The sequence below is a fragment of the Brachionichthys hirsutus genome, chromosome 13 (assembly GCF_040956055.1).
Source record: "Brachionichthys hirsutus isolate HB-005 chromosome 13, CSIRO-AGI_Bhir_v1, whole genome shotgun sequence".
In the NCBI taxonomy this organism is placed as follows: domain Eukaryota; kingdom Metazoa; phylum Chordata; class Actinopteri; order Lophiiformes; family Brachionichthyidae; genus Brachionichthys; species Brachionichthys hirsutus.
Window position 1 is genome coordinate 9,572,360 of NC_090909.1, and position 72,089 is coordinate 9,644,448.

A 72,089-nucleotide genomic window follows, 5' to 3' on the forward strand; every position below is an offset into this window, starting at 1 on the left:
GCCCGGTAGGAGGCTCAACGCAAGCGCCTGGACCCTGCAGAGCTTCCCATCGTGCACGCTTTAGATGATGATGGGGCGTTCTGCACGCTTCACCAAGTTACATCCAGGACCATTTAGCCTTTTTTTTTTAAACCAGCCGACTGAACAAAATGTTTAGCCGATATAAAGAACGAGGAAACCCGAAGGGACGACACGGGACATTGTGTCACGTCTTCTGTAAGACAATCCATTACATCGATGTAACCAGGGGCCTGGAAAAGGCTGCAGAGAGAGTGGATTAGAGTTTGAGATTGTTAATTGGGGTTAGAATGGAGGTTAAGATGAAACTGATTATATAGCAGATGTTTGTCTGCGCTAGCAGCTACAGATCCTGGGCCCTGGTTTGGGCTGAGTTTAACGACACTCATTCGTTTTTGACCTTTACATTTGTTCTAATCCGTGCTCATTTGTTTCTGTAGTTGGTGCCTCTCTGCCAGATCTAAATGCTTGGCTGTTCCCGATCCTCGAGTTCTGGTTCCAGGACTGCGAGCGTAGCATTGGACGAGGCCTGGCTGAATTAAAGGGATGTTTATCGCCGCATTTGTCCAGACAGTTTGAATAAATGACTCATATCCGCCATTGTAGTCTCTAACCCGAGCAGGAATGCTGCAGCCACTGCTGAGAATTCCAAGTTATCTGCAGTTGCATCATCAGCTTTGCATCGTGTGCAGATGATATCATTATATTTTATGGAAACACTAAATTTTCTTCTGCTGGGTTTGCTAGAAACCGTGTTGGCTGGACATACCCGTCTGTCCCCTGTCCCTCCCGTCTCGTCCTGCAACGGCCCCTTGACCTCACTCGAAAAATGTGTGTGTGTGTTTATTTACAGTATTGACCCGCCGCTGTGTCCATGTCTTTAAAATATTGACTTGACCCGTCCGACCTCAACCGATGAGTCGCTCATCCTTCCAGATGGCTCGCGCTCGTTTGGGGGCTTTCAGTCTTTCACCATCGACCTGTTGAGTCCAACGAGTCTGGCCAGCAAAGGACAACAGACCCCCCCCCCCCCCCCCCCCACACACACACACACACACTCCTCCTCCTCCTCTGCATTTTCTTTCAGTCAATACTAAGCAAATGCAAAAACAGCCCCGATGAAGCGACGCACTCCCTCTTGAAGGCGAGCAGCGAGGAGGCGCTGAAAACAAAGAGCGAGTTTCTGAATGACGGCGCTCTGAGACGAGGCGGGGTCCCACGGGGAGAACCGGCTGGATGACTTGGGAAGGATCTGCCAAGGGGCGTGTCGGACATGACGCAACTTATTAGCATCCTCTAGTCGACAGCAAGTTAAAGGTCGGATTCATCCCGTTTATTGATTATTAAATCAGAGCACTCATTACTTCGTTTGAAATGGTACAAACTCCCTGAACGTCACATTGCTTTTTATTATTTGGCAAATTCAGGTTATTTAGGTAAATAAAAGGATTATTTATATATATATATATATATCAAACAGCGTTACTAAAATGAATTAATCAATTAGCCCAAATCAATCAGCAGCTGTTTAGATGATGGTGTATCGATTTCAATATCCAGATAAAAACGTGAGAATTTGCTGCTTTTCACAGTTTCTTTATTAATTAGAATTTGTCAAAACCACACATTTGTCTCGTCTTCTGATTTTTGCTGGCTTCGTCCACTCCCACAATTACCATTTTAAAAATCAGATTTTGTTGAACACAAACCATTTTCTGCGTCGACAAACACACCTCGCCGCTGTGAGTTGTGACACACACAACCTAAAGGTGTCTCCTCTGAGCTCCCTTCATTCTCCGTGCGTCACCGAGCCTTTAGAGGGCCGTGAGGTCAGAGCTCGGGGGCGCATCGAGCCATTTAATGGACCGGTCTACACGCAGCACAGCGATTTGTTCAAAGGTCATCTTCCACCATTTGTTTTTTTTTTTTGGGGGGGGGGGGGGGGGGTTGCAGTCCAGTTGGTCACCTGTGAGTAAAGCACCAGCCTGAATTCCCGTGTGACCTCATCTTAGTCAGTCGAGTCACAGGCATCAGCTTGTGTCTCGAGAGCTGCGCCCTGATTGGCCAGAAAGCTGCGGTGACGATCGCAAACGACCCACGCAGCACAAAGACAGCAAATGCCACCGTTGATGAAGACAACTCAACGGCCTGGCCTCAAGGAAACCAGATGACCCCCCCCCTCCGAGTCGAGGACCAGGTCCCCAGAAGGCCGGCTTGACTGATGACACGAGACTTTCATGTAAATCCGTCACTTTAAATATAGAATCATGTGTGTAATCAGTGAGGAAAATAGATCGGGGGTTCATGTCCCTGAGCAGAATTAAGATGCCAATGTTGAATTAATTATGAACCGCAACGCTGCTGCAGTAAAGCGTGCCCGTTAATATAAATGGCGGCGCTCATTAACATACGCACAGCCAGTCAGAATCGGAGGGAGAGTCAACGCATGGTCTGAGCGGACACGGCTGGATAAAGGATGGCGAGCAGGGGGGGGTTCACGGCGGAGCGCAGGAAGGCTGCTCTGGGCTTTAACTCAAAGAAGAACCAGCAGCCTTCCCACATCTGAACCGACATCCACACCGAGCGGCTGATACAGAGCGACATCCACCCATTCGCCGACGCCCTCAAACCCCACTGGCCAGCTCGGAACCATTTTCCGGTTGAATTGAGAGCATTGTTCCTCATCCGGCTCTTCGGACGTGGACGAAGAAACGCCGTCGGCCTCATTCGGCTGCTGATGAGACGCCTTTATGACATTTAGACATGCGCGTCTTAAACGCCGATGTTCCCACGCCGCAGCGTCATTAAGCTCCTTCCTGATTTACATGTGGCTCGACCATCCACTGAAGCCATGAAAGATTCCACCAGGATGAACACGTATCGGATCCGTGCGGATCCCAGATGCGTCTCGGAACACGGTCCACGTCATCTCCATTCATGCCAGTATAGTGCCATGATCCCAACTTTCCCAGCCTCTCCCAGCTTGCTGTGCGTCTTTTTTAGCAGTTTTTAATTTGACCAGTTCTCCCTGAGCCCCCCCCCTCCCACACACACACACACACAAACACACACACACACACACAAACACACACACACACACACACACAATGCTTTTCTTCCTCCTTCATGCTCCCCCTCCTTCCAAATTCATAGGAGGCTCCAGCAGCCGGACACAAGGAACAGCACCTGCAAGCCGAGACTCATGCTGCTCTGTTTCCCTGGCAACCCCTACATTGGGCTTTGCGTGTGCAAACCATTAAGCAATGCCAGCACTGCATCCACACACACACACACACACACACACACACAGAAAAGCGCCCCCACACAACAACCCTTTTAAGGGTTTCCGGCTAGCAGCGTTAGCGACAGTTTATCCAAAGCTTTTTTGTTGTGTTTTGTCATGTTTAATATTTTTTTAAAGCGGAGCAGCTTGACTCGCGTAACATTTTCCTTGCATCCATAAAAGGGACCGTATGGGAATCAGCAGCCCCCGCCTAACAGAGGCAGGTTTGTTGGGGGGGGGGGGGGGTTTCTGCGGATGACATATATCCTCATTGCACATAGGAGCTCTCCACCTCCTCAATGCGTCATGAGCACATCCCCAAATAATGTGACATCCAGCACCGGCACCGGTCCTGCGTCTCCACTGCAGGGAGAATATCTTCCCCTCTTCTGGGTCTCACTGCTGACGCAAGCAGAGACAAATCCTGCCGGCCCCAACCAGGTTTTTTCCCCTCTCAACGTTCCCGTTTAGACGTTCACCTTTCCGAGTTGCCAACACCAATGCTGCTCAACCAAGTTTCCAGGAAGTGGCTCCACAGGCAGCAAAAGCTCACCTGTGGAGGGGGAAAAAGCGTACGTGTGTGTGTGTGTGTGTGTGAACACACACCTAACAAGTAGAAGGTCACTGTTCGTTAGCGCCAATTTAGCTTGGCCCGGCTGAGGCCTTCACTAATGCTTCTCTTTGAAAAGTTTAAGCACAATAATTTGACTGATTGGGTGTTTTTGCAGTGTCGTTTCAGACTAAATGACACACACACACACACACACACACAATTTGTCCCACATGTAAATGAAATGTCTGCCTCCGCAGAGTGACGCTCGCAGCTCAAAGAAAAAAAAATACACACACGCAAGACCTATTCTGCACCGGGGATGATATTCGTCACAAACAAATGGAGTTCGACGGACATTCAAACCGAGAGTCTGTACACAGCGAAGGCTTTAGATGTGGTGGTAGGAAAAAGAAAAAAAAGCTACACGGAGGTTATAACATAACATTGCATTTGTTTACTCCCATTACGTGATAGTGAGAAGAACATATGGATCTGGATAATAAAAAAATCATTCAGATAAACAGTTAAAATAAGAGCTGCTTGTCAATTTCAGTATCCTGCTAAAAGAAAATGATATCAAGTCGACTGCAAATAAGAAAATGTGCATCTTTGGGTACTAAAAGTTACTCAATTCAAATCTAAATTGAAAGAGACCTTTAATAATCCGTAACTTCTAGAGGTAATTTGTTAAAGTCAAGCTGGATTTGAAGCCGATTTCTAGTTGTAACTGAGGAGAAATGAGGGTTTGATAAGCTGCAGAGGGAGAGGAGAGGGCCGATCTGATCAGAAAGAGGGCCGGTGGGGATGAAGATTGTTCTGCCACGGAAGACAGATGTTTAGATTCCAGATGTGTACTCTGTGTGAGGCCAGACAAAACATAAATGGAGGCGTTACCAAAGTCCAGCCAGAAGTTCAACACGTTAAGTCCCATCTCGAGGGCTGTCGCTGCTGCGCTCGCCGTCTCACGGTTGACAGCTGCGCTACGGAGAAGATGAGCTTCCATTAGATTTATGGCACAACCACTTGTGCGTCGTTTGGTTGAGCTCGACAGAAAGATGACCCGACCGTTCTCAGGACCGCTTCTATCCTCCGTGGTTCAGCAACAGAACCTTCGGTCGCCATCGGTGACGCAATATAAAGAACCACCAAGACATGAAGCAAACGTTGAAGATGATCTGAACGCGAGGCGGCGTCCTCCACTCCGACCAGTGTAGTCGTGTGACTACTTCCCTCATGCAGGTGACCGTTCTATGCACGCCTTAAGGAGGGATTAGGGATTTCATGGCCTGACGCACGGAGGAATGTTTTCCACGGATGCGATACACGGGAGACACCGGAGGATCTTGAATTAAACTTCTCATTGGAGCATCTAGGACTTCAGGAGAACTAGAAGGATCGCAGGACCCATGGAGGATCAGAGGGACACCGTGCACGCCCCGAAAACAACGCTTCACACTACGTTTGTTGACAAATTTGACTTCTTAAATTAATAATCATTGCATACGATGTTTTAAATGCTTGAAAGGCGTCTGGCATTATATGTAGAACATGATGGTGAGACCAGCATTTATAGTCGGAGCAATGCGTACTTAGTTCGTGATGATCCTCTAATTCATGGACTCTTAGAGGATCATGGGAGTCCTTTCTTAGGGATGTCCCGATCCAACTTAAACCAGAATGTTAAATAAATTAAAGTAATTTGTTCCGTGAACAAGCTGCCATCTCGGCTCGCAAATTGGTTTCTTCGCATCCAGATGTTCCGCGGTGGTGAGAAGGATCCCGTCTTCCCACCGCAGCGCTTCCCCCGAGGGCTGATGTGTCACAGAGCGGCCGCCCTCCACTTAGAGCGCCCAATCGAAAACACCACCTCTGTGATATACACCTCGCAATTAAGAGTTCAAACAAAAGAGCAAAAGCACACATCCACATTCTCCAGATAAAAAAATAAATAAATATTAGTCTGAGTCAGCGATGCCGCCAACAAAAGCAGCACTCGGTGAGAGGAGACGAGCGCATGTGCTCTTATTCCACCATTAAAAGACGGAATAGACATTAACCCACATTTCAGGACAGCAAAGCGAGCAGCCGACCTACTCGATTTCATTCACACGAAAGATGGACAGAACGCTTTGGCGGGGAGGTTAGCGCTGAGTTTAACAGACATCCCTGATCGCGTCGCAGCCTGCCTTGCTGTAGTTACTGTTGCTAAAAACCAAGTTTGTTCCGTCCTCTGGGAGAGAAGTTCCCTTTGTGTCAATCTCTCAGCATTGCACACTGTAATTTGAATGGACCCGTAAGGAAACACTGGTTTGGCCGCCTGTGCATGACACAACATGTAAAAATCCATTGGCTCAGGCCCGCACATTAACCCTTTCCCTGCGCCGCCGAGCGTTTTACATAAGCAAGCTACTTAATGGTCTAAAACGGTCACAGCAGGCTGGGACTGCTATCAAAGTAATATTTAAATGCTCCTTTCCATAGGGAGATCTGAACTGTAATGACACCATTATTATTATGCCATTAATTCTAAAAGAGTTCGTACAGAAGTCTTGTGCTGTTTTTCTGTGGCGCAAATTGAAGGGTTGCGTTTATGGAGCTAGCTTGAAATCAAAGCGCAAAAATAGTCAGTGATTTAATGTAAATGTAAGCATTTAACAAAATGGTGAGGTTCTTTATTAATATTATTCTGTTGTACTATAATAGATGTATTGATTATAGATCGATGGATTAATGTGTAAATATTACTAATGTAGCTAAAAGTTATGAAGTTAAATATAATATATGTAGCAGTATATTTTACCCATAATGCTTTATTTTTTATATATATTATACACGTACACGTTTTTATCATTATTAAAGATCTACAACATAACCAAAAGTTCTTAAATTAACTAAAGAGTGTTAAAAACTGTGATGATTTAAACAATGGTTACATTTCACCGCAGGAATCAGTAGGTTGTTAACTCCGATTCTAAACTTGCTCATATTTCTGTGTTTAGCTGAAGTCCCAGCGTCCAGTTGTCAGGATAAAATGGGACTAGAATTTGTGCAATGCTTTTCTGGTGGAAACGAACTTCAGCATTCGCCCATTGCCACACGGGTGGCAGACCCCACCTCGTAAGACGCCACCTGGACATCGGCGCAGACCTCCTGACTCATTGACCGCCTCTCCACCCTCAAGAGCCACGGCCACCTTGATAGAAGTCCTTAGATCCGTTTCAAACCAAGACAGACTGATGTGCAAACATGTCACAGTGTAACACGGCGAGCTTTCCTTCAATCCTTATAATTACAGATCGGACGGGCTCGTGATTTACAATCCGTTTTCGGACGTTGATGGACGCTGAAGGCGTGGTACGCAGGAGACACGGACCCTGGTCCGACAGAGAGATTATAAAAAGGTGTACGAAAGGCTGTGTGAACCTCTGAGTTTTATTTGAAGACATTTGGGAAGGTTACATGATGCTTGCGTCTCAAAAGGAGGACAGCCGAGGACAGAAATCCTGTCTCATGCTGCAGCTAAAACAAAAGCCGTCCCTACGTCGGGTCATCTCCGGGGTTAGCGTGTGACTGATTAGTGCAGCTTCCTGCAGGATATTTAACCACGGTCAAATACACGGGTTGATCATTGACAGGAAATTGTTGCATGTTAGTGAAGCCGTGTTAAGAAAAAAAACGAAAAACCATGAGCCGACAGTGAAATCTGTCTCCATCTCTTCAACTTGGCTGGTGAAGAAGTCTCCACCTGCTTGAAACCAGATTCATCCTCCGCCCTTGGAGGCCTAAATAGCCATCAGGTAAAAGCGATAAAGTACAGAAGACATTTGTCCTGCACATAAACATCCTCATCAGGACAGTGACGGGTGTTAATGTCCATCCGCATCTCCCTGGTTCGACTTTACAGGGTAAACACTTCCCACCTTGTTAAACGAACCTCCTTTTTCACTGCAGTTGTTCGACATTTATCACACAGCGCGTTCTCCGGCTGAGACCAAAGCAAGTCAGGTTCTGGGCTGAGGGGACCTTTTATATAAAAAAAAAAAAAAAAAGACAGGAGGAATGCAGAGTCAGTTCTATAAACACCGAGGTTGCTGACAAGGTGGGGCATTTTCAGGGGCACTTTGGGGGGGGGGGGGGGGGGGGGGTGCAAGGAGAAAACCCAAATGCCACACAGCTCCGTCCTGCAGCCACTGAAGGCCTTCCGGACGAAAACGCTTGCGGTACTCCGGCAGAGGGAGGGTGAACGCAGCTCAGTGCGCGTCGTAAGAAAGGTTAATGAATGGCAACCGTTTCTCAATCAGTGGGATTCAACTTTGGGGGTCACATATTTCCATCGCAATTAGCCACGCATCCGACCGCGTGCTGCGCAACAGTGACGCCGTTGGAATTTAAAGTAGAGACGATTGGGTTCATTTACGTCATCTTTTTAGAAATGCCGTTAAGCAACACATTAGCAGCAATCTTTCAACACCGACCAACGTCCCACGCAAAAGCTTTAGCTTTAGCCCAACATGGCTAATATGCTACCTTTATTAGCATCATCAGTAAATGTCCTAACCAGATGCAAGAACCTCCTCAAGTGTGTCATCTTGCCTTGTGGCTCCATTCAGAGTTCTCTTCGTCTGAGGAGTCCTCCTCCCTAACCCTGGGGAGGATTCCAGGCACCGATTGGGAGGATCATTCCCGATCTATGACTCGTTCCGTGACATCCCAGAGTTCCTGACCACAGACTCGCTGGTCAGTCAAGGGCTTTGTGTGCGCCGCACCAGTGGTCTGAGACCCTGCCTGCACTATTGCTGATGTTTACACCAGACTTCACGTCACTAGTGAACAAGAGGCCAAGATTCTCAAACTTCTGAACCAGCAGGGGGGCAGGGCAGGGCAGGGCAGGGCAGGGCAGGGCAGGGCAGCCCCCCCCCCCCCCCCAAGACTAGACACTCTCCACACATGGACGAATTGGACTACAGGAGGACTGAATAAACCTTTTGTTTGTTTTTGCAATTTGTGCTTTACACATGAAAAAAACACACTAATATTTCATGACTTCACTGTTTTCCTGGCAGCAGAGAGTCGTGTGTATATTTCTGCTGATGTCCACAGGGAGGGGGTCTGTCTGAAGGAGAAGCTGCTGCATTTCCCGCCAGAGCTGCTAAGAGACCAGCTGTTTGAGAAGAGTAAACAGACTCAAAACGTGTGTGTGCGTGTGGTGGTGGTGGTGGGGGGGGCAGGAGTTCCTAGCTTCCTTCACTGTTGCCCACAAACTGCGTCATAGGTTAATTCCTGATGGTACAACCACAGACAGGAGAGGGTGAAGTCGAGTGACAAGAATCAGACCTGCTGCAGAAAGGTGCTGGAGAAAATAAAAACCTGATGAGTGTTTCTCCGTGGATTCAGAAAGGAGACTCGTTTTTGTTTCTCTGAACAGCGAAGAAATGCAGAAAGTAAACCGGCGGATGACTCCCCTTGTCGTTTTGCTTACATCATGTACTTACGATCAGTCACAGGAAAAACAGCCCATTGGAAGCAACACGAGTTTGTTCTGTGCAACGCTTTATTCCGACTACTCGGCTCTCATCGGATTTGTTTTTTTGGAACCCTCATCCTTTATAAAGAGAAAAACGCTTTAGTTCAAGCTTTTTCCAAAAGTCGGATTTGCTGCTGCATTTAGAATCAGGTCGTTGATCTGTGGAAGGTTATATATAAAAAAAAAGATGTTTGCTTCTCTGAAATGTGATGGATACAACAACATCTGGTTATTTGATTCCAACTAAAACCGAGGATATTACGATGTAATTCCACAGCAGATCAGAGCCGACGGCGTGACAGACGTCAGTGGAGCAGCAGGTTCGGGACGGAGTCACGACACTTTCATTCTCTGCGTCTCCGGACAGGACAAAGCTGGACAAGTCGGACTTGACATGAACTCTGGTAATGCGGTTTCTGTTTCGCCAGATTCAGATCCGCCGCCGAAGCTCGGAAGAGCCGAAGCTTCTCATTATCCAACCGAAACGCCACTGAAGTAAACACCACGCAGCATCCGCGCTAAGGTCAACTATTAATACATAACTAAGCAACGAAAATAACGGATTACTGCGCTCCAAATTGAGAGTTCTGCAGCGAGTCTCGGGACATTGATTATTACGTGATTGCTCCAGGGCAGTGCGAGACATTCCCAGGAAGAGATTCTCCACACTGGAGTACAAGCATGTGATAGCACGCCACGCCGCCATCATTTCCTGTTTGATGAAGGGAAACCTTTGAGTGTAAACTCAGGAAGGGACACGATGAACTAGGTCAAAAGGCAAAATAAGAAGCCAAACAAGCGTCTCAACAAGTTGTCAAATGATGAAGTAAGATGGGTACTCCCAAGAAGGGGAGGGAGCCGGTCGTTTTAAACAACAAAAACAAACAGTGCGGCGACTCCGTTCCAGAGTCTGCACCCAGAGAGACAAGGGAACAGTCGCCATCGAAAATAGCATCCAGCATCACTTGGCTGCCGTTTCTACCCTCCGCTGATGGCCGGAGTAGTGCAGCATTCAAAAACGACATAATTTGTCGTTTGGCCAAATGAGCTCAATAAAAAGAGAGAAGAATAAAAACTAGAATAGGCGCTCGGGCCTAAAAAAAAGCAGACAATTAGCGTTTACATGATAAATAAACAGAGGGACTTCTGGCTCGCCGCTCACAGACACGAGGAGCGGCGGTGATGCAGCTTCACACCCAGCGTGTGAACGCTGTCAAACTCATAGATCTGTGAACTGCGAGCATCTGTTGACAAGTAAATCTGTCAAATCTCGCCATAACACCAAATCCCCCAAGCCAGTCGGCGTTCCGAATCAGGAGGAGATGCCGCAGCCTCAACCTGCCGGCGGTTGTGTCATCTTTCTGTTTACGTCCTTTGCTGCATCAGGACGTCTCAAAAACGCGTCTTCTCCCATTCGTCCGACCAACGGTGCAGCCGCACGACGGAATTCGGGGGGGGGGGGTTGGTTGTGATTAAAAGCAAGAATGGGAGAAACAGATGCAGCAGATACTCCAGAGGAGTTCGCCGCAGCGGAAAAGTCCCCCGACTGACAACCATGTAGCATTTCCTGTCATCTAAAGGCGCCCCTTTCCCTGCCGTGCAGGTGAGCGTCAGGCCACGGCTAGCTGCCATGCTAGCTGTGATGTCACGCCATCGTCGCATATGAAGAAATAGATGTGGATGGGGAGATACTGTTGCCTTTCTACCATAAAAGAAATGTGCGATGTGGCACGGCTTTTAATTTGTGATCCAAGAAACACATTTTGAGGAAACACAACGGAAGCAGTTTGGGGATGCTGCAAGACGAAGGTGCGGGAGGCCCGAGGCAACAAAGTGAAGAAACCGGATTAGTAAATTACGTTGCTTTCTTATTTTAAAAAAGGAATCAACGAACTCTAACATGGTCACGAGCTCAGAAAAACAGCTCGGATCATCTTCAGAACCTGACGCGAGGAGTTTTCTGTCCTCCGAGACGGCTCGGAATGACTTTCAGGAGACCAGAAACCTCAGAAGAAACCCGACGAGCCTTCACGTTCAGGCAACAACAACAACAACAACAACGACAAAACACCACCCACCACCGAGAAATACAGGCAACTCTCTCCTCAAAAACCCGATCGCGTTTCAGGAGGAGTAGGAGGGAAATAATCAAACTGCCAACCACGTGTCGGGATTCATCTCATCCGTGTTCCGACGCAACAATCCCACCGGCTGGCAGCGAACGCACCACGGAGCGTGGACTGAAGCGCAAGGGCAGACTCACCTTTTAGATTTCTCGGGTGGTTCTGTTTGGTCCGCGGCATCTTCCTCACCTCAGCTCACAGGTGCATTGTGGGAGAAGTGGGTTCTAGCTTTGGAAGAGTCAGCGACCTGAACCACGGTCTGGGTGCATCTGCAGACATCTGTCACACACACACACACACACAGATAGAGAAACACACACCAAGTCGGGATCAGAACAAAGTGAACTCACACCAGATAATTAAGGTCACATGATGCTCTGGTGTGGATTCCTCTGTTCTATCCCCCCCCCCCCCCGGTTGAGCTTCACTCTGATGAATGGCAACGCAGATGATGAATAACGAAGAACAGAACTGCGTGTGTGATGACCAAATCAGAGCAGCTTTTGGGGGGGGGGGGGGGGGTCATCACATAGAGGAGGAGCCCCCTGAAGTTCAGTCGCCGCAGTAACATGGAGGCATCCGTGAATCCTGAATCCGTCTGATCCGACGGGCTCTCACGCCACGGACGGACGCGCCGCATGCTAATTCTGGTTTGCAGGAAGCAACGCGAGGCTAAAACATCCTTCATTGTTCCAACCGCTTAACCCGCTATCGGGTCACGGGCCAAGCTGGAGTCAATCCCAGCAGTCAATGGGCGAGAGGCAGGGGACACCCTGGACAAGCCGCCAGTTCATCGCAGGGCAACACAGAGACGGACAACCAGTCACACACACACTCACACTTACGGGCAATTTAGTGTCACCAATCAGGCTGCATGTCTTTGGTGGTGGGAGGAAGCCGGAGAACCCGGAGAGAACCCACGCAGACACGGGGAGAGCATGCAAACTCCTCACAGAATGGCCACAAGCCGGAGACGAACCCGCGACCGTCCCGCTGTGAGGCAACAGCGCTTACCACTGCGCCACCGAGCCGAGGCTAAAACATGTTGAAGTTAAAGACCCAGAGAGCTGCAACAGCCACGCATTAAAACAACAACAGGAAGCGTCACCTCTGCAGCGACGGGAAAATCACATCTGATAAAAAATTATCTCTCTGATCTTTCCTCCTCTTGCATCATCACCACCAATAACTCCTCTACCTCATCACAGGCATGCACGCTGCAGAGAGCCCCCCCCCCCAAATATTACATAACACTTACTACAACCGGATGATGATTTCTCTCTCCGCACAGTTCACACATGTGTCGCTACAGCAATGACATCATCGCAAGGTGGATGTCGGTGCAGACGCGGCGCGCTCCCGATGGCCCAAAAAAAAAAAACGCATCCAGGTAACACGAGAGAAACGCAACGCGCACCTCGACCCGTGCGGGGACGCGCGGTTCGGATTCGATGCAGGTTTGGGGGGGGGGGGGGGGGGGGGGCGTGCGTGCGTGCGCAGAACTACGAGGGGAAACACCCCGATACTGACACGATCAAAACATTCAAAATACCGGTACAGCAAGGCGGAGATATGCCGCAGATGTCCCGCCCGCGTGGGGGGTGCAGGTGACGAATTCACACACCTGAGGCTCAGGCAGAAGAATAAGGACAGCGGCGCGGAAATGCGCGCACGTAATTGGGCGCGTGTCACATAAATAAGCTGCGGATGTTTTATGCAAATCGGAAGGAGCGCTTGTTTGTTTGGTGCAATCGTGACAGGATGGGTGGATGCGTGCAATCAAGCCCGCAAAAACAACGCACGCACGCACGCACGGGGAACAGCGTGTTTCGTGCCTGTTGCAACACGTGAACAGCCGCGCATGTGAGGGCGGAGCCAGGGAAAACCCCTCACGGTCTCCGCAGTGGGGACACTTCCTCCTCGTGCAACAAATCATAACCCCCCCCCCCCCCCCACACACACACACACACACACACACACACACGCACGCACGCACGCGCACGCACACCGCCAGCGCGCACGGGAAACGCACTCAAGGTGTCAGAAATAGCCTTCAAGCTTACCTACAACGCGGAGGAGCAACGTGCGCGTGCAGCGCGTGGAATTACCGGAGCCCTCACGTTGCGTCCCCGGAGCGCGGCGAGAGGTGAAGCCGGAAAAAGCTCACCTGTCTCCGCAGCGTTCAAGTCAGAAGAGCCGTCAAAGTTCGGTGCCGGCTAAAACCCGGGGGGGGGGCTAGTCCGACCGCTACCGAGCAGAGTGACAGAAACACGCCGAGACCCAAATCAAGCGCACCCACAGTTCACGTCGTCATGCTCACAGGTGCAGCGTTGTAACACCTGATTGCGTGAGGAGGGGGGGCGGGGCGGGGGGGGTACGGCTCCGCGTTTTCTCCCTTCACCTTCTCTCTCACTTTCTATTGCAGGAAACCGACAGGCCCACTGACGTCACCGGGGGTCCCGTCTCCGCCTCCCAGGCACGGGGCGTCCTCTCCGGGCAGCAAGGGGTATCCCGACGGCCGCGGCGCCGATGACGCTTCACCCTCGTGTGAGCGCGGAGTGATATAAAGCTGCACCCTCCCTCCGGTCTGGTGGAGGCAGCGAAAAGCCGTCCGTCGTAAACTCCCCCGGAGGAAGAGGGGGGGCCCCGCCCGCTCCTCGGAACATAGTTTAGGACTGACGGTTCTCCCGGAGGTTCCTTGTTGTCAGGTCACGTTGTAACCCTCCGCCGCGACGGGCCGGGCTTTCCCGTCCTCAAGCCTGCCGCAGGGACCCAACAGCGGGTCTCTCCGTAGCGGAGCCCGCGGCGAGAGGTTATATATGTAAAAAAATAAATAAATAGATTAACTGTGACGTGTGTTTGTGTCAGACAGCGACAACAACAGAACTCAGACCCTCGTCTCAATAAAAATAAATAAATAAATTTACAAATAAGTACCCCCACTGTTTAGAGATGTTGTTATCCTGTTGTTATTTGTTGTTGTTGGTTTTGTTGTTTGTGGCTGAGTAAAAACTTCACGTTCTAAATGTAACAATGACAAAAATAGTAAAAATGTAACAGAAATGAAACATTAATTATACATAAATGAGACGTGAATTATTGATTACACGTGGTGATGTTTATTGATGCATTAGTACTGTGGTTTATTGTTGCTCCCACGAGGAGTTCAATTGATTTCATATACGATGTGGTTTCTCATTGTATTTTGTATTATTAATTTGAACCAGCAGAGTAACCGAAGTGATAATGATGATGAATATATTTATTAGATAGAATGTTAGCGTACAAGTACAGTCAAACAATAGCATGTATTACAGTACAAATAAAGTCAAACATCCTGTCTAAGAGGAGCATTTCAAAAAAGCCCTTGCGGTCTTGTTTCCGTTGAAAGTCCTTAGTACATAAATCATCGACATTTAACAATACCAAAACAGCTTTGGCCTTTCTGTGTTCTCAAAGTTCCCCCCGTGAAACACGTGAACTCCATTAGGCGTGTTCTCGCAGCCTGCTCTGTCCAAGACCTGTTCAACAAAATGATTAACAGACCTGATAATTTTATTCTCTGTGATTATTTATTTAGTTGCTGATGCCTCCGTCTGCAGTGGAAACAGGTTGCCGGGGTGAACTGGCGTGCGTCCTACCAGGACGTGTTGCTATTTTTATCCCCCCCCCCCCCCTCATTGGTCGAGCTAGTACATGTCGCCGTATGAAAAAAGGTTTTTCACATGGTAATATTTTAGAAATAGCTCTGGAATAAATGCACAAATAGAGCAAAAGGTATTAATTAACCAGCAACAACATATTATTAAAATGTTGATGTGCATGAGGAAGCATCAGGATGTAATTAGCACACGCTTGACTGGATTTTATTTTAATTAAGTGCAGGCACATTTGTTGTGAATTTAATATTTACGGTGAACGCAGATTACCCAGATTATGCAGCCAAACCGCAGCCTGAGCAGTTTTTAATTGTTCATATCAAGTAGCTGCGGTTTCTGCCTCACCTTCCTCAGAATAACATCCTGTCACCCAAAGAAACTTTGCTGCAGTGAGGCAGATCCAGCCGTTAATGAGAGATGGTGTGACAGCCACCCACCACCTTGTATATCACAGGCTTCCTGCAGACTGCAGAGCGGGACTCCCGGCTCAGGAGCGCTTTATGACTCACCTGTTTCATCTGCAGCAAATAAAAGGAAGAAGAAAAAGGCATATTTGAAGAGTGGAACATTTTCTGCAACGGCAGAGGGAGGGCTTGTCTTTTCACAGCTCGCAAATTGAACATTGATGCAGCAACTGATGGCCTTGGAGGATTTATTCGATATGAATGAATGAGGGGTGTTGATGACTTGTTCCATGGCGTGTGAAAGATGTTCAGTTCTCAAACGCCGCCAGGCTTTTTCGACTGACTGATTGAAATTTCTGCTGTTGTCTCAGACGCCGCTGCCGTTCTGTGCAGGATAAAAAGGCAACGCTTGTATTTTTGGCATTGCATTTTTTTTATGCAATGCCAAGACTCACCGGTTTAATCTGCAGCAATAAAAAAAAATGCAATTGAACATTGTTCAATTGTCATTGTAAAGCACAAATATGCACTTAACAATGACAAAATGAATTACAAACGGTTTGGTTCATTAAAATTTGACAATGTATTCTTCAATAATGCAAAATAAACACTCCCAACCTTCAACCAATCACCTTTAAACTAATGACATCATTCCATCCACCCACCAATCAATGTTTTTATTTTAGAACGACAGAACTAACATTCAAACTTCAAGAAGGCGAGGTCATTGCATCTTATACAAAGAAATGTTCCTGGTGCAATGACGTGTTTCACTGTTATCCTAACTGTTCCGGATGTTAATCACCAGCGTGTCTTATTGTTTTTCTATCACACGGTTCACTGAAGCTTTACAACATGAAATATAATTTTGTTTCTGGGCAGAAGATGAGCGTCCGGACACTCCCAAAGGCATTTCTCACCTGTTTTCTGCATTCTTTGAACTTCCTTTCAGATTGACTTCAAACTTTGCGGTTCCTCTTGCAGTAAGATAAATAAAACGGTTACGGGTTCCTAATGAGAACTGGAGCTTTTACTTTTGGCTTTGTTAGCGGCGTAACGCTTCAAAATCAAAAGCAGAACAATAGTTCAGTAACAGTAGAGCAAACCTACATTAGAATCTCCTCAGCAGAATCTGTAGGACAAATAAAACTGCTCTATCCATGAACACAATTGAGACTGGATCTGTAAAAGATTTAATCAAAGACGAGTTGAATTTTGCCCCTTTTTATTGTGATGCCATTTTCAAAAGATTGGATTATGGAGCCTGTTTTTAAAAACTGGCGTTTTCAGGCCCAAAAATGGGCCAAAATAAGTACATATTTAAAAAAAAAAACTGTTTCAGGGCCAAACAGTTGCCTTGTAACGGTCCTTGAGATAAGACGAGGCCGGTTTGAACAGACAAAATGTGTGTGTGGGGGGGGGGGGGGGGGGGGGGGGGTTGAGTGTCCCGATTTGACAGCCTTGAGTTTTTACATTTGACTAATTGCTGCAAGCTAAGTGTCAATCTGACGTGCCACGCGGCGTGCGTGTGTTCTGCTGCGCGTCAGCCAGCTAGCTCGACAGCTATAGCTGGAATTTGTACTGGAAATAAATGCCAGAGGGAAAGATCATTCATTTTGTGTGCCATTGATTTTAGGTAACTATTGAAGGGGAGGGTCCTTCGTTTCACAGGTATGGAGAGGCAGGATTCTCATTTCTGCCCGACAACCGTATATTTGATCATCGTCATCCCAGGTAAATATGCAAAAAGACGGCCTGTAAGTAAAGGAGCAGTGTTGTTTGTGCATTGCAGTGGAGAGCGACTCTTACTTTTTCTCTTGTTTTCGTTTGACCCAACTGTTACAAACAGCCCATAAACGGCATATTCTGTCAATGTGGCGTGAAAAACTTACAGTTAGCAACTGTAGAGCCTGTACTTATGTTGACATTCCCAAACTTGGCCACGTCAGTTAGATCTTAACCAGCAAAGATGATAAAATCACATTGGCTCCTATTAAAAAGAGGGACTTCCTCCACTGCCCCTGCAGCAGTGTTTAGTGAATGGCGGCGGGGCTATTAATATCAGAAAGTAAGCACAGCTGCCCAGCAGAGCTGTCCTCCCAAACAATAGCCTCTTCTGTGAAGGGAACACGCTGCTGTGGGCTGCGATAACACGGGAGCGCTTGGACTGTTTTTTTTTTTTTATCTTTGCTGCCCTTTGTATGAAACACATTCGCTAAACGCCACCTTCCAAAGAAAGGCGGCGTTCATTGTGGCCTTCCTGAGCGTCCGATTTCTCTTGGCACCCCGTGACGTGTCTGGAGAGAGGCTGATGTTGGCGAGGGTGGAGTCCGCTTTTATCCTTTTTGTTTTTTGTTGTTGTTGTGCACTTCTTATTGCTGCAGATATGCATGGTGCCGGCATATAAATACCCCCCCCCCCCCCCCCGAGACAGCTGCATTCGTCATCATCAGTTTGCTATGAGAGAATTAAAGGTGGCATCAGGAGTGCTTCGCTGCATCTTTCATTTTGCTATCGCGGCTTATATAAAGTTAATTCTTTGAAGGATAGAATTACAAATGTGTGAAATATGTTTGTTTTTTTTTAGTCCGTGGACTCTCAGTCCAACGCTTTGATCTGAATGGAATATCTCAACGACTACTGCAGTGATCGTTCGCCTCATGCTTGATTTGTAGTCGCTGTTGGCATCGAGTTTTGCCTCGTGTATTTTTGGTGTCGTGCTAAATCAAAAGGATAATCACTTTATCCATCCTAAACATTAGCATGTTAGCGATGTCTTTTAGTACACGTAGCTTTGGCTGCAGACTCTCTGCCTTTCCTTGATAACTGCTTCTGATGTTTTGAATTCATTTGAATTAATTGATTGCATTAGGTCAGATCAAGGCTGCAGAGCTGTCGTGTGTGTGTGTGTGTGTGTGTGTGTGTGTGTGTGTGTGTGTGACTTATTCATGCATGGATTGCATGTTCCAGTGCAGAGACAGCATTTTCACAAGGACATCTTAACGTCTTGCCGACGTCTTCCGGCGTGTAGGGATTATGGAAATAATCCTGACGCTTGCAGTTGTGCACAGATCCACACTTATCGATGAAAAAAAAAAAATGTGTGTACAGTATATGCGTTTAGATGTGTGTGTGTGTGTGGAGATGTGATTGATGGCCCTTTGAGGGAGAACATCTGAAGGTGGTCTTGCATCATCCATCAAAGTGCGCACACGATGAAGTCAGAAAACTTCAGCCACCTCTGTTTCACCTGGAGACATACGTGAAGCACAGAGAAAGATTGCGTAAGCCATGTGTGAACACGATTACATGTAGACTGCATGTATGTCAGAAGGCCTCTTCTTAAAAAGACTCTCCTGAGGCGGATTTGCCATTTAATCAGTGGCGCTGAAGTGGAAAGATGCCGTTAAGTAAAAGACTTTATGCCTGCATGACTCTAATCCCCGATCAGAAAATCACTTTGCCCCGTGCCAGCTTCACGTACTTGGAAAAGTACAGCTGAGGTAAACCCCGTGTCTGTGCCCCAGTCAACCCCAGTGGCTCCTTCCAGCTCTCAATGCCCGGCAAGGAGGAAAAATAAATTCCCCTTCTTCTCCTCCAGTGGAACCAGAGGGGGGGGGGGGGGATGCCACTCTTTAAAGCACAGCCAACACCTTTCCTCTCGCCCTGCGTTAAGTCACCGACACAGACCTGCTGCCAGTGAATTTACTACAGAATTTCCATTGAGCTGCAGACGCAAACCTGCAGATCAGGATGCAACGGCGAGCTCCAGCCCTGACAGCATTGCTGAGTCGGATGTGGTTTTAAGGGAGGCTGGACCGAAAGCTTGGATCCTGAGGAGTGTTTTTTTCGGTGGAGAAGCCTGGTGTTGCGTCAGCATTTCCAGTGACGTTACCACAAAGGGAAAAATCCCTGCTGTTGGGAAGGGCAGGCTGGGCTAAATAATAAGGGGAAAAAGCTCTGAGTGCCTGCTCATATGACAGTAAATACATTTCGAATGGAGGGGAAGAAACAGAAATACAATAATTTCATTCCGAGGTGGAGTAGAAGAGAAATATCAAACTGGGTAGCAGCGTTTTGTTAGACTGCAACTTTCCTTACAATCCATTAGCAATGAAGCTGTGGCAATTCCTTCATACATGGTTTTTTTTTTTTTTTTTTTGCGTAGTTTAGAATGAGGAGGAAATCTATTCATGCAAACATCAACTATTCTGACAACATTAGGATTTTTTTATTTTGATTTTCTCAACATAATCAAGCAGTTTTTATACCGAAACCAACGAAAGTGACGGTGAAATTTAAAGTTACACGACGGAGCATTCCCGCATAACATAAAGTCATTTACAATACTTTTAAAATGTGTAAAATGACATGCAAGAAGTAGTTAAAAATGGTGTGCCCTTTAATTCACCATCCTTTGAGACGACATGGCGGCTGTTTCTGCCGTCTTTTAAGGGCTGTGACAAAAAAATCTAAGAAGCGTGAGGAGCCGTGGATTATCTTCCTGCTTCTTCGGAGCAGTGGGCGGTGGAATTCGATAAAATGAAAATGAACAGCATAGGCTACTTAGTGACAAAACACTTTGAAATCAACTGTAAAAGATTTATATGGAAGAAGTATTCTGAATCAAGACAGGTGAGAAACACTTAAATAAGAAGGGAACATGAGAGCTAGAACATCACTAAATATTTAAAGGCCAGACATTAAATGTTTGAACTTGGTACCACGACTACCTCCTTTTCATCATCGCCGCACACAAATTTGACATTATGGATTTTAAGGTGGCTTTCACTGCTTGTCAGACTCGTAATCTTCACGTTTGTCTGATTTTAGGAACAGAAAGAAGTTGTAGTTAGAAAGGAACTGAAAATGAAAATACTTTTTACACTTTTCTTGGTGGCAAGTCATTTCTCGGTGAAGTGGTGTAACATTAAACTGAGAATTGTCTTCCAAAATGATCAAATATTCAATTTCTTTTAACAAAAAATAGTAAGTGAAAAGTCAAAAAAAAAATCTTAAGACGCAGGTTTTTATTTTTATTATTTTTTTGGCATGCTTTTTGGGAAATGCTCCTTTTTTAAATTTCCAGTGTGACACTTCAATGATAAAGTATTCCATCCTGTCCTTTAACTTAAGCATCTTCTTGGTTATATCTGCACTTTCCACTTGTTTGCACTCTGGATGCCTGGAAAACATTTTGTGGGAAGGAGCTGGAAAGAAAGCGGAGGGGGGAAAAATCATGTCAGCTGTATTGTTGCTACTTTTAGCCCCTGCACTGGAAAAGAAAGAGAGAAGGAAAGAAAGCAACATTTGGTGTGCTCGGAAAAATGCTGCATGAGTCGGAGAGGAGCCGGATGCATCTCCCCTCCCCTGCTGATTTATGGCCTGCACGCAGCACTTAATAACACTCCACTGTCCCTGGGGAGCATCAAAGCAGTGCGGTGCTTAAATCACAGGCAGCAGTGTGACGGGGAACCCTCCACTATCCAATGTATTGATCCAGTAATAATTACCCTGTGGGTGCAGGAAAGTAAAGGCTTCCTGCGCGACTGTCTGCTTAATTCCTTCTACCTGCATTGGTGTCAATTAAAGTCCTGGTGTTTCCCAATCAAAGAGTCAGAGACATCTGCAGTCAGGACATTAACGCAGTAAACGGGTCGTATCTAAACTGCGTTTAGGTAGAAGTAAAACTATCTTAATTCATAATAATCCAGATTCTGAGCTCTAGCTTCATACCTAATGTAGAGATCAGTATTGATCTAACTCTCGGCAGCGTGTTAGCACTGCAAATGGACCGATGATAACATGCAGAATAGGCTGAATTGAGAAAGCCAAACCTTCCCGTGGATTTAAATATTAGTTCCTTGTTTTAGCTTCTTCTTTTCTTTTCTATGCTTCGGGTGGTTCATTATTTTCATTCTGTCATTCCTCTTCAGTCGTTTTCCCCCAATCCGTGTCATGCCTTACGCTGGATCCTATCCTAGCTCCGACATCAGGTGAGAGGCGGAGTACACCCTGGACAAGTCGCCAGCTAATCGCAGGGCCACTCAGAATGACAGACACCCCACTCGTGCTTGCACTCACAGCTATGAGCAAGTTGGAGGCACCGATTCACCTAGTTTGCATGTTTTTGGAGGTGGATGGAAGCCGGAGAACCCAGAGAGAACCCACAGAGACACAGGGAGAACATTCAAAACCTGCACACAGAAAGGCCCCCAGAGGAATCGAACCAAGGACCTTCTTCCCCTGAGGCAGCAGCCCTACCCTCTGCCATGCCTTATATCAAACTGACATCTGACAACAATGAGGAAATGAAAATTGGTTGCTGTTGTTGACGTATGAAGCACGGTGCTTCCCCAATGAAACATTCGTATATGCAAGTAGCGTACTTATTATTATCAGGTTTAAAGAGGAAGCCAAAAATATCAAAACCTCTTTATGAATTAATTTATCAACCTTTAATGTTTTGACTATATCAAGCGAAACATTCTTCGAATGCTTTTCATAAATGGAAGAACTCTTCACTGGGAATAAATCTGACCACTGGACTGGAACATGGAGTTCAAGTATCTTAAATGTATTTGCTGTTATTCTCTCATGTCTTGATTTTGATTCTGGCAGCAGCTCTGATTCATCATCACACATACCGGATGATGACTCGGGCTTGGTTTACTGTTAAACTGCAGTGGAGTATTATGGCCTGCAGTTGACCCGAGGTCTTCAGCTCTCTTGCGCCCCCCGTGGACCAAATAAGAAATACACTTAACCGCTTCTAATTGATTGGATTGAATTCCCTGCTTGAACAAATGTGAAACTAATAATCGTCTGTTTCACCCCAAATGATTTAGATATATTTAACAGGGAAAATTCTCAATCTTTAATTGACACAGGAATTAAGTTACGTGGAGCAGGAGGGCGGAGCTACGTGGAGCAGGAGGCTCTGGCCGGGTTCCTGACAAAGAATGTGGCCTAAAAGCATCAGGGAAAGGTGTAGTGTAATTCACTCGCAGCTCATGGGGACAGAATTTACTAAATAAAACAGGAAGTTGACTAAACTTAAACCCCAAAACACGACACAAATAAAGTAAATTAAATCAGCCGTAAAGTCAAATGGCAGATTTGAAATGAACTTGAAACGTCGTTGCTTGTTCTGACGATTAAAACCGAGCTCCCCCCTCCCCAGGGTCCCCTCGGCCCAAAGCATTTGAGCATCTGTCTGCTCGCTCTTCTTTGTTTTTCCACTCAGTTAACCTCGCTGACAGTCTCGCTGGGTTATTTCTAAGCAAAACGGGGACCTTACAGATACCGCTAGCAGCCATGCTGTGAATAAATCTGATAATTAGACCAAGGGAGGATTTAACATCGAGTGATTTTTATCTTTTCACCTATCAGGTGACCAGAAACTTCGACCTGAGCAAGTTGGGGGGGAAAAAAGCAACTTTCCACCATCTTGAAAGCAACAGTGTTTAAAAAAAAAAAGTTGGTTTCTGAAAGTGAATTGAAAGGGGCTCTGGGGGCTCTCAGTGAAGTAACACTACCCCCCCTCTGACTGGAACCGTTTCAGCACATCTTCGTGTTCCCACTTTGTTCCCACACTGTGACAGTCTGCGCCATCGCCTCGCTTTCCGTCATCCTTGATAAGTGCTCGGTGCTGCGGTGTGAAGCCCGTGGGCCGTCTGCCAGTCTGCATCATCCACAAAGACTCGAGCGTCAAATCCAACCCAAAAAATATTGCCGGTGTGTTTGGGGGGGGGGGGGGGGGGGGCTCAGCCGAAGAGCTGCCCCTCAGTCGAGTCCCGCATTGATGAATTATACATGCCTCCCATCACACCTCCCACGCTCCGGCTTATGCAATGTCAGCCACGCGTGGAGAATCGTACGTGTGTGTGTGTGTGTGTGTATTTATATCTCGACTGCGTATTGAGGGAACGGTGACTCATTCTCTTCCCTCTTTATTTTTACCCCTCGTTCTGCCCACCCACAAATCTTCTTCACCAAAACCTAAGATAGTTATTTATTTATTTATTTGCTTATTTGCAAAGTGATGTGGGGGATACAAATTCATTTTTAACAAGTAGGATCATTTTCTCCCGTATAAAGGCAGCAGACTCAAGGACACACGCACACGTCTTCCCCAGAAAATGTCTGTTTTATAACAGCTAAAATGACACAACTCAAGCTAAATACTTGTTTAAATACTTTCTCTAAGAGGCCTAAAACCTTCACTTGTCATCATTTACTGTGTATTGGAAACTTCCTCAGCAGAATTACATTTATATAAAGGATAAATATATGTAACATGCAAATGCTTAATTTATTGCATGACATAATAATAATGATCAAATGCATCCGTGCAGAAATTCATCACGATCATCACGATGGAAAGAGTCAGCTGGTTTCTATCCAATAGAATAGCGGCACACCTTCATTGGCAGCCAATCATCTTGTTCATTCATTCATTTTCTTAACCGATTAGTCCGCCACTGGGTCGCGGGTCATGCTGGAGCCTATCCCAGCAGTCAACGGGTGAGAGGCGGGGTACACCCTGGACAAGTCGCCAGTGCAGAGCCACACATAGACAATCATTCACACGCACACTCACTTATGGACAATTTAGTGTTACAAATTCACCTAATTTGCATGTTTTTGTTTGGGAGGAAGCCGGAGAACCCAGAGAGAGAACCCACGCGGACACGGGAGAACATGGAAACTCCTCAAAGAAATGCCTTCTTGCTGTGAGGCAACAGCGCTTACCATTGCACCACCAAACGTGTTGCTATTTTGAAGGATATGACTCCATTGTTTCATGCTGCTGTTTGATGCACCATCCACTTCTCCATCACTGCACAGTCTTCACAGATTCGATAATTGTTCTTTAGTTTTGGAAGGGTCATCGACCACCACCACCAATGCCTGGTCTCCATGGGGATTTATATCTTGCTGCTGCAACATAACTTTGCTCTCAATCTGTCAAGAGTCTAGGAGGCTAAATCTTCGTGACATCACAGACCTTCTCACATTTTTTCTTATCACATATTATTTGACTGCGCCAGTCATTTGAAATGGCACATTATAACGAGTAAACATGTTTGTTATTTGATTGAAATGCAACAAATTAGGATAAAATATCTTCGATCACGTGGTCAAAGTAAAAAGTGGAACATCTGCCTCATGCAGCAAACGCGGTAAAGTTACTCCATCCCTTTGCTTTGCTCTGACAAGAGACAATCACAGTCGGTGCAGAGTCACTATTTTAAGAGACCGCAGTCAGCACAAATCCAGCATTATGCTTTATTACATAATGAGAGGGCTGCAGGCTGGCTTCAAACCTGCCTGTCACATTCCTGCTAAGAACAACCGCACCAATCAGGCCTCACTTCCAAGTCAACACCGTTGGAAAGGTCAGCGTCCGAGCCAGCAGACTGAGAGTAATGGCTGCGATGAAAATGTCTTGCTGAGCAAAAGTCACAGAAAGGCCGACAAAGCCCAAATCAGCAGCGACATCTCAGCGGTGACTTGCTACCGCCTGTGACCCGGTCTGCTCAATCAAAAGGTCAGGGCGCGGAAAGGCCGGGAAAGAAAGCTGGGTTCCGGACGGGCAGGTCTGGATGGGGGGGGGGGCTGATACGGGTCCACTGTTGTCCCCTATGTCCTAAAAATGTCCATGCATTTTTGTCTTCAATCATGTGTTGCACAGAGACAGGACGACAGACTAGCCATGGTTGGGAGGGGCAATCCTGGGGTCTCCATCCCATAGTAAGACAGAGATGAATAGTTTGTTCATCAGTATCAGGAACAAAACACAAAGTGACCATATCATATCCAAAGAGCCAAAGTGCCCCTTTGTCCCGTCTCCTGTCGAGGGATTTTGGGGGGTGATTTTTACATCTGAATCCCCTAATAGGGATTATTTAAACGAAGAAGGAGATTGTTTTCCAATCATTTCTCATGTTGAATTAAAAAAAAGTAACCGAGGAGAAAGAATTCAAGATTCAAGATACTTTATTATCATTATGCGAACATAATAAAATCGTGAGAAGGCCCACGGCTTAAGGCACTCATTGGAACATAATCAAATCAATAACTAAATTCTCTCTATTTAAAGGAACAATATATATATATATACGTACACAAAGACTTAAAACTGTGCCCCAGTCTTCTTGCCCTCCTCCATCCTGTGTTTCTAAACCCACTCCTGGTGTTGCATAACTGTTCTGGTCGGGTCTTGAGGTCCAGACGACCGGGGATGACAAATGATTTTCCAGTGGGACTCCATTATTGATGAGGATGAAGCTTGTTTATAGCACAAGTCATTTGGATCAACACACATTGCTTAACGCATTACATAACAAAAGGGGTGGAGAGGATGAGGAAGGCAATTCTTCAGCCTCTTGTTTAAAAAAAGCATCTGAAAAACTTGCAGCATGTCACCCAGCCTTATCGTCACACTGTAGAACGCATCATCTTCAAACTTATCACGTCTCTGACATTCTCGTCTCAACCACAAATCACTTCCGTCTGGAATGAAAGCAAACAACGCAACTCTTTCAGGCAGACACGATTCTGAACATGAACGGCTTTTCTGCAGATGCGAAACGTGTTGGCCCGAAGGTTCCGGAAGCAGAGTGATCAATCGGATAGGTAGGAGCAGCCTGCCATCGCTTCCAACCTGCCACAGGTGAATAGAAGGCTTCATTTACAGGGGAGTGTCACTGCTTGGATTGGACAGCTGCAGGTTGCCTGAGGCTCAGAGGATGAGTCACTGCAGGGATCCCAAAAAGGGGCACGCCAGAACCAGAGCACAGAGTATGATGCTGCCCTCTTGTGGCATTTATGGAGAATAACATTTCATGTGCGGTTTGAAAAGACTTGCAGCTCTCCAAGTCTATCACTGGCTACCTGAATATGAATATACTATTATTTATTTGTATTATTGTTTGTGTATTATTTATGGTTGAATTTCAAATGTCTGGTCATTATGTTGCATGCATGAACAATAGATGCGCTGAACAGTACATTTCTCATGCGTTTCCATCATTTTCATCAGTATTATACTGAATCTGGAATAAAAGCCTAATGAATCTGAAAAAGGCACGTCTCAGACATTACATGAGCACATTCGATGGTGCACTGAGAAATGTATGCAGGTGAAAGTCCAGAGCTGCTTTTCCAGATTTTAAGGCTCCGACAGTATTTTTGGATTTTTTGATGTTTCCTGGATTTTTGTTCGGCGCACATCGAGTCTTTCCTGTCTGGCGTCGGCGACAGTGGAAGAACTGGGATTGTTTGCTGGCGTTTGTCACGCCGGCCGGCCCTCACACGCGGCGACCGCTGCGGGCCAAGACAATAGAAAGTCATCAGAAAGTCATCGCCGATGAAGGTGGAACCCAACACATTGTTTTTGCTGAGGAGGAAGAGGAGGAGGAGGAGGAGGAGGAGGAGCAGGCGTCTGCAGAACAATCTAGACAAAGACTGTCCCGAGACCAACAACATCATTCGGTACTAAATGTCCTCTAATCTGAGCATCTGAGCAGGACGATTACATCAGGGTGTCTAATACGGTTTTATATCATCTAATATTTTCTAATAAAAAGATGAAATTTAATCCTATTTATCACAAGTATATTAACCACAGGCAATCCTATATATATAAAAAAAAAAAGCTCTTTAAATGTATAAAGGCTCAACCACTCTGTTGATGTTTGACAGTTTTACAAAAGGTCAAAGGTCAAGGCTCATGTTGCAGACAAACAAACGGTGCTTCCGCTCCATCTCCAACTCTTCGTCTGCTTTCTTAATTCTTCCATCTTTGTTATAGACAGTTTAAGCGGAGCTCATTTCCTGCAGCTCAATTTATCAACTGACTGACACTTCAGCCCTTTTTGATACGGCGCTTCCCACGTTTGAACGCAACCACTTCAGCTGCAATGTGGACGGCGATTCGTCTCTTTTAAAGCACACCAACATGCCCGAATTATGAATGACGGGAAAAACCCGAAAAACATGAAGAACATTTTTTTGTCATGCTTTTGCCCGTAAACACGGTCCAGGCCAATTTGCGGGGGGGGGGGGGGAGAATATGTTACATATTTAAGATATTAGAGTCCAGGAGGTCGGGGCGGAGGAGGAGGAGGAGGAAGCCCAGACAGCTCCATCCAGACATGAGGCGCTGCCCTGACCGCAGGCAGGCCCTCTGATAGAGACTGGCCTCATGAACTGTTTGTCTGCTGTCTGCACTTCATATACTGGACATTATGAGCAGCTGGAGTCAAAGTCAGCAAGCACAAAGGTAAGGTCAATAATGTGAAGCGATCTGCTGAGTAAAAAGGCCTGGCCTTGTTCCAGTCATTGTTGATCGCTGCTTTTTTTTTTTTTTTTTTTTTTTTTAGCAGGCATGCAATCCCCTTGACCCGCAGTCACGCTCAGCTTCGGAGTATTTCCTGTCCAGGAGTCAATAAGACAATGGCAGCGACGGGCTCAGCGGTCAGCTTGAAGACAACCGAGGCCGGAGGCTGCGATCAAATGGAAAGGCTTTCCACATGTCTGTCGTTGGAAACAGTGACATGACAGACAATAAGAACTCTGATAGTTTCAAGAATGTATACACTTAGCCAATTTCATATGTTTGCACTTGTTTGATTCAGAATAAACCTGGTCAATAAATGATGGATGCTTTAATTATATATTATAAATATATATTTTATTTATGGAACAGGATTGCCATGACGGTAGCGCTGCACAGATAATATGCAAGCTCCGAATAAAGTATATTAAGGACCAGTTAACGCGCCTTGTCTGCATCGTATAAGCAGGAAAACTCAGTATCTGTTTGCTATTTTAACAAAAGACTGGCACAGATATTTCATATAAGCTTTCCTTTTTGGTTTTAGTTTTTTAACTCTTAAGGGGGCAATGCCAGGAGTCAAGCATTGTGCGCATCAAGTCCCCAGCACCACCTACAAGGTAATCTATGTGGGAGGGGCTAAAGTTAAGGCTCGATAAAGAGTTTAATACTGATGGGATTACGTCTTTGAATTTAGCAATAGCACCATCAAACAGATATCTCGTCAAGGCAGTTCTGTTTGATGGCGTGTAGTCATTTAAAGTGATGAATGCTGCGGGGGAGGGGGGGGGGGGGGGGTTCGTTCACTCTCTGGGAAAAGCCAATAGAGTGTAATAATGAGATGAAGGCAGTAGCATCACTGACATCTATGTGAATGTTAAAATCTTTTTTCCGTTACTGGAGCCTCTCCCAGCAGTCAACGGGCGAGAGGCGGGGTACACCCTGGACAAGCCGCCAGTTCATCACATGGCCACACACACACACACCTATGGACAATTTAATATAACTAATTCGCCAAATTTGCATGATTTCGGTGGTGGGAAGAAGCCGGAGAACCCTGAGAGAACCCTGAGAGAACCCACAAAGACGCAGGGAGAACATGCAAACTCCTCACAGAAAGGCCCCAAGTTAGATTTGAACCCGTGACCTTCTTGCTGTGAGGAAACAGTGCTTCCCAAATTACATTACGACTGGAAACCAATGCCGAGGCTCCACATTACAAAACACATTCAATAATTAGTCGGCTGCAATGCAACAAATCTTTATTTCGACATCATGATGACGCTCCATTAGAGGCTGAAATGAAACCATTCGCCACCGTTGCATCGGAGGTACCTGGTCATTCACTCATTACTACACACAGCGGAATATACTTCTAGATTGAAAGACGAAACAGATCTGGAGTGGATATGAACAGTATCTCTTACTGGAAGGGGTGGGGGTGCACTTTGAAAATGTTTTAGGACATTTGGATCAGTTTTTAAATTATTAAATTTACAGGGCCAATAATCGTTGTCTTTTGCCGAGTGTTTGTGAAGAAACATAATAATAAATCATTAACAAATCCATTTAATCTGAACATAAAACACAAAAGCATTTTTAATAAATAGCTCAAATCATTCCAGTTACATCCATCGCAGCAGAAAGATGTTAGTCCCACTGACTGCAGACAAAACCATGGCGTCGGGGAAGAGAAGAGGAACGTCTGTGGAATCGTTTTTCATCTACAAATGATGCCCAGCGTCACATCACTGCCCGTCTGTGTTGCCGTTTGACATTCGTGTTCTGAATTTGAAGAAGCTTGAATTGAAACAAACTGGAGCAGCTTGTTCTGGAGCAGCTTGGGCTTACTTTGACCTTACTGTTTAAATTACGAGCGAGAAATAATGTTAGCAAGCAGCTTTAGAGACAGTTAGCCGCCGGGATCGGTTGGGTTTGGTCGGTGTCCATCTTAGACAGAGGCAGAAATCATTTGAATTTCTTCACAGTTCTTCAAAGTTTACGGGACATTTGCTGCAACGGAGGTTTTTATGTCCGATGGTCTGATGCTACAACGAGCCGCCGATAGTTGTAATGACAGTCCTGAAATGCATTTACACAGGGAATGTACCAGCCCCCCCCCCCCCCCCTTCTTGGTTCAGCCGTTTGTCCCAGCGCTGCAGTCTTTACGTCCGGACCTGGAACTTGCCCGCCTTCGTCATGTACTTGATGCCTTTGAAAGGTTTATACTTCTCACCGTACATGTCCAGTCGATTCACCTTCAGCCCTGTTGGACGACACAAATGCACACAACTCCCGTGTCTTAGTGAACACAGTCAAACACCGTCGCCGACGACGACGACGGTGGGGAAGGACAACATTCACAGCGATGTCAGCGCCACCATTGCATTTAAATCACAGTGCGAAGCATGCTGAATATAATAGTTTAAGACTCTCGAAGGCTTCTTAGTGAGAATATATTCTGCCCACGGCACCACAATGACCTTTGTTTCCCCGACTTTCTCAGGTTCACACCGACGTCGTGTAAAATAAAACACAAACGACAAGCGTATCTTCCTTTTTAAAACGCATTTCAAGGAAATAATGTATGGAGACGTCTACAAAATATCTAAGATAATATCAATCAAAAGCATTGGATTACATGATATCTCAGTAAATACATCACGTGAGGTGGATTTATTCTATCTGGCGCCATCTTGTGGTCATTGTCTCTGCGTCTCCGTCTCTGCGTCTCCGTCTCTGCGTCTGCGTCTCTGCGTCTGCGTCTCTGCGTCTGCGTCTGCGTCTCTGTCTCTGCGTCTCCGTCTCTGCGTCTGCGTCTCTGCGTCTCCGTCTCTGCGTCTGCGTCTCTGCGTCTGCGTCTCTGCGTCTCTGCGTCTGCGTCTCTGCGTCTGCGTCTCTGCGTCTGCGTCTCTGCGTCTCCGTCTCTGCGTCTCCGTCTCTGCGTCTCCGTCTCTGCGTCTCCGTCTCTGCGTCTCCGTCTCTGCGTCTCCGTCTCTGCGTCTCCGTCTCTGCGTCTCCGTCTCTGCGTCTCCGTGTCTCCGTGTCTCTGTCTACCTGAAATGGCCATCTGCTGGATCTTGAACTGGATGTTGATGCTGGGGTTCTCGTCAGGCTTGGAAGCCCCCGTCTGCAGGCTCATGGTGCCTTTCAGGCTGGGAAGCTTCTGTGGGTTGATCTTGCCAACGTCCCACGACAACATCTTGCAAAACACAAAACAGAGAGACACCAGCTGGTAACGATCACTGAATGCAGGCGAGCATCGAGCTACGTTGGGTCTACGACAATCGATATACACGCCATCCTTCTGCCAGCCGTGTTCTAAATACCTTTGTGACTGGGTCAAAGGTGTACGTTCCCTGGGAGGCGTTGAGGCTGGCATTGAGGACGCCCCGGGGCAGCTGGCTGCTGACTAGGACCGACTCCACAGCCTTGCCCATGGTCTGTTTGGGTCCCAGGGTCAAGTCGAAACGCCCCTGCGAGCTCCCCTCCCGGAAGGTGATGTTGTGCTTGACGTACACAGGGATCGCTACCAGGCTGAGCATAAAAGAGGACAGCAAAAATATAAAACTAGCACTCGTTGATATTAGCACACGGATCAAGAGAGAATCCTTCAAACAGCTCGAATAGACGAAACGCATGGATCTGCTGCAGACGGCTGGTAGAATCACTGACTTCTGAGAGCTGACGTGGTAAGAGAGCAGCCGGAAGTTTCCATCGGGCGGGATGAAGGAGAGGATTCGCTCAGCTTCCCATCGCTTGAACCGGACACAAGGGTGGAAACTGACATCATCCAGGAGTCGAGGATTCTGGGGAGGCGGAGGACCGGGATGGATCGGGGCGAGTCAAATAGATCTGCTGGTTGCCACGGTGTCGTTTCTACTTTGATTTCATGTGCAGTCTACTCTCAAAGCGTTCGGATGTTACAAAAGGTCACAACTTGACATGAAAAGAATCAGAACAACCGTAACCCAGATTAAATAAGATTATTTACGTATCGTTTGAAATTCTGCAAAAGATAAGACTCACCATAAATGAGAGCGTGAGGTCGGGCATTCCCGTCAGTTTTACACAGGCGTCGATGACCCCCTGGATTTCTGCTGTAATGGTGGAGCCTGGGCAGGATGGTGACGGGCGAGGGGGAGGGCGTTTCCAGGAAGACAAACATCAAGTAACCAACAGCGTAATGATCACTCTGACATGCAGGCCGTTCGGAGGAATACCTGATTTATCGATGATGGCGTCTATCTCCTCCACCACGTCAAAGTACGCTTCATTGTTGGTGTATTTCACTCCGGTGCGTCGCCATGGCACCACCGACAGCTGGCCTGTGGGGAGCTGCTCGCCAACGTTGGTGCTGCCTGTAATACGAACGACCAGCGCATTTACACAGCACACGTAAAGGCTGGTGCAGATTCTTACCCTCGCCGAAGGGGAGGCGAGGGTATTGCAATTGGGTCTGTTTGTCTGTCCACGCACATAACTCAAAAACTAGGAACCCAATCGACTTGAGATTTTTACGCAAGCAAGGTTCTGTCCGTGGCTCGGTCCCCCCGAGAATGCCGTTGATCCAGATCTGGATCCACATTCTAGAATTTTTTAAAGTATTCTTTAACATTGCGAGATAGGGCACTTTTTAACATTTTTCTTAATTTCTTCAAAACATACGGCGGTATGGATCTGAAAACAAATCACACATAAGTACTCCTTAAAGGTCTATGACCATGACTAACTTCGGCCGGATCCGGATCACAATCCGGATCTGAGAGCTGATTTTCGTTCTAAAATCGGCATTTTTCAGGAGTCCATCCTGACCTCAATTCTGGAGCTAGAGACTTCAAACTTGGTGTGCACACTCATAGTTCATTCTAGTTTCATATATGTTACAGTTGTAGTTGTATCTTTTCCCGTTCCGGAGCAGCAAGCTAGCGCAGGTTTGGCCCCTCTGATCCGGAAGCCCTGTTTACTGTCTCACAAGATCGAATAGTCCATCGGAGGCGAGGGTCTGCAATCTCTGATTGTCGCTCGTTTACATTTGTGACCTCACATTATCACGTTTTCCCCCGGATGGATCTCAGTGAACTCACTATTTGTTTGTTTGTATCTTACAGACGCTGCGGTGACGGTACCTGTGATGGTGTTGACCATGGTGCGGAGGATGGTGGGAGGCTTGATGAGCTCTTTCAAGATGTTTGACTCGGTGGCCAGTGGAAAGCCGTTATCCAGCATCTCCTCCAGCAGTTCGTAGACCACGACCACATTGTCTTTGATCGCAGCCTCGGTGCACACTCCGAAATAATCCTGAGAGGAACGAACGGCGGCTCTCCGTGGGTGAAGCGCAGACATCTTCAAAGTGGGCGGAGCATGCACGGGAACGTACCTGGAACGTGTCGACGACTCTGTGCAGGAACTCGATGACAAACAGCGGCGACACCTCGCTCTGGATGACGGCGACAAAGTAGATGCGATGCCGGAGGACGCTGATGAGGTAGTGATGCGGCGTGGGGATCACCGGGGGGACGTTCTCCGGCTCGGTGGCTCGTTCCTGCGCCTCAAAGAAGTAGTCGCACACGGAGCGACTGACCACACTCTTCCAGTGCTTCTCCAGGAAGATGTCCCCAGAGGCGTTAACCAAGAACAGGCTGTGGATCATTTTGGCTGGAGGCCAACGGGAACGGGGAAAAAAAAAAAAAAAAAGTCGTGGGAATTTACGTGCTACACAATCGGAACTTTAAAAAAACAACAAGACAGCTTTCATTTGATCAAGTGGAGGGACAAAAATACACCGAATAAACTCTGAGTCACCATCACTTGTGATGCATCCTTGATGGATTAAGGCAGGCAGGGTGCTGTTGGTAACGCAAGTCATTGCCATAACAGGAAATAGGTCTGTTAGCTGAACAGTATTTGTTGGTCCGGCTACATTTCATGCTCCCAGCTTAAGGTTTTTAGTGAAACTTGTTGGCTTTTGTGTAATTTAACCTGAGTGGGACAGTTTGGCGTGTTTAAACGTGCATTTCTCTACTGGCTGTTCCAGTTCTCTCCGCAAAGGAGGAAACGTTTTCTCCAACGTTGGACTGTCTGCTTGCAGAAATAAAGAAATACTGAAAAATGGATTCATGAAGGATCCATTGAACTCCCATCTGGGGCGAACCCAGATAAGTGCGGGTGGAATCTGGAATATTTTCCATCTGCTTTAGCAAAGCAAGATGGGGTATATTTACCAATATATTGTATTAAATCGATTTTAAATATCGGGATTATTGAGTAAAACGAAGGGGATACTGTATATATTTTCACGACAAAATTCGAACAAATACATTCTGTATTAAAAGTACATCTAAAGACTCACTTTAAAAAAACTGAATTAACGAATTAGACTTCTGCTAAACAAGTACGCGCATATAAAGTCTACTGAATGCAGTATCCGGTTGCTGCGAAATATGACACCGGGGCATTCATTAATTATGCGAAAACGCTGTCGGCACCGAGAAACTGAATAAACTGTGTGCTTCTCTAGATTATTACCGCATTGACGCATTTGTCGGAGGAATTGTCTGTTTAATGGAACGAAGGCCGCCCGAGATGCTCGACAGTCCGCCCTGCCTCCAAGTCTCATGACAGAGGAGAAGGCCTCGTCACCCGGTAGGACGGGATGAAAACACGTCAAAAGATAACACGCTGCACGGACTATTTAGAAACAGTTGCCACTCGGGCCTTTTATTAATAACGAATGACTTACCGGAGACAATTTTGTAACGTTTCCGTCTTGCCTTTTGCCTTTGCTAGCATTGAGAGATGAGGCAGCCGTCTTGCTACGCTTCCCGTTAGGTGGAACGCCGCCCGATGCAAGAAGGTCGGACCTGCAGACCAATCGGAATCCAGAGAACGCGTCAAATCCCGCCTACTTAATTGGTTCATAGGTCCACAGTACAGTAGTTAGTCGCCCGTGACTTGACTGTGATTGGACAATGGCGGAAGCTCTTCCGTCAACACGAGTAAAGCTGCCTGCTGATTGGCCTGAATTTGAAGCGAGTCTGACATTTTGTTTCCTGTATCAGATTTCATCTTGCGAGTTTAACCCTTCACGGAGACTTCCTGCTAGCACGCTGCACGCAGCTCATTAAAGTCATTTTGTATACGTGATATTTAAATAAAGATGCGCGATGATACGAAACAATAACTTAGGAGAATAATACACTATATGTTGAGACCTCTTAGCTGATATTACCTACTATAAATACAATGCAGCGCCAACTTCTTCTATACTTGTGTTATTTCAATATAACCAGCTGATAAAAAAACAAATATCTTGTTCTCCTAAAGTTTGATGTCACGGTGTTGAATCATTCGGTAACATTTGTGAAACTGCATGTTTTTTTTTAAGAACAAATAAATCCACAAAGCCACATAAGGTCTTGTGGCTGTTCTGTTTGTAAATCTCACCCCTGGTGAAAATAAAATAATTTAAACACAACATTCAAATTACTGTTTCGTGTCTCTGCAAAATGTATTCATTATCCATAAGAACACATGCATAACACGGTCTGTTTATACCAGCTTCCCATTCTGTCTTAAGGGCATCAGAGGCATTAATCAGAAGAGTTCTATTTAGTTTCTGAGACTTCACTAATATGGCTGAAAATATTGTGCACAATGAAAGAGGAGTTCACGTCTGAGAGTTCATGCTTTGCGGCGCCACTTTTTATTCAACTGCCGCTCACGCCCTCGAGACAAAGGTTCAACACCCAAGGTAAATAGATTAACCTTGTTTTGCTCACTGTCACCCTAACAGGTTAACAGGAGAGCGGGCAGAAGGCCTTCTCTGTGAGTGAAGTCACTGTCTTTCGTCTCAGCCTCAAAATGTTGTTAATCTTGAGTGCTAAATCTAACAAAATATGCTTTTATTCGAGTCAATTTGAGACGAGTGGTGCAAAGTGTGATTTTAACGGGTCTGCATCAACATCAATTTGAGTTTCCCAGTTGGTGTCTGAAATGGAATTAGAAAATCCCACATCGCCAATGAACTGATTGATTCCAGCAGCCTATCAAGGCCTGTGGGACTGGTCACCAGGGCCACGTTGAAAGGGTGAAACTGGGAAAGACAACGGTCCTTGTGAGCAGGGAGTTGCTTTATGGAGGCGGTTACTATACCAGGTGGGCCTGTGCTCACACGTAGGGTTAGACACTAAAACCCAGCTTCAACCCAGGTGCATTCAGCCTGTTGAACTGCATCGGGAGCACCTTGGAACACGCCTCCTTCTCCCACGCTGACTCTAGTCTGCAGCCTTTGGATACTTTCATCGTTGCCGGATTCGCAGGAAAGCCTGGAAACCTGCATCTCCAGCCTTTTCCATAATGGCTATAACAGAATCATAACAACCCAAAATTATTTAGGGGGGCTGAAGCCCCCCCCTAAAATAGGCCCAACGACGCCACTGCCTTTTACCATTAGTAAAGTCGCATTCTCTGACCTCTAACACCTCCTGGCCGACATCTTATCGGCTCCACTCAGCCATTGTCTCTCATTGGACATTCAACCACATATCTGCTGATGACTGGAAACCAGTCGTACAGTAGCAGCCTCTGTTCTCTGCCATTAAAGAATGAAATAATACAAACAAGGTGGGAGCAACTCAAGGCCTTTGTCCTTCAAAAACCACAAAGATGCTGATAAAATTCCATCAGCCCTCCTCATTGAAGAATAATAATAAAATAATAATTTTACATTCAGCACAGACAGCTAGCTTTGTTTGGGATATGTTATCTTAAAAAAAAAAAAAAACTTGAAAGGTAGCCAGCGGTCAAATCCTTTCAAGCCTTCACTCAGCCGGAATGGCGATGAAATGTCAAATCAGATACTGGAATTATGTCTGAGATTGAATTGTGTCCAGCTCAGTCTTTGGAACAATCCAAAATGTTGGAGGTCCTGCCCCTGTCATTACGATGAGACATCATCTACTGGAAGCTTTATTGGGGGGGGGGGGTATCTTAAGTAAAACAGACAACTTCCTCCTGACTGAGGCAGACAGAATAAACCTCAGCTTCTTTAAAAAAAAAAAAGGGTTGATGGATCTGGGCACTGCATTCCTGCACTGGACCTTCCACTATCAGCCTAACCTGACCATAGGCTCGAATCACTTCAAGTTGCCCCCCCCCCCTATTGGAAGAAGAGGGAGGAAGGTCCTTTAATCTTATCACCATGGTATCCTGTGAAAGACTGGATGCAAATGTGTGAAGGCTGCAAAGAAAGGAAACAGCACCCCTGGGTGTTTATACTGCAAAAAAAGATTGTTTATTTCAACCGACTGTTGAGTATGTACAGGAGCACAATTTGTACAGGCAATAGTTATAAATATCAGCTGTCTGGCTGGTACAAAAATTAAAAAAAGGAACGTTTTGTACAGTATCTACACGTGCCGCTTTGGGTTATGTACAACGTTGCCTCTTGTTGGATTGTCCTTGGAGCCTATTCACACATTTGTTCACATGCGATTGGGGCGTGAGAGCATGGCACGTGTGTCCGGGAGGGGATGTGTGCGTGGCATTTGGGTGGCAGAGCAGCCCGAGGCGGCAGCTTTAGTTAGGAACCGATGAAAGAGAGCGGGACTATCAAGCCGGGAATCTCGCTGCAGCGGTTCATTAGTCCGCTAAGAGAACACTTGGAGAAGCAAGGGTGTAAAAAACAATATTCCGAGGACCATGGCAAAATCAAAATGCCGTCTAGTGGTTGGTTTGTTCACTGTACACTATGGGATGTACAGGAAGTGCATTGATCTAACAACTTCAGGCCTGTTTCAGAGCAGCGGAGTCATTTCTAATAGGTTACGTAAAAAAAGAAGGTTCCCAACACACGTTGTGAGACATCGCTCAGAGCTGCACCTCTGAACACAGAGTCACCCAGAGTTAGGCCCCCCCCTCGCCCTTCCCGAAGCTTCAGCGGTTTGACAGACACAGCAACAGCACTCGTATGATCTACACACACGCACACGCACACGCACACGCACACGCACACACCCCACCGACAGCTCCACAGAGGTATAACGCTGTGACAGCGGGGGACTCATCAGCAGCTCAGCTCACGTTTGGAAATCGAGCTAAAACATTCAAACGGGCATTCGGGACAATGTGCCGAGTGGATAAGTAGGGGGATTGAACCCACTCCCATCTAAATGTACACTTTCACTTTTATTCGGGTAGAAAATACCTTATTTATTATTATTATTATTTTTAAACCTGTGTATCAAAAACACTTGCTAGTTTATCAAGTATAAACTCCACAATCAGATTCCACGCATTCAAGATCCTACTTTGCCACTTCAGGTCTGTGCGACACCGCCCCCTTGTGTACTGAGCTGGTACTGAAGGTGAGTCGAGTCAATTATATAACTCCTATAAATAAATGGCGTGTTAGTTACAGGGCTACAAAAACCACACAGCACACACGCTTAACGACACAAACATCAATTATCCTGTCAGAACCGTTTCAATTCAGTTTGCACCACACACGTCTGGGGGGGGGGGGGGGGGGGGGGGGGGTGCAAATGCGTCTAAGGCTGAATAAAACTAACACAATGAGACTGTGAAATCAGTTCAATGAGACAGAGCAGGATCAATAATGCCAGAATGAGAAACGCTTTGGTATTAAAACTCCTCCCACCCAGGGTTCAGGTACAAGTAGCGAGACCTCAATGAGGATTCATTTGAGTTTGTTTCTCTTCTCTCACACCGAACCGGCGCATCGGCATGATAAACCAGTTCCAGCGGCTTCCACGCACATTTTCCTCACAGATGATGTTTTACAGTTTGCTTCACCGAAACGTGACGATCAAGTCTGTTATCAGAGATCTCTGCGTATCATAACTGATTATTGGACCGGGTCACACCAGAGTTATTCTATAGGTTGTGCTAAAAGGCAGATTAATATCAGTGCAATATGCAATGTTAAACTTAAGGAACATGGGTCAATAAAAAAAATAAAAAAGATCAAATGAAAGAGCGAGCCACGAATAAATGGCCGTTGCAGCAGCGGCAGCGTCTCCAGGGAGGAATGACTTTCCACGGGGACTTCATGGTGCAGACGATACTAGCGAGGAAGAGCTGGGGTAGGCTGGATGCCAATGTTATCACCAGAACCATCCCGCCCTTCTAAAGACTGTATCTCTTCAGAGCAGACAGAGACAAAGACTTCAACCGTCTCGTCAGGTAGCCTAGCTTAGCACAAAGACCGGTTAAAGGAGAGAGAGAGCTCACTTGTCTTTGTCCGAAACTGGCCTGTGAATCAAATCTGATTTTTAATATTCCACCTGTTTTATCTTATTGCAGTCTAAATGCTAAGCTAAGCTAACTTCTCTCGGCTGTAGCTACATATTTACTGGACAGACGTAAGGACGGCGTACGTGGCATCTTCTCACCTCCTTAGAATTCAGGATAACTTCCCAACGCCAATCAGAGTTCTGTTGGCACTCACTGGATCAATATTTCAACCCAACGTAGCAGCGATGCTGGTTTTCTCCTCCACGCCTACTGAGTTCACACCTCTTAGGTAATGAGCATCGGCAAAGTGATAAATTAAAAGCTGCACCTTGCTCATGAGTCGGACGGTGCAGCTTTTAAACCTTCTAAAAAAAAACCAAAACAACATAATTAATCCGAGGCAGAAGAAAATGGTGTTTCTAATGATCTAAAACGGCACGCATCGCCAAACGCTTGTTCTCACGCAGATCACCGAAGGGGATCATCATCACAGCTGATCACGCAGCGGTTTATAAACAGGTGCAACAGAACGCCTTCGAGAGTCAGCGGCCACAAAGGCATCTGGATGTCCCAGAGAAGGCTGTTGGCACAACGAAGTGATGCAACTCTGTAAACACCCGAGACATGGCTTTCAGGTCCAGAAGCCGAGGACGTCTCCACACGGTGCCGTGCCCCGGCACGCGCTGACTTCCCTCTGAATTGCAGTGCGATCGTGGCAGTAGCAGCACAGAGACGCTCTCTCGCGTGTCGTCTCAAAAGGTCCCGGGGCATTTCTGCCCCTTCGGCCGTGACGGTCAGCCGAAGGTCTCCGTCGGACCGAGTTGATCCGAGCGTCCGTCCGGCGCTTCACAGAGTGGCCAGGACGCGCGAGAAGGAGATGACGACGGAGAGGGTGGTCTGGCCCACGCCGAACACCAGAGCCTCCAGCGGTGCCATGCCCTTCCCGGCCACGCGGTAAACTCCGGCCACCGCAGCGCCTAAGGGACACGCAAACACACTTTACAATTAGTATACACAACAGTCACCAAACACACGGACGCAGCCGTCTGTCACGACCCGTCACCGGCACCACCGATTGTCCATTCATAGAGAGGAGGAAGAGGACAAGCAAGCCCTTCTTCATCGTTTCCATGCATCAACGACATTAGCATGTCAGGTTCATCTTCACACGTTGGAGTTTATTGTGTTTAAGCGGAGTGAACAAATTAAAATTAACAACTCAACACAATGCATCTCAAGGGCCGAGCAAGCAGACAGGATGTAATATATTATCAGAGACTGTTAAAGCAAAGTGATAAAAGGTGTCAGAGGTCTACATGTTTACACTTATTAATACATTCTTACTTCTTGTCTTTGTCCATGTTAAGTTGGCGTTACAAATTACAAAATGCTGCAGAGATTCTGCTCTACTCTACTACAGGCTGTATTACATGAGACAGTCAATCCGCATCGCTATGAGTGATATTTTTTGCACGTAAAAATCAACAACGAATCACCGAGAATGAACTGGACTTACTGGTGACGACGCTCCCAGAGAGGGAGGCCAGGAAGCCCACGCTGACCAGCACCAAGGTGATGAGGCGGCCCCTCCTGTGGCGCTGCAGCATCACCAGCATGAGTAGCCCCACCGCCCCGTGGACAAAGAGCGAGGAGAAGAGACACCACAGGAACACCCAGTACCACATCTCTGCCACGGCCACAGAACACAGGATGGATCAGATACAGCCTGAAACCACTGAACCGAACCGGCTCAGAGTCAAAGGGACGCAAATAAGTCAATTTGTGCTCTTCAACAAATTTAATGCATTTGCTTTTTCAACCATTGTTCAGACAAATCAATACATTTCACGTGATCTTTACCTTTTCATGGGTGATTCATCGATAATTAAGGGGTTTATTTTGTGGATTTATCTGATGCACAGCTGCAGAAATCTCCATCGACTTAAATTATGGGGAATGTCGGAAGCAGCGGATGTAAAGCTTGAACTAAGTCAGAATATCTGCTGCGATTGTGTCGCTGGTTCATCATTTAAAGACACGCTGTGTCATATCGGAATATCTAGAAACGACAAGACTATCGTTTTGCACGAATCGTTTCCGCTACTCGACGTTCAAACCCAGAGGAGTCTCTCATTTTAATAAAAGCTAACGGTCGTTTGACGCTGCGACTCGCAGGAGTCAGAAAGCGAATACAGGACCTCTCTGACAGAGCTGCAGATCTGGATCAAGGTGCATTATGGGATATATTTTCTTCTACAAACATTGCAAGATGGGAAATGTATTAACATTTCAACTCTTCGTGCAAAACAAAACTAGAGTGAACTTTGACAGACAGGATTCCTCATCCCATGCATATGACAAACTGCGTTTCGATCTGTCTAGACAAAATCCGACAGCTCCTGGCAGGTGTGACCCTAAAACACTGCAGCGATGTCACACTGTGTGTGTGTGTGTGTGTGTGTGTGTGCAGCTACAGCAGATATTCCCGGAGCTGTGAGGGAGGATTCGCTCTACAGCGGGGCTCACCGAGGAGGCAGCCGGCCATGATAATGGGCCTGAAGTGAGATGCATCAAACAACTTCTGAGATTGAACGATCCGGCCGTGAAGCAGAAACAAAAAGCTCTGGAGAAGTGATTCCCAATCTCAGCTGGTTTTTAACCCAACCCCCCCCCCCCCCCCCCCCCCGGCTCGACCCGCCAGCCTCCGGCGAGCTGGTCGGAGAGAGAGCGGCGTGATGGCACAGCCTCACAACGGCGCTTTGTCCCGCATGGCCGCCGAAGCACAGCGTGCTCCACCGCTTTTTGTAAAAAGCTCATTTCGGATATTTTATATTCTAGATAGATCAAGACTGACAGTCGGACGAATCATCTGGAACGACGAGGTCATTCTGAACTTCCCCTTCATTTTCAGGCTGTAGGGTATTTGTCCAATCATCTTTCATTACGTCGGCCGAATGTTCCACTATTGATCAACCTCAGCCACTTTCAAGACGAATCAGGTCCATTCTTATTCAGCGCCAAATCGTAATAAACGTTTTAACAAGACGAGCAGCTCAAGGACGCAACAATCCACCACGAAGCAACATTTGACAACAGTGAACAGGCAGAAACCTTGAGCAGATCCCAACTGAATGAAGGTGGGCGGTCCCCTGCTTTGAACTGTCATCGAACCAAAACAATCTAACTCATAATCATTTGTGAAACACAAAATCACTTCTGGTTTGCTTTGGTCACTGACCTCTTCATGCAAATGGCTGCGAGAGTGATTTCTGCCACTCGTCTGGATGAATCACAAGCTTGAAATGAACCACTAGAGGGAGTGAACCGGCGGGGTGGAACGTTGGGCTGGAAACACGAGGCTCATTATTCACACTGGCTGATAAAGAAATGACTCTTGGCATGACTTTTATTCATTTTTGAATGCGGTGCTGCGTGACGTTCGGTGCGCGGCCGCACCGGGGCATTGACGAATCAAACCACAGGCTCTGAGGGCCTTTGAGCTTCGCCTGTCAACAGGAAGTATAAAACAGCAGAGTCATGTGAAAGCAGAGGGGCTCTGAAGAGTCGTGTCTGTTTCTCTCTACTCTTACTCCCTGGATTGTATTTAGCTAGGTGATAATGGGAGCAGTGAGAACAAACCAAATCTCACAAGTAAAAGCCTTTAAAAACAGAAACAATGGACTTTGGGTGACCAAAGCTGGGGTGCCATGAACTCAAAACATCTCACAAATGTCGCAATCCCTTCAATCGACCAATTAATGGTGAATTTAACAGTATTCTAAAGAGCATTGGAACGGTGCAGCCAATCACAGCACAGCAGCGGGACCAAACAAAAGCTGCTGGACGTCAGGCTGAAGTTCCAGAAGAGACATTCTCGGCCCCTCACCTCACTGGAGAGGCAGCCGAACATACAGCACTTAAGGATAACGGGGTGGAAAGTAGGACCCTCCTCATGAACGTGCCCTTGACCCCCCCAAACAAATCACAAGTATTCGATTGATCGTATGATAATAACTGCAGAAACAGCAGGTCCAACGAGAAAAGCACTCGGAGAGCACAGACCTCCGCCGAGCAGCTCAATCCCCCCCTAATTGGATTTACACCGTCCACATCTGGATCTGGATCATCATCGAAAAGGTTCTAAATTGACACCTTACTGGAGAACCAGTAGGAGAGCACAGACCTCCGCCGAGCAGCTCAGTGATAATAATAATTCTATAAATAGAACATCTTGGAACCGCTGAGTCGGCATCACAGCGCTCTTATATTCTCGCTTGGTGTGCGTTTCAGAGGGGCCGGCGCTAACTCAGCTACGACTCCACGGCCGGCTTGTAGCTTCGCTTTGAGTATCTATAATCTGGTGTTTAGGCAACGCAGCAGTCCCACGGCTCCTGAACACATCACCCTTTACCCGCTGACAGCTCCCTCTTTCATCTTCATTCAGAAAATGTATAAATATACAGAGGCCAGAAAAAAAATTAACGATATCACGTTCTCACTGAGGAAGTGCAGCCCGCCCGGACAGGAAATGATAAAATGCTGATGCGTCGCTTTTCTCGTTCCTACATTGTCTTTAAAACAAACACTTTTCATGAATCTTTGTGGGAGAACTGGATCCGTCGTACGTAAACTATTCCACGGATTTTGATGCAGCGCGGCAAACGGGGCTTTTAGACATCTTTTAGACATGCACTGTGAATCGCTGTGAAACGGAGGGGAAGAGTGTGAATAGAAGAAAGGGGGGAAACAAGGATTCTCTTCCTTGAGCGGCACCCGAGCACACACGGCCTCGTCGTCACCGGATGAGAGTTTAACCTAATCGAGAGGGACGAGCAGGCCTCGCCGTCTAAAAGCTCTTCCTGTTAGTTCATGCGGACATGAACTAACTAATCTAACTAATCATCAAACTTTACCTGAGGAAGAACAAGCGGCTGATAAATCAGTCATGCCCAGATTAAAAAAAAGAAAACAGAAAACTGTGTGTTGACATGTTTACTTTTACTGGACATAAGAGCTGTGAAGACTTTGGCCATCTAATCCATCATCCAGTCCAAATGAGGATGGACAAAGGGGGGGGGGGGGGGGGGCATGGCATTACTCTTTTTACCACACGGGCCAAAGCAGAAATATTGATTATTATTATTATTTTCATGGCATCAATTGACAGTGTGGACAGAGGGGTGGGATTTTTACTGTGCCCGTATTAACGCAGTGAAAGAGGGCCAGAGGGGGGGGAGGGAGGGAGGACAGCCCCCCCCCCCCCCCCGGTCTGCCCTTCCTGCTCATTAACGATCAGCAGATAAATAAATCACATGCAGGATCATTTCAAACGGAAGCGCTAAACGCCGCTCTTGATGTCTTTCGTGTGAAATGAAGACAGGCATTCGGAGCGCCTACCTGTGAAGTGCTGCAGCGTCGCGCCCTGGACCCAGAGGCTCAACACCTGCTGCACCGACAGATTAACGGCGTAGTCCCGGCTCGTCATGCTCCCGCCGCCGCCGCCGCCGCCCGGGGTCGCACGGCCCCCCTCTTGATCGAGTAGCTGTTCTTGGCTTCGGACGAAGGCATGGAGGAGACCGGGGTGGGCACGGGATGAGAGCTGCTGCCCCCCCCCCCGGCGCGGCTCCCGCCTCTTACCGGTGCCTCTGCTTCGGCTCGCCGTCCGTCTCCGCAACGGGAAGGGCAGGGCCGCCGGTCGGTCGGGTCGTCGTCGGCGGTGGCCGTGAGGAGGCCATGACGGGGATGTCAGCCGGAGCGGGGTCGGCCCGTCCTGCGTCGGCTCGCCGGGCTACGTCACGCTTAAAGGGCCAGCCGCCTGCGTTACGGCGACGCCGCTTTGTGAATGCGGAACAAAAGACAGGCCGGTGGCGCTAACGCAGAAAATGTGCGTAGTCACACGAAAAAAAACGTTACGTAGCAAAAAAAAAACATTTCTGAGACGTTGGGCTCTAAATCGATAACTAATACACTTCAAAGCAACAGAAACCATTACGCACTTTCGAACTTCGTATTACTTTGCGGGAAGATTTAATTTTGTTGCGTTAATACTGTAGCCAAACAATGTGGTTGCTAAGCGACGACTCCCTTTTTTTTTATTTTAGCGCAGGTGGCACGGGGCCAATCAGGATTAACTTTATTAAGAGTATTCAGGAATTGCTATTCATTTACTTGTTTTTATTTTGTTTTTTACTTGTTTTTATTTTGTTATATTTGTTTCGCCAGGTCCTATCGGGGTGTTGCCCCGATAAGACGCAGGAGCTCTCCGTGGTGCTGATTGGCTCCTGACACGTCATCCCAAAACGCCTGATGTGATTAGAAATAATCGGATTGGTTGGACCGCGATCAAGCATCAAAGGGTCTTAAAAGGACATTTTCCAACGGTTTGAAATGAAATAAAACACGAAGAAAATGTAAAAAATAATAATAATAATTTATGGAAAATACAATGGTAATTCTTTTCAGAGAGGATCAGGACAAAACATGATAAAACGGATATCTCCTTAGGTTAAAGTTTTAAATACACTTGTCTGGCAGCTTTTTTTTCCACATGAGTCAGAAAAAAAGATGTTAATTAAACGGACATACCTGTGAATTTGTACTCCAACTTTTTAATGTATCTTGTGAAGTTATAAAACATGTTGCGGAATCAATAACTGGTCTTTTGTCAATGTCTCCCGTGTGATCTTTTTCTGGGAAACTCTTAGTCTTGTGTCCTCCACCAAGATCGGCTTTATATTTTGACATTGTTACATTATGGTCATGTGACTAGACTTCATTGTTACTGTGATTGAATCCAGAACACAGTCCAATCTGCTCATGTATTTATACACTAAACACGAGTTGAATTAAAGCAAAAGACATTTGTCAAGAAAAAAAAAATACATTTACATTTTCCAAACACCACAAAATAGTTTTGGCTGGCTGTAATGCATTTGAGATTTGTGGTAAATGGGCTAAAACACTTAATGGACAGACATATAATTGCTTATAAACTGAATTTAAGGAGATTACCATTAAATGATTAATGTGTCTTCTGCATTATGCACAGATCAATATGTTGTTTAATGGGATTAAGTGTTTGCCGGTACTTGCAATCCTACTTCCTGTTCCACATCTTTCTTTTGTTATTTATTATAAGCCCTACTGGAAGGAAATTTATTCATTGTTTCAAAGTTTTAAGGAACATTTGTGTCGCATCAACATTAAATTTCATTCTAAAATCATGACAGCATTTATGACAGAAATTTAGAATGTGTGTAGCTTGCTTGAAATGACTGATATTAAGGTTGATCCATAGTGTTTTGTTTTGGTTCAACCCATAGTTTTGTTGGTTTGTTTGTTTTGTTTATTTATTTATTCATCATATTCATGACTAAAGGGTTGTTTTTGGAAAGAGAGATAAGTTAAATCACCAGATTCACTTGATGAATAAACTTATTTATGATCCACACTTTCAAATCCTGTTCATGAAGAACTAACACAATTCAGTGAGTTCCACAGAAACACTGGCCCCAAACAGGGATCAAATCGATTCTCAGAGTGAGAAAGTGGAAGATCTGCAGCGGTGGAGTGAGGTTTGGTGGAGGAGATGAAGGTGCATACTCATCAGTGTTCATGGCTGTGGGATGAATGAGTCCTTTGACTCCACCACAAGCTCGCTGGGTCTTTGGATTGATCAGAACCGTCCCCGTTCATGGATCTGGGAAACAAAACGATAGATTTGTATCAAACCTGAGAGATATTTGCTTTGGGATCTAATACATCTTTCGACCTGAATAAAGGTGAAACAAGATTTAGGTCAAAACATAATTAATGATCTTTGATGAAAAAGGCAGATTAAAATGCCAAACAATGTTTTGGACGGGCGACCCTCAAACAGGAATAGTTCTTCCATTTGGCCAGGAGGAGGCGACCTTCTCCCATTTCTCCACATCTCCCTTTCTGTAGTTTTCCATAACAGAATTCCAATCTTTTTTAGATATGTACAAAAGGCAACAACAAACTGTTAGGTATCAGACCTAGATTGAAATTATTATCTATGGCTTGTTTTTGGCCTTCAGTTCTCGACTTCTGACTTGCTTCCACCTCCGTGTGTGTGTGTGTGTGTGTGTGTGTGTGTGTGCGTGTGTGTGTCATAAAGCAAAGGCTTCCTTTTGAACTGTCAGTCCCTGCCTTTGAACAGGGAGCAGTGAATCCCCTTTCTTATAAATGGCATTGACTAATGTTTGAGTGTCTAATGGGGATTTTGGGGGGCAACATGAGACGTCACCGTATCCTGATCATACTCTTGCTTGCATTGTGCTCTCCCACAGTCAGCCTGAGGTTCTGCATGGACCTGCTGCATTTTGGACTTTTTTTTGATCTCATACATGTCGAGCCTATTGAGCTCTTTTTTTTTTTTTTACTCTGTGTAACTGAATACAGAAGGGGAGACTTCTCCACCTTGGACCTTTTCATCTATGGCCGCTGCGGTCTGTCATTCTTTCTCTCATCGTGGTTTGTGTTTCTTTTATTTGTCTCTGCCTCCCTCGGGCAGATGGCCTCGACTCAGGTGAGTCATCAGCAAAGCTCCTTCATCTGGCTACCGTCCCTGTCACAGGGCGGACATTAACTGGAACCAACCGACTGACTCCAGGCGCTGTTGCCTGCGACTGTCTGGGAGTTTCTTCCTTCGGTCTGTCTCACAGCTCAGCCGAGTTTCCTTTGTTACCAGCAGGGGCCGTGGGCTGGCAGGAATCTGGTTATGAGCTCTGTACCATGATATAAGGGTCATGAGGACAAATATTTCTAATATAGTCTCAAGAGGAGCTAAGTTTTGTTTCTACTGATGGCATCTGCTTCTTCTTTCTGTCTCTGTCTTCCTGTTCACTCTCAAAGAGTCCTAAATGAATGAAGACTGAATGATGGAGTTAAACGGCATTAAACATAACATTATTGTTTTTTAATATATCAAAGGTGAAATAAGACAATAATGACCTTACCCTCCTGGGACCCAGCTCGACAGTTAGCATGTCCTCTGTAATGGACAAATGTCCACTACAGAGGACATGCTAACTGGAGGTTAATGACTCAGTCGTGACTTGATTCCTTTCCTCGAGTCTACATATATATTTGCAATAAAATCAAATGGTGCGACCAGGACGACCTTCCATTTAACTGCCAGATGCAGATCCGGCTCATGCAATAGCAGAGATAGCCCACCGATTACAAATACCGTAGCAGTAAAGAAGCTTGTGGTCGTAAATAACAGGCTTCCACAGCAAATGAAACTGGTCTAAAAATGATTTAAGGCAAAAGTAACAATGACTGGCGGTGACTGATTTACAAACTAGATAAAAACATATGATGTTGACAGTAGCCTATGATCTCAGGAGAGATAAATTAACAAGGCCGGACATGCAGGGCTTTCAGGGTCGTAATGGCGTCTGTATTCTCACTAAATCTGTCATCAAATGTAATTACCCAGTGGGCCTCGATTATTTCCACACCTCCACTATGAAAACACTTTGCCTTCATGCTTTGGCGCAATCATCAACTCATCAGCCCACAAATTCTTACATAATGGACCCGTGTAATCAATGCCAGCGAGTGAGAAGACGCAACGCACGAACAAAAGTTTCGGCTCACTAAAGTTCTATTGTGATATGCAGCAGTGGTAAACAAGTCTAAAGTCAAGCCGGGTTCACCAGGGCAGGTACTCCCTTCCCCCTTTGTAGTGAGAACAAGGAGCTCCCAGACGCTCGCTCACAAGTGGAGTTGTAGAAGCTCACGTTTGATGCGTCTCCACAGGCAGGTGTTCCACAATCAAAATTTCAACAGCAACTCTGTTTGAAGTGGCACCAAAGAAGGAACGAGGGGTTTGATCTCAATTTGGCTCTACATGAGAATAAGTTGCCCTTGACCAGAGCAAATGACTACATAAAAAAGAAATAAAAAAACAAGCATTCCCTCAGGAGGACTTGATGTTTTCTGGAATTCATCCTCCTGAGCCTTCCAGTGAAAACCTTTCATTTTGATGCCGCTTGTGGCCCAGAGTCGTCATTTTTGTTCTCCTTTAAACAACATACCAGTTCTTTTTTTAGGTTTCTTCTGCACACTGGGAAATACAAAAAATGACACAAATGATTCACAGCTATGAATTAGTCTGGGTAATTTATTGCAGCGTTATGGTAGAACACGGTGCCCTTCGTGATTAGAGGGCTCTTGTCCCTTTGAAGGGTTACATCAAAAAGTGTTGAGTGACCGCATGATGCCGTTAAACTATGGGAAACCCATCGAGAGCCGCATTTCTTCAGGCGATGTAATTCCGGTGAACAAACCCAAACCATCGCTACTGGCTCAAGACTGGGAGCAGGGAGAACGAGCCGATTCATGTTCCAGCCTGCAGGAGGATCGTTCATCGATACAAGCGTCTCCTTGTGGCTGTTCTGGTCAATGTCAGGCAGCTAATGATTACTGGTGTAACTTGTCTTCATTGATCACATTCAACATTCTACTACCGTACGCCACTTACATCAACATTCTCCACTTCACCCTGTCCTTTGCATCGTCCTCCCATAACATTCATTTGTGATTATTACAGAGAAAGTATAAGACCAGACGTTGTGATTGAATTAAATCAAAGACAGCTAAAGTAACTCTGACAGTAGGCTAAAATCTTTAACAAGGAAATAAGCTTCTTGAAAGTGTAGCTATATTCCGTATTGGACCAAGAGCCTGAAAGAGTGCTGAAAGAAAGGCTAGAGCTCTGAGCTAAATTACTACCATCAGCATGCTAACAATGATACATACTAATCAACTAATATTTATTATGTTGATAGGATTAGAAATTAGGCAATAAGAGCGACAGTGAAGGTTAGACGTTTTGGAGATAAAGGTCAGAGAGACCAGACGTCGATGGTTTGGACATGTCCAGAGGAGAGACGGGGACTATATCGGTAGAAGGATGCTGAGGATGGAGCTGCCAGGGAACAGGGCTAGAGGTCGACCCAGGAGAAGAAACATGGACGTGGTGAGGGAGGACATGAGAGTGGATGGTGTTGTGGAGGACGATGCAAAGGACAGGGTGAAGTGGAGAAGGTTGATTTGCTGAGGTGAACCAACAGGCGACAAAAAGAAAGAAAAAGAAAGATCTGATGTTACATATTTCAAATTTATTTCATGTAAGATTGTCAACCTCATCGGTGAATTAGAGCAAAAGTCAGGAGTGCTCAGACGTATTTAACTCATTGAGTGCCAGCCATTTTCAGCTCAGCTTTATGCAGAGTGCTGCAGTTTATACGCTTTTCGCAAGATTTTCCAAGCCCCACAGAATATTATTTACTATGACTACGCAGACGTCCAACCCACCAAATGAAAAGATTGAAGTCTCTTCTTTCATCAGAAAAAAAATGGTGTGTTCCTACTTCCTATACCATTTTCCGTTCTGGAGTTATTGGCCGTTGAAGAACGGCAGATTTCAATGTCATGGTTGGCAGTGAATGTGTGGGTTTCAAAAAACCGTCTTCAGACGTGAAAGGCACTCAAAGAGTTAAAGGAACTGTAACGCCAAGACAGAGAAGTCTATTTCTGCAGCTAACTGCACTGCAGTCGCACAAGAAACAGGCACGTCTGAAACTTCACTTATCCTAATTTTACTTCCCCCTGGAGGCCCATATCCATACCAGAGTCACTATAACTTGTCTGGAAACAACTGGGGGGGGGGGGGGGGGGCTGCCAGCAGTATGTCAGTGATGCAGACAAGCTTAACACCAAACTTTCCAGAAGCTGAAATGTTCCCGGCACGTTTTTTGCAGTCAAACAGCCAAACCCGTCCAGCCTCAACAGAACTATCAGCATCTGGGCTCTCGGTCTTTACAGAACCAGCTGTGGGATGGAAAACAAAATGAGCCCACATTCTAAAACTGCTGCATAGATTAAGGTCGGGCTGTTTCCACAATCCAGGTAACCTTTGAAAGGTGGTGGGCTGCATCAGTTTATTACCGGTGATATTGAGGGAGGCCAGAGTTCTGGTCACAAATGACTACTGAGGAAGTGACGGTTCCCTCTGATTAGATGTTAGAGACTTGAGTTACCAGCAAAGGCTTCTGTCGAGATAAGGAGATTTCCAGGAGGTGGATAAGAAGAGATGTCGGTTTAAACAGCAAATACCTCGATGGCGTCACCAGCTGAGAATGCGTCAGCCTGTTCGGCCGAGCAGATTCAATAAGGTACTTAGCGGACATCGTTAGCGCTGGGAAGCTGCCGCATCATCTCTGTTTTTGTCCCTGAACAAGACCCTGGCGAACACAACAGTCTCAGTTCCATAGCTCCAAGGTTTTCTAGCATGTCCTCGGTCACCATTGTCAGCACAACCACGAATTTACTGCATGTCCAAACTTAAAATGTAACACCAAATACATTTAGAACAGGGTATTTCATTATAAAGCGTTGGACGACTGAAGCTCACGCTTGTGATAATGGCCGATTAAACATCAGAGGACGACCAAAGTGACTTTAAACTGTTGAATAAGAACCTCATCCATTCATTGTCCCAACAGCTTAATCCGTTATCGGGTCGCGGGCCAAGCTGGAGCCAATCCCAGCAGTCAATGGGCGTGAGGCAGGGGACACCCTGGACAAGCCGCCAGTTCATCGCAGGGCATGAATAAGAACCAGATTTTTTTTTGGAATCATACACTTTTGAAAATTAAAATGTACCACAACTCTCACATTAAATAACATTTTATATAATGAAACATAAGAACGGAAAATCTGGTTTTGACGATTGCTTAAAGGTGTTTAAAACAACAACAGAGGAGAAAGGTATATCGAGCCTCTGACAACATGTTTTCCTGTCAATATAGAGACATTAATTAAATGGAGGGTTTTTGAAAATACTATGCAGACTCCGTACATTATGTAGTCTGCTGACAAATGTGTGGCTTTTATCCTTTCGAAGGCCTCCGTCCATGTTTCAGATGCAGACGCTTATCCTCTCTGTCTCTCTGAGTCTGTCTGATGTGATATATTAACTGATGAGGTCGTATAACCTTGCAGAAAACAACCCCCCCCCCCCCCCCCCCCCCCTCTCTATCACACAACTTCCTGTCTGCCTCTTCTGTAGTAAGAGGTCAGTAATTTGTTGTAATAAAGTGAGGGCGTGTGTTTTATCCAGTAAAAATCTATGACTCCAGACAAATATTTATACTTTGCTACACAGTGTTCCCTTGAATTCCTTCGGGGATGAATGAGTCATCTTTAATGTTGGCAGTACGACTAAACAAAGCGTAGTGGAATTTTAAATCAGACCTGTGATGTCATCGGTGGTAGCAGGAATTCCAGAGCTATCTGTGCTCCATTATTACTATAATATATTGTATTTAGAACCAAACACACACAATCAGGAATGTTACCTGAGCAATACATGTATGATTAAATCAGTTTGTTCACTATACTAATTCCACAGTTTCTTGGTAAAGGTCAGCAAAAACAGAACCTCCTTTGTGGATAAGAGAGACATTATTGAAAGTGTCCAAAACCGAATCACTTTGTTGTGAAAATTTACCCTGATTTTAACTGGATCTTTTTCCTCAGCTATTGAAGATAGAACATAGGGAATACGGGTTGAGACATAAAACGGGAGAGCCTGAAAACACTGAGGAAACAGAGAGGATGTTCTAGCAGAGAGTCGGGTCCAGAGAGGCAGGAGCTGATTAGGTGAGATGTGTAACAGGTGCGTCTCGTTCAGTTCAACGAAGCCTCCGCAGCTGAGCAGTGCAGAAATCAACCTGTAGCAACAGTCACCATAGAAACCCTCACAAATGGAGTTTAATGTTAACAGTCAATATTTTTTCAGAAGACATTTTGCATGACAGTTCATGTCGGGCCTCTTTATGACTGATGCTTGGTGAGTGAATTGAATGCATATTTTACAAGATATGATTTTTTTAAAGCCTCCATTATAATAAATTGGATACTTGTTTTTTTTTGGGGTGGGGGGGGTTGCATCCAGATGTGTATCCGGATCGCTCTCAAAATTTGATGAGCTCAGACCAAGACACCATTTTCTTCTTTTTTTTCATCAAGATCCATCCATCAGTTTTTCCATAATCCTACTAACAAACAGACAGACAGACAAACATAACCTCCTTGGTGGAAGTAAAAAAAAAAAGAAGCTATTTGAGAATTTAGATCACAGATGTTCTCCTACAGTATTTCCGTTATGTCTGCGACATGTTGTGATACATTAGCTTCTCTTTTCGCCAGCTTTTGGGAGTTCTCCTTTCATGTTTTGTAATACTGCTATTTGGGTCATTCTCCGAAACGGGTCCCATTTCCACTTGGCAATTTGTAAATTTTTTATGCAGAACAAACTCCTTTTTTCAAAATCCACAACATGAAAGACATGTTAATCCTCCAAGAAAACATATTTTCCCACCTGAGGCATAAAGTCCTTATTAATAATATCCATTTTATCTAGACCTTGTAGCCATTTTTGTACCACCCCGTCACGGGCAATATGTACACTATTTGAGTGATGGTACATTAAATAAATAAAAAAAATCTAATGTTTTGCTGCTAGTAAAATGTCCTTTTTTGGAAACGATCAATAGATCGCATGTTATTTAATCAGTTTTTTTTTATTTTTATGATCATTATCTGTGAAATATGAATTTCACATGTCAACGGTGTCATTGTTTTTACAAAAAATATATATTTTATGGAATCAGTGACACACTTATACTAGTGGAAATAATAAAGGTTTGATAAAAATCTGAAATATATTTGGTGATATTGTGGATACAAATTGACGTTGGTCTATACGGACATGTGGAAATGGCCATGTACTCATGAAAATGATTAAAAATAGTATCTCATGCTCAAAAAATATAGTATTTACTCATATATCATGTTAACAAGAACATTTAAATTAAAAGATTTAAGCTTTAGAAACACATTTTGGTAACTGTTTTGTGCCTTATACTCTTCATCAAACTTTGTGGACTCAATTGGCACTCGTCTCGTAGAATGACTCATTCAGAAACAGCTTTCCATCACTCAGTGGGTGTGACCGACCTCCACCTACTGTGATGTCATGCCCTCTTTAGGACGTGTTGGCAGCCAACAATACTCTATACCAAACGTTAATCACCAGTTTTTAAAATATCTGTGTCAAAATCGACAGATGGGGATTGAGAAGCTCCTTTTTCTTCTTCCGTGTGAAACCGAATCAGCGTTCCTAAGAACTTATCAATGCCCAAGATGAACAAATTATATTCCACAGAAACTGACATCACAATTTATGACTCCTATTAAAGCAGATGTGCTGGCAGCGGGATCTTTGTTGCCTGGTGAATTCATTTCCTGCCCAGACCTCTGATCGACTTCTGTTTCATGCCAGGCATGTTTAATTAAAAAGGGGAGTTAGGATGCAGCTGCGGCGCTTCGTTCCAGGTAAGACCAGAATGTGACCAAGCGTGAAAGAAAGAAAAACGCTCCTGTGAATTATTAAAGACAGTTCAAGATAACAGAGGAGGGGATATATGATAAATGAATGTGAAAATGTGTCGGTGAGATTAAAGCATAAATAATAATGATGCTTTTCATCTGAAAGCGGCATTAGAGAGAGCAAAAAGGTTTTGGATTCACACAAAATGTCTTAAATGGTGAGAAAAGAGAAGATGAGATTTAATGTTTGTTTTTTTTACAGATTAAAAAAACAAAATAAATCTCATGACACTATGCTCCTTTGTTACCGAATCCTCAATGCACCAGTGTTTTCGAACCCTGAGAGGCATGTGCTAACTGGTTACAAGCCCTCTCCATTATAAGGGCACGTGCACGCTTCATTGGAACACAGCCCACAGCAGAATTACCCAATACCTGCACAAACAGCCGGAGACGGTGCATTGTTTTCCCCTCTAGTGGTTGTGCAGCGTTTATTTTCCTGGTCCTGAATGAACAGCCAATCGGCCGTCTTTGGGCTTTCGTGCCCGGATACGCTGATGTCACTGGGCAGCGGTGGTGCCAGTCTGCAGCAGGGCTTCGTCAACAGCGGCTGACTAAACACGGATACGCAGCTCGGACAAACAAACAACCTCCGCATGCCTGTTGGCATTTTGTTTAATAGAATAATTACAGATATATATATATCCTCCTGGACCCAGCCCGCCTGTTAGCATGTCCTCTGTAATGTCCACTACAGAGGACATGCTAACAGACGGGCTCAGGGGGATATATAAAAAAAATAAAGCCAAATCCACGTTTTGCGGGTTGGAAGAATTGTTGTTAGACGCAGTGCTGGAGCCTATTTTAGCCGTAATGGCCCACAAACTGCTGTAAATACCAGCCTGAGCGTTTCAGTGCAACTAACAGTCGAGTGCTAATCGGGTGACGGAGACATGCGTCGGTTTCCTCCGTGGACAGCAGCTTGAATGACATTCAAACATCTGGACGTGGTTTATTCCTCTCGTTGGGTCATAAAGTCGTTCTTGACTATTTATCCTAAGTTTAGCTTTTGCTCTGTTTTCTTACTGATGCTGATGATTCTTTCTTGGTACAAGAGCAACAACCCAAACAGTGCATGTAATCTCTGTAAATGCTTTTGTTCCTTTGATAAGGGGAGGGGGGGGGGGGGGGGGGATCAATGCTGCCACTAATTGATTGCGCAAAAGGAAGTCTGAATTTGCCATTTCTGATAGATGCTTCCTATGAAGTCTTTTTTTCAGATTAACCTCCTGATCTTTGACACGCCTCTTTGGTTGATGATCAAACGCTGCACTGTGAGGCACCCAAACACCTTCTCGTTTCTCCATTTTCTATCCGTGCTATTCGATCGACTGGGAGATTTCAGCAGCTGTGTGACCTGCACCAATCCAGGCTGTTGTGAATTCTCTTCTTCATGTCACTTTACCAGCTTCAGCTATATAACAGATGCTTGCTTCTCATATTGCCCCTTATTTGTATGCGTCTGGTGGGATTCTGGGAGGGTGGTCGTTATCCCTCTTGGCTGAGCGTGTTGATTGGGTCACAGTTCGGCGGTGGAGCTTCAAATGAGGAGGAAGGGAGGACGCCTGGTAGGGATGGCTGCTCCTTCCATCTGTGCTACCTGCATCTCCGGTGGCTGACCCCTTTCTTGCAGATCCTGTTCTTTGCAGAGCAAAGAGCACAGCCCCCCCCCCCCCCCCCCCCCCCCCAGCCCGCACACCAATGCATAATGGGATCACACACAAAGGACAAGGCATGTTTGGCTCTTACAGTCTCCCATAGAGAGTATTAGAGACCCACAGGCTTTCTGATTGGCCAGAGGCAACATACCAGCGGCTAAAACTGGGTCGGATTTATTTTTTTGATTTCTTGTGTGCATGCACGTATATTTGTAGAGAAATACCAAGTCAAATAAAACTTCCCACTTCAACATCTGATATGCTGAGCAGAGCTGCCGCAGCTAAAAGACCTCAGAATGTCGAGTATTTTCTTGATCTGGCCTGAGCTAAAGGGGAAGGCATGTGGACCTGATCCCAGGGTCGCCACACTTAAAAGCTGATTTGGGCAGCAGCCAGTCCAGCGAGGATGGCACAGAGAGAGGGCGGAGACTCTGGGTGCTTGTGTGTCCTTCTGGTCTATCCTGAATGATGGGCCTCGTCTCAGGCAGGACATCAAAGGTCGACTCCGCTTGTGGCCTCACCAAGCGAAGCATCAGCTGGTGGCGCGCAGCCTGGAAGCCACTAAAAGCGTTCATCTCTTCCTGCACGGTTACAGAACTGTCCTCACTGCCAGACGGGGGGCGGGGGGGGTCCATTAATAGGAACAGCTGGTAAAGCGGGTCAAACTGATGAAACTCTCAGATCATGAGAATATTGTGCCGGTATCCAGTGGTGGCGCCAGAGATTTCCTTTTGCTGCTTCTATGGGGGGGGCATGGTGGTGCAGTGGTTAGCGCTATCGTTAGCGTTATCAAGAAGGTCACAGGTTCAAATTGAACTTTAGGGCCTTTCTGTGAGGAGTTTGCATGTTCTCCCCGTGTCTGCTGGGTTCTCTCTGGGTTCCTCCCGCCACCAGAAACATGCAAATTAGGTGAATTGGTTTCGCTAAATTGCTCATAGGTGTGTGTGTGTGTGTGTGTGTGTGTGTGTGTGTGTGCGTGCGTGTGTGTGTGTGTGTGCGTGTGTGAATGATTGTCTGTCTATGTGTGTGGCCCTGCGATGAACTGGCTGCTTGTCCAGCGATAAGCCCCAGTAGATCCCACGACCCAGATTTTGGATTAAGCGATTCAGAAAATGAATGAATGAATGAATGAATGAATGAATGAATGAATGGTGCTTTGGGGTTGCTCGACTCTACAGAGAAAGTGCTCTGATTGTCTTTTTTTCATGTTTGATCCTTGTGTCGGTCGCCATAGTTCTTGGGGTTACTAAGGGGTTGCTATGGTAACCCAAGAGGAGCCTCAGCACCACCCAGCCCCTCCCTGGCACCGCCCATGCCCGTATCATGCATTCCTGATGTGCAGATTACCAACTAATGAAACACAGTCAAACGCGTAATTTTGTTTGGCATCCAACTGTCGCCTTTTTCATGTCGTATCGAGCAAATGTGCTTCATCTTTTTTTTGGGGGGGGGGGGGGTCTTAAAATAGGGAGTGGTGGGGTTTGTTGGGGGGGATGCTAAGCTGAGGCAGCAAAATGCAACAAAATTCTGTCCTAAATGGAAGTGACTCCTCCTCCATTAAACGTTTGAGCCGCTGGTGCTCCACCAGCCGATGACCCCCGACCTCACCCTCAGTGAGACGGGGGCTTCATCGAGCCATTTTCACAGTGTTTCACCGAGAGCCCCACAAAGGGTTGAATGTTCCCGGAATAACGAATTCATCTGCATCAACTTAATATTACAAATACACAGTCTGCTTTTATGAAATCTAACTTTGCGAAGGACTAAACTTTCCTCATGCATAAAGCATCCCTCAGTCTGTCTTTCTGAAATTTAAATCAGTAAAGCGACCCCCGTGATTTATGTGCGATTACAACGACATCTGTTTAGGCTTGGGAGACTTTAGTCTGGAGGAAAAGTCTGCCGTGGAATTTGAATGAATCCTCACACCAATCTGTTGGAAAACACCCTGGTGGCTCGTGTGTGCGCTGATGGTTTACTTTGACAGGGAGGGGCTAATGACTAGTTAATGAACATTCCACTATGGGTAGACACACAACAAATAAAAGCACGACCAAAGAAACCTGGGAGAAAGCGTGGACAATATTAACGCCCCCCCCGCGTCTTCTGGATGATGCCGATAGAAACGCAAACTCTGCACTAGAGTTCTTCTTGGGAAGCCACGGCGTAATTATTTCTACAATTTGCATTTCAAATTAATTTCCGTCTTGTGGAACACGGCGAGATAATAACATGCAAATGAGTATCCAGAGTGTGAGGAGAAGAAAAAAACAAAAAGACATGATGAGGAACAGATAGCGGAAATCTTTGTTTCAGCGCTGATGAGACTGATGAGTTTATTTTCCTGAGTCGGATGGAGAACAGAGGAAGGGTTCCCCATCCGAACCGGGGGTTTACCCACTTTGGGAATAAGTAAGTAAATCAGTAAACGAACAGCCCCCCCGTGTTCACCAGGGAATAATCTGCAGTAATCTGTGTACGGACAAGAAGACATGTTTTATAATCTCCTCATTAAATCCTTGTCTGCTTCTTCTCCTGTTCCAAAAAAAAGGGAGCAGCAGGTTCTACAAGGTCGTGTGAAATGTTACAACCCCCCCCGATCCAGCACCCAGCATCCAGCACCCAGCATCCAGCATCCAGCATCTAGCACCCAGCATCCAGCATCCAGCATCCAGCATCCAGCACCCAGCACCCAGCATCCAGCATCCAGCATCCAGCATCCAGCATCCAGCACCCAGCATCCAGCATCCAGCATCCAGCACCCAGCACCCAGCATCCAGCATCCAGCACCCAGCATCCAGCATCCAGTATCCAGCACCCAGCACCCAGCATCCAGCATCCAGCATCCAGCATCCAGCATCCAGCATCCAGCACCCAGCATCCAGCATCCAGCATCCAGCATCCAGCATCCAGCACCCAGCACCCAGCATCCAGCACCCAGCATCCAGCATCCAGCATCCAGCATCCAGCATCCAGCACCCAGCACCCAGCATCCAGCACCCAGCATCCAGCATCCAGCATCCAGCATCCAGTATCCAGCATCCAGCACCCAGCACCCAGCACCCAGCATCCAGCATCCAGCATCCAGCATCCAGCATCCAGCACCCAGCACCCAGCACCCAGCATCCAGCATCCAGCATCCAGCATCCAGCATCCAGCATCCAGCACCCAGCATCCAGCACCCAGCACCCAGCACCCAGCATCCAGCATCCAGCATCCAGCATCCAGCACCCAGCATCCAGCACCCAGCATCCAGCACCCAGCACCCAGCACCCAGCATCCAGCATCCAGCATCCAGCATCCAGCACCGCTATAAGGACTTCCACCATCTTTTTTACACACATATAGTAGTACACTGACGCACGCAGTAACCAGGAGTACATTTGGAAGACAACGACATGTATGTATAATGGTAAAACTTTATTTTTGCTGCTTGGTGTCACAAGAGGAAACCATATCTCCATGCGGTTGCTGCAGCCTCACAGCTATTCACCCCACGCCTGCTCTGGACAAGCCGGGGGCTCTGATTGCCCCCCTTCTCGTCCCGGGTTACCTCTTCACCTCTCGTTCCTACCGTGGGCTCAGTCTGCCCCGGGGACTTGAAATCAGAACAATGTTCCCGGCAGCCAAAGCTTCAAAATGACCCTCAAATTAGATAATTCTGGAAAAAAAATCAAATCAATGTAGAGCTCTGTAAATAATGCTGATTTTTCCTCCTGATATTTTTCTTCGTGATTGGGGGACGGGGTCATTGCCATTTCTTTGAAGACTTGCTTTTCAGTTATTCTGCACCCGAGACTAAATTTTAATTGTATGGTTCAAGTATCTGTGGAAGGAAAAAAAAAAAAAGAGTCACTTTTAGCTAAACAATTCTAACAAACTGGGAGTTTAGTGCATTTTCCCTTTGCTTCATTCAAAGTGAGGATTGGAATTTTGGAATTGGTGATGTTTATTCTTTGGTTTTATTTACACTGCACTAAGAAAACAAATTGTAAATCCATCATTGAAACAGGATCTATCAAACTAAAGATGAGCTTTGATTTTTTTAGTGGGGGCGCTCTCGGGTCAGAAGGAGGACGACGCACACGACCCAGTTTAACACACGTCACCTGCTCTTTGAGGACTGAAAATAGCTCCGACCGGCTGGATTGTAAGGCCTGTTTTTAATAAACAGAGGCCGAGGACGTCCTTGCTGCCTGCTTCAAACTGCCCTTTCCATCCTTTGTGATACGCCAACCAACGCTTCCAGGAAAAGCATCTGCCTCGCTGCACAGAAACGCCACTGCCTACCCCTTGTCACATCAGCACCGTGCCCTGTGAGCCGCTCTGAGGCTTTAGCCGTATGTTTATCCAATCATATTCCCTTGCCATGACCACAAAGCTGGGCTTCCTTGCTCTGTCCAGTTTCATTTCTTTCCATGGGGCCTCACTGGCAAAAGCTTTTGCGGCTTGGGGTTCAGGAGTGTCCTGCAGTTAAGATGTGCTTCCTGGCTGGTGAGCCGCGAGGGCGGAGCAGTCTCTGATTGGAGGGACGGGCATTTATGGTGGGAACCCTGTTATTATGGGGATCTGGGTAGATACTTAGTGCCCTGGTGCTGAATTAAACATGGAGCTGTTGTGTAAAACCTGGTCATTTTAAGGTTTTTTTGTCTTCATTGATGGGCAAATCTCTGGGGTTGTTTCACTTCTTGCTTCTTCTATTCTGGGGGGGGGGGGGGGGGGGTTTGAAGAATACCGTTTGGCTCAGAGTCGACAGGTTAGCGCCTTAAAATACAAGAGCAGATCTGAATGCAGAAGAGTGAACGCCATACTGTTTCGGATCTATTTCCCCCAAATGATTATGAGAGGTGGAGTTGTCATGGTAACCCGTGTGAGCTGCTTCTCTGACACTGTGTGGGCGTGGCCGTATAGGCTGAACACCTGGAGACACACCTGCCGGTCATTTGTCAATTAGAAAGGTTTGTTTTTTAGACCCCGCCCCGCTGACGCCTTGACGCCGGATTATGATGGCTGGTCTCTGGCCAGCTTGTGTATCGCCTTCGTTTTTGTACGTCTCTTTTGCGTCTTTGTCTGTGCCTTCGAGTTGTATATATTGTATGCTTTGGTTTGGCAGTGCTTTTGGGTTCTGTCCTTTTTCCAGAGCCTGCCCGCTGCGCCCGGTTGAGTATTTTGTTTTCTGGGCCCTCAGCCAGACCAAGTATTTTAGTGTAGGGAGTTTGCGTTTTCTGAAAATCAAAAAAAATTAAATCCAAATGTCTTAAACTTTTATTTGTGCCTCTGTCTCTGCATTCCGGGGTCCATCATCTTGATCATTACGTCCCGTCCCGTGATGGGAAGATTAGGATTTGAGGCAGATTAAGGAAGAGATGTGGATCCTGGGTCACTTTCCTCCTTTGTTAAACAAAGAGTTGGTCTTATTTTAAACGCCACATTATGTGGAATAAAAATTAGACAATCAGAGCAACTGAAGATGTTCCACCCAACTGGCTCCACATCTGGATCTTAATCTGGATCTCGAAGATCAGAATATATATATATTTATATATGTATAAACACACACACACACACTGGGAGGAGGCATTTTAGGGTCAAGTAAATATTTCCCAAACATAGCAACAGCTTGAAGTGACAGAAGGATGGAATTACACTTGGAAAATAGTGCCGGGCCGGGCTGATGAACCGAGGTCTGGTCCAATGAAGCTCCTGCGTACAATTACATTTAAAATAAATAAATAATAATTAGTATTGTGTGCTGCATTTAATCCAACTTAAAACCATGACCAGTAAGAGATATCGGGGGAAGTGAGTGACTTAAACGCCCCGCCGGTGACATAGATAACCCCCCCCCCCCCGTCCCTGTTTAGACAGGCTGGACTCTAGCAGTGAGGTGAATGGCTGCTCTTTGCTTTTTCAGGTGGAACCACTGAGGTTGGATTGAGACGGGACGCACTGCTGCTTCCTGTCCGCCGTCCCGGCGGCGCTTCGCTGTATCGATGCGTCTTCTCATGCTCAGATCAAAATCCACTGATTAGATCCAGATTTGTGTTTATCATAAGTTTGATATCAGGCGCTCTTCTGGTCATATTTGCATTCAGCAGCTTCATCGTATTTTTAGGATGTATACTCTCTTTATTTAAAGCAGCCTGCCCCCCCCCCCCCCCCCCCCCAGAGGGGCTCATCTTCTGATGACAGACACAAACCCTCTCAGTCATCCTGCTGGCCTCATCGCTGTGTGTCTTCGTCACCACTACACACAAACACAGCAGGAAGTGGAGATAATCCACTCGGAGCGGCCGCTGTGATGACGCGAGTTCTGTGTGTGGCCTCAATGGTCGGCAGCCTGAGTGTCTCTGCACCCAGGGAGAAAAACACACAACGCTTTACGGCTGATCACTGAATCTTTAAATCCTTTTAGCTCGGTTTGCATCAGCTCTTGCTATTATCATTACTAACCTGAAGCTTCATAAACACTTAAGTATTTTACTATCCATTAGGAAGTGTAATTTAATGTAAAGGCTCGTCTATTTTCTCGCATTTAAAACACCAAACTATGGCTATTATTATTTGGCTTCTCCAGTCCTGCATGGAATCCTGAGCCTGAAGGCGTCTGCCGACGGAATGAGTGATAAGCGTGTCTGTTCACACTCAATAAGCAAGGCAGACTCGTGCACCGATGCCGGTCCAGCAAGCTCTGCTAAGACGTTACTCATGGTCTTGTAAATATCCAGGCATTTCTTGCGTACACAAAATCGACACACTGAGCGGCTGGAAAGCAGCACACGCAATTTGATGTCATACTTGGGTTAGCAGGAAGTCAGTGAAAGGGCTTAGACCAGGGTTGGGCAAACCTTTTAACTCGCAGGCCACAATGGGTTCTAAAATGTGACAGAGGGGCAGGAACAGATGGATGGAGTGTTTGTGTGAACTCATATAAATGACATGTAAAAGACATTACATGAAAGGATTTGGCCTTTTACAGCATTACAGGTAAAAGGTAAAATGAATTAGGTTTAATTTCAATAAAATGTAATTCAATGATATCATTTGGACAAGTTCGGCGGGCCGGATTAAAAAGCCCAAAGGGCCGTAGATGGCCCGCGGGCCGTAGTTTGCCCATACCTGGCTTAGACGGCCTTCTCCTCTATGCTTGTAGTTTTTGTACGTGCAAACACTAAAAATCCAAATTCCATCAGACGTCGGGTCGCGTCTTTCTCGCTCAGATGCGCGTTTCAATGAGGGCCATGAGACACACGCGTCAGACAACGATCAGATGAGGATGACATTCACGGCGTTTTGCCAATTTACTGTCAATACGGTCAAGCAGCAAGCTAATGCTAACATTTTTGCTACCAGCACGTCCATTTCAGTTAGAATAGAATGAGGCTTGTGTTGCTGGTGAACGAGGAAGATGGAGCATTTAGATGAGAGCTAAATATGGATGCGAACGCTCCAAACCAGATCTAATCTGAGCAGCAGAGCTGATAAGCACCTTCTGATGAGAGCACCGGCCTCAGATTGCTCAGCCTCGTGTGTCATTGTGCGACGTTTTATACTCATATAAACTATTTGGATATTATTTCCTGTAATAACTGTCATAACTTCTTTGCAACATATCAGTAAAGGATCATTCATTTGTTTGATTACATAGAAATTAATCCGTTGCAATTTCTTATTCCAGGCCTTACAAAAGTGTGCATTTATTTATTAATTTTATTTCATATGTATCTAAAATGAAGAAATATTACTAAAATACATGAGAATAAATATCATAAATATAGAATACAAGACGATCAATCCAGCTAAATACTTCATGCCAGTATTTAAAGTGCTTTTTATTGGATGAACCACATCAAAGATGCAGGAAAGACAAGCCTTTGAGTGATCATCGCTCTCTTTGTGACATTTCCTGACCTTCCTCCAGGACTAAATATTTCCATTATCCCCCCCCCTGTCCCCCCTTGAGTCTGATTCCATGCACGTTATGCTCCGTGTCGAGGCCCTGACTTTGTAAATCTCCCAGTGAAGCATTGGCGAGCCCGTGTCACACGTCTCCTGGAGTCGATGCCAGTCTCGAGCAAAAAGGTTGGACGCTGAGGTAACGCTTGTCTGCACAGTCATCCTGGGACGGGATTCTGATGATCTGGAAAGTGGCATGCCGAAAATCTCATTCATCATACAGTATATTTATGTCATCACAAGACACTCAGAGGAGCTTAACAGTAACTATGCCATAAAATATTGGCAACAACGCTTTGGGAAAACATGTTTTATCCAGCAGTTGTCTTAAAATGAGCTTGAATATGCAGATTTATTCAATTTATTTATGATTTGCTTGTTAAATTTATTCCTGGCCCCACCTACTGATTCCAGACATCAAATCAAGGAAACCCCTATAAATGAGCACGACACAAAAGAGGTCCAGAAACAGGCTGCCAGGCTTCTTTCCACTCACTTATCTAACAGGAGCGATATTGTAATTCCCATATATGTATATTATACATTCTTGCGCTGTGGTGACCTCACGGACCACAGTGTGAAACGTTCACGTTCAGCTTTTAGTAGCAAGAGAGGTGTAAAATGCAGCATATATGTATATTGTGCAGAAAGAGCTCCGCAGCTGTCTCTATAAAACAAATGAGACACACCAGGAAGTATTTATACTATGCTAGGCTAACCACCTCCTGGTTCAACCTCATACTTCCTGTTCAGGAGCTTTCCTGCAGCTCTTTGGCCAAAAATCAAGAAGCAATTTCATTATAAATATTCCTTCAGATTTTTTTTTTTTTAATGCTTCCCATGAACGTGTAGGATTTGCAGGAATTGCTTTCCACGTCCTGCTCTGTAAAAACTCAACTGATCATCCTGTTAGCACGCTGACCTTTGATTCAGACCAGAGGAGCCTTAATAAACCGTTGCTGTTACTCCTTCTACGTGGGAAAAAAGAAAATAAAAGAAAAGTAGAGCCAACGTTTAAACCTCATTTTGGTTCAAGACCTGGAAAAACAAAAACCCCGTGAGTAAATAAACGCAGGGCTCCATTTATCAGCGCGGCTGTGTCAGATTCGACGTCTGACTGCCGCTGGAGCAGGGGTCAGTGGTGTAGTGTGTGACTTACATTCTGGTGCATGTCCACAAGAAGTGAGTCAACTCTCCCCGGACCACGGAGAGAACAAATGATGTCATTCCCTTAAGAAAACAGTCCTCCCATGCAGCGCTGTCAGCCTCCCCCCCCCCCCCCCCCCGTGGAGCAGAGAACACGTTGTGCTGTCCCGTCTGTCTGTGGACCGGTCCCAGGGGACTGTCCGGAAGACAAGATGAGATATATGTGACGAGTGCAAAGGTCAGGGGTCAGGGGGGCTGGAGGGCGAACTAAAATGTAAGCCATGCGAACATCACAGATTCAGTCGGGTGAATCTGCAGGAGGCTGGGGGGGGCACCTCGAAATGAAAAATAGACCAAAATAGAATAACAGAAGGAAAAAAGATCAATCTGAAAACCTTTATTATTATTATTCTTGCTCCCAAACTCCTCCTACATAGCGGCCAGACTGACATGACTGAATCTGTGATACTTTTGAGCTGATTCTATTTTTCTAAACTTCTACTTGAAATCACTCCTTTGTCTTCTTGACATCCATCCTTTCATCCATCTGTGGCCACTTTACGTCGCTGTGCTGTGATATTTTGGATCATTTTAGACACTCATTTCACTTCTATGATGCAGCTTTGTCGTCATGCACTCATTTTTCATGATTACATTTGCGTTTCTTCTACTTACTGGCCGCTTTGATCTCGTCGTTGTCTCTTCATGTGGTCCTTTCTATGCTCTCTTGCTTTTTTTTTTCTTTCTCCTTTTTCCCAGCGTCTCCTTAATAAAGTTCAGATTTTCTTTTTGTGACATTTTGCAGGTGAAACTCAAGGGCCCGGGACATTTAGTTATCCTGCGCTTGTGCCTGCATGGAAGATCCTGTCAGTTATCCTTTCGTGATTTTTTTTTATCCAACAGTACTTGACGGGTTCTACCAGAATGTTGCCATGTTGCTCACCTGAACATCCCCCATTACCCCCCTTTTAGCAGAGCAGTGGCATATGTCATGCTCATTCATCGTGCGTCCCCGTGGACTTCTCTTAACAAGGCAGGGGAATACCTGAATACCTGATCTCTCGTGCTCTGTAAGTGGTTTTAACTCTCGGGTTACTCTCTCTGCTGGGGGGGGGGTGAGGCTCTTGCATTTTGTTGCCTGTTTTCCCACACAACCTCAGAGCAGAGAAGCCTCAGTATGTTCTGTCTTGCCTTGAATCATGGGAAACCAGACACTCTTCTCTCCCCAGTCATCGCTGAAGGGATTGGAGCGCCGGTGAAGATCGTATTTCAGCTCCCACGTCTGCCACAGACTCACCTGAAAGGTGTCCGGCCAGGCTCAGGCTCAGGCTCAGGCTCGTCAGCGCTCTACTGTAGATGCTGCAAGAGCAGCTCCGGGTACTTTAATCCGTGTCCTTTAGAGGTTTGCCTTTTGACAGCAAGATGAGCAATCCCAATAATTACAACAGAGATCCAGCAGAAGCGCATGGGGAAGTCCAGCATGCTCTGGCCTTTAGAGCTAGGAAAAAAAATAGTCTGCTAATAACAGTATGCTATTTGATACTGAATTATTACTGTCAAATGCATAAATAAATGTGTATTTAGATGCAAAATAAAAATGAAAATCATGCTCAGTGTTCCATCCATCAACAGAAGCACTATAAAGCACACCGTATACATATTTAGGTGATAAAGCAATACTCCACATCATGCAAGCCGACAGTAGGAGACGCTTTGACTTTGAGTTGTGGCGACTCATTTTACTACCATCAGTGCTGATGCTGCACGAGTTGGATTTACAACCTCTGCTTTGTTTGTTCACACACACACACACACACACACACACACACACACACACACGAGGAAGGGAAACAGCTCCCCAGGCACCCAACCAAAAGTCTGCTTCTCCATGCAAAGCATGAATCTTATTCAGCACAATGAGGACGCTTTATGTTCCGGTGGAGGCCTGGGTATGCAGTGTGTGTGTGTGTGTGTTAACAGGTGTTGGAAACTGCAGTGAAGCGTTAAGAAAGGGGGTTTCTGGAAGTGAGTGCTTAACACCGACGTGTCACGCCAGCTGTATCTCACTGTTACTGTCACACATCAGAGCCCCTGGCGGAGTCAGCCAATCAGAGCCTCTGGTGAAGTCAGCCAATCAGAGCCTGTGTAGCAACAATTACCACGTTAGCACGAAAGCGAGCTACACGAAGACGTTTAAACTAACACAGCACATTAACTTATGTGATGTGTTTAAATGCAAATCCAAGGTACTTGCATTTGGTTGCAAGTATTTATTTTTGTTTTCATTAATTTATACTCTGTTATGTCTAAAGTAAAAAAGAAAACCCCACCTAAACATAAATAATATTGACTCACATATAATAGGAAAGCCCAGACATGGACATTTATTTTTTACTGCATGAAGTAGTACTGCATACTACTGGATTTCTTTGGAAGGTTGCTAAGCTACTGTTTGGAGCAAATCACAGAACTTACCCATAAGTGTCCGACTTTCCAAAATTCCTGAAAGAGCACGGTGAGGATTCATTCAGGAAGCGGAGCAAGGGATTGGAAGTTGACAGGCAGGAAAGTGCAGCCCTCTCTCGCCTCAGTCAGGATCGGTGTTCAAAACGTTATTATCAGACGAACACTGGACAGAAGCAGCGTCGATGGGAGAGCAGTGAGGAGAAGCCCACAGCGGACTCAGAAGAACATTGAGGCTCGCCTAGAGTTCATCTTAACAGGCCTCAGAGGTCATTGCACTTGTTGCGTCTTCTGCCTCTCTGCGTTAAACTGCACTCAAACCTATTCTGAGCTTTTAGTTGAAATGTCTTCATTAGAAGCGTCTCACAGTTTTCATGTCCGACCAGAATTTCTTTAGTAACTTCATATAAAATGAACAAAAACACACAGAAAACAAGCATTTTTTTTAATACCCACTAAAAAAAATATCCATGCAGCAGCTTCAATTACCCAGCAGGGAACCGCATGTTAATTCCTTCCCTCTATAAAAAACACTGATTCCACCACCAGGAACGCCGCCATGCCATGGATTACTACAGCACCTCAAATGCTGCACACCGGTTTCCAGCATGAAGTCATTCTGGACGGCCATAAGGACTCTTGGGTTCCCTCTTTAGGTGCTTCTTTTTCCTGCTAATGGGTGGCTGGTGGGTTGGGGGGGGGCCGGCGGAGTGCATGGGAAACAAGCTTGTTAATTCAACTCACAGAAGGATTTTATATGGGCCCCTCCTGTGTGACAAAAGGGGGTGAAAACAGCGCCAAGCTACCAAAGGCTGGCAGCCCCTGATGGAGAGAGAGACATCGTGACAACGCAGCACATGCCTTGGATGCCTTAGAGCCCCGTAGTTTAAGATGGGATATAGCAGATTACAGAATAATGCTCATTATAGCCACAACAGACGCCAGATTTGATTCACCCCGTTAAAAACCCGAGACTTAACTTTGACCCGGCGAACGATGACTTGTGAGGCTCTCTGCTCTTTAAACCAGCAGCCTCTTTCCGCTGCTCCGCTGCCAGGACCAACAACAGGCATGTTTAAGCTGCAATTATTGTATTTATTTTTTATCATCGCAAAGTCTCTAACTCTAAACCCTAGAGTCATCAAAACGCACTTCTCTTAAATCAATCCGATCTAAATGCCAAGGTCAAGCCGTGGCTCTGAACCAGAGCCGGGGGGGGGGCGTCTGTCTGCAGTTTACACTGAAACAAAGTAACACTGGATTGTTTTAACTTTTAAACCCTATTTACAGCAGAAGCACCTTGAAGCTGTTACCATTCAGACGACCTCAGGTCTCTCCTGGGATGAAGACTGAGCACCAGGAACCAGGGGCTACCCCCCCCGACAGAAGCTCTTTAGGTGCATGCGTTTTTGTTGGTTATTTTTTGGTGATGAATCCAGGCAGAGGTTTCGCTGATATTGTTGTTGTCTATTTGTCTGAAGAAACAGGCTCAAAAAGCAGGTTTATGTGAGGTTAAATGGGGGGGGGGGGGGCTAAAACTCTGGCAGCGGCTGTTGAGCCACCTGAACGAATCGGCAGAGATCCGGGGGGGGCGAAGAGGGAGCGCCACACCTAAAACTCCACCGACAGACAGACGAGCAACAAAGGCAGCAGAAATGCTGGGAATGTATTTGAGATTTTCTCTGATGTCTTTCTAATCAAGGTGAAGCTGCAAAAAGGACGAAAGTAAATCAGCAGCCCTTTGTTTAAAAACCCTAATATTTCTGTCTTGTAGATTTGGTCTGACTAAATGCAAAGACTAAACACAGGGCGTGGGGGGGGGGGGGTCCCGTCTAGTCCAGATCTTCAGCAGGTCAACTGATAGTGAAAATAATTGCTGCAGCCAGTTATTTCTGTCCAACGGGAAGAAAACAATTCCAAAAGTCCTTCTTGATTCGTAAGCATTTTGGTTTTTCCTCCATTGTCTCCATTGTGCCAAAGTTACATTGTCTTATCGGTGCACTTGATTACGTTTCACTTGTGCTTGCTGTCAATCAACCGCTTCCGACACAAAGGAGCAGGAATCTCTGCCAGAATATGGAATGAACATTCTGCTTGGTGGAACAGAAATTAATTTCAAGCTTGGTTTGACACACACACACACACACACACACAAAGAAAAAATAATGATAAGAAATATGACAAATGCGATAACCATGTGCGACAGGCAGATTGGGAGAAGTCTAAATCTAAAGGTAGGCCGGAGTAAATAGTCCAGACGAAGAACAAAGCGTGAGATTTTGCACGTGATGTCTGAGACGTCTCGACAGCTCGGCGAAACAAAGATGTTCTTGTGCTCTGCAGACGGATGTGAAAGCAGCAGGGAGTGAAGCAGGAATGAATCCCTCCACATCTGCACCCTCCTGTTAAAACTTCACCAATATTTATCTTTCCTTTCCTTTTTTTTCTCCTTTCTGTGACAAGGTAGAGAATAGGTTTCAAAGACGCCGCATCCATCAGAGCTCTGACCTCGACGCAGCAGTGGTAGAAAAGGCTTGAGGTGGTTGTTGTGCTGGAGGGGGGGCAGAAGCCATGACCCACTTCTGTGTGCTCAGCGTGAAGCCTGCCTCTGGATGTGATCCGGTGAAATGGGCCGAGCAGGCGTTTTATTTTGATGTCTACACACCAAGGGCAGCTGAATCTGATCGGCTCCAGATACACACCGCTTTGTGTAGCTGCAGCTTTTACACAACAACATTTACTGAATAGCTTTGCTTACTATAGTGCAGCTATGCTATGCTAAGTTAATATACTGCAGTCCACCCAGCTGTACATGAGCTGATGAGCTAAACGTTGAATGGCTGCAGCATATAGTAAATGCATAGATTAATGCTAATGCTAATAATATTATATTTGAACATTGAGAACTTGAAGCCATCTTCCTGTGAGGCAACAGCGCTACCCAGTGCACCACCATGCTGTTTAAACAGGACGAGAAATTATGTGTTCTCCGGGTTTTCAGGACACTAAAATGTCGTGTAAAGGAACAGCGAGACAAGTCGACTGATTTATGGTAGAGCCATTGCCATAAGGGCGGGTGCCCCCCCTCTCCTTCTACCTGCGTGACAAGGCCGGAGATGACTGCAGGAAGGGAGATACTTTCTCACACGGTGCCCGCTTGCACTTTTCAAGTCCCTGAGATCAAAACACCATGAAAGTTATTCGCTTCAAAGTCTCTGCGAACCCGGATGGAAGCAGAGCTGCGTAACTCCTTTTCTTCTACCTCAACCCAAGAAGTCATCAGTCGCGCTTTACATGTGTTTGAGAAAGAGATAATATCGGGATACAATTATAAAAGGTTTCCAAAAAAAAAAAGATCTTCTCAAAAGCTTTTTCAAAGAAGACAAATTAATCCCAGATGACAAAGAACAAAAAGTCTATTCAGAAGGTTGGAAAGCGTCTTTTAATGCTTCCCTGCTCAGCTGGAAGCCAGAAAGTTAGTCCACACACGCCTGTGTCCATCAGATCCTGCTGCCGGGGCGGTCTGATTGCATCACCCAACAACAATTCTCATAACCCCCCCTTTAAAAAAAATGCCTTCCAGATTGTAATGAAGATCCAATCAAGATTTGAACAAGGCGAGCAAACCTTTGTTCGACGTCGACGTCATGCTGCTCTACGGTGTCCACGGCTCTACGCAGACTCATTGTTCCGCTCATCTCGCGTTTCGGTGCACGCCACATCCGAATAGCACTCAGTGTTTCTACAACCGCCCTCCCTTTCTCCTACGGATTACTTTTGAGATCCACTTAAGCAATCGGATGGCGCTGGGTGATAAAGGCGCTCAGGTTGCGCTTGTTTTCATTCACTGGCGATCTGGCAATGGCAAACAAACCAGGACAGTGAAAGGCTAACCTTGTTCGGCATCAGCTACATCCTGTGCAGTGTAAATCGCTCAATGGAGATTGTTTATTGTGAAGCTGCAGGGTGTATGTGTGTGTGTGTGTGTGTGTGTGTGGCGGTATTACTGCACCACGCCTCAGCAGAGCTGTTAGCGTGAAATAGAACTGAGTTCCAGTCACACAAAACCAATGGAAAGGGAAGACGGGAACAGCACAAAGGCCGATTAGCATCAGTCTGAATGTAGATCGGAGCCTAAAAATTAGGACTTATGGTCATTTTAGAGTTCAGATAAAGAAAATATATCAAAAGCCTGAAGTCCACGAGTTCAATTA

The 72,089-nt window shown here is 45.9% G+C and overlaps 2 protein-coding genes across 2 annotated transcripts; both read right to left on the reverse strand.

The window, feature by feature from the left end:
- Positions 1-29,152: 29,152 nt before the first annotated feature.
- LOC137902997 (AP-3 complex subunit mu-2) lies at positions 29,153-34,656 on the reverse strand. Its single transcript, XM_068747111.1, has 9 exons — positions 34,650-34,656; positions 33,288-33,565; positions 33,037-33,208; positions 32,131-32,268; positions 31,937-32,022; positions 31,583-31,716; positions 31,237-31,444; positions 30,965-31,109; positions 29,153-30,173 (listed from the first exon to the last, which is right to left on the reverse strand). Exons 2-9 carry the CDS (start codon positions 33,558-33,560, stop codon positions 30,073-30,075), a joined length of 1,257 nt encoding a protein of 418 aa, XP_068603212.1. The 5' UTR covers positions 33,561-33,565; positions 34,650-34,656; the 3' UTR covers positions 29,153-30,072.
- Positions 34,657-40,009: 5,353 nt separating this feature from the next.
- On the reverse strand, positions 40,010-44,731 carry tmem170b (transmembrane protein 170B). The gene is given in 4 exon segments (XM_068747651.1): positions 40,010-40,140; positions 40,680-40,850; positions 44,561-44,681; positions 44,684-44,731. Coding segments are annotated over 4 exon segments (471 nt in total).
- Positions 44,732-72,089: the final 27,358 nt, after the last annotated feature.

Bases quoted from the DNA above. Each gene is read 5' to 3' on its own strand.
- LOC137902997 (XM_068747111.1), bottom strand. From the start codon at position 33,560: ATGATCCACAGCCTGTTCTTGGTTAACGCCTCTGGGGACATCTTCCTG. The intron at 31,717-31,936 runs GTGAGTCTTATC...CCGCCTCCCCAG, and splicing joins ACCTCACGCTCTCATTTATG to AATCCTCGACTCCTGGATGA. The intron at 31,110-31,236 runs GTATTTAGAACA...GTGTTTTGCAAG, and splicing joins CCTTTGACCCAGTCACAAAG to ATGTTGTCGTGGGACGTTGG.